Genomic DNA, 72,089 nt, shown 5'->3' with positions numbered 1-72,089 from the left:
CACCACCTTCCGGAGACACTTGAAACCCCACCTCTTTAAAGAATACCTGGGATAGGATCAAGTAATCCTTCTACCCCCCCCAAAAAAAAGTAATAATACATATTGTAAAGTGGTTATCCCACTGGCTATAAGGTGAATGCACCAATTTGTAAGTCGCTCTGGATAAGAGCGTCTGCTAAATGACGTAAATGTAAATGTAAACTGGAATACGCTATCATACACATCGATCCAGAGCAGCCCAAACATGCTCAATGGGTGACAATTCTGGTGAGTATGCAGGCCATGGAAGAACTGGGAAATGTTCAGATTCCGATAATTGTGTACAGATCCTTGCGACATCAGGCCGTGCATTATAATGCTGAAATATGAGGTGATGGAGGCTGATGAATGGCACGACAGTGAGTCTCAGGATCTTGTCACGTATCTCTGTGCATTCAAATTGCCATCAATAAAATGTGATTGTGTTCTTTGTCTGTAGCTTATGCCTGCCCATACCATAACCCCACCACCAACACCATGGGGCACTGTTCACAACGTTGACATCAGCAAAACGGTCTCCCACATGACGCCATACACGTGGTCTGCGGTTGTGAGGCCGGTTGGACGTACTGCCAAATTCTCTAAAACGACGTTGGAGGAAAATAACATAAAATTCTCTGGCAACAGCTCTGGTGGACATTCCTGCAGTCAGCATGCCAATTGCACGCTCCCTCAAAACTTGAGACATCTGTGGCATTGTGTTGTGACAAATCTGCACATTTTAGAGTGGCCTTTTATTGTCCCCAGCACAAGGTGCACCTGTGTAATGATCATGCCGTTTAATCAGCTTCTTGATATGCCACACAGGTCAGGTGGATGGATTATATTGGCAAAGGAGAAATGCTCACTAACAAGGATGTAAACAAATTTGTGCACAAAACTTGAGAGAAATAAGCTTTTTGTGCATATGGAACATTTCTGGGATCTTTTATTTCAGCTCATGAAACATGGGACCAACACTTTACATGTTGCATTCATATTTTTGTTCAGTGTACAAACAAATAGCCTATTAGCTATACAATTAGCTGCGACACATTAACTCAGCACCGGGATTCAAAACATACATACAGAGGGATCTGTTAGCAGAAAAAGGATTTGAGTAAAGGTCCAATGCAGACGTATTTATTTTTAATATCAAATAATTTATGGGTAACAATTAAGTACCTTACTGTGATTGTTTTCAATTAAAATTGTAAAAAATTAACAAAAATAGCTTCTTAAAGAGCAATTTCAAAGCTCAACAAGACAGACCGGGTATTCTCAGTCTCGCCATTGCCACCGGGTCTACGTCTCACCAAAAGGCAGGCATCACAAACACCAGGAACATTATTTTTCATTTGATACACCTCTACGAGCTATGCCACTGATCACTCCTTTGAGCGGCGCCCTGCTCCGGAGAGCAAAGCACGACACAAGTTGAGCCTCGAGATGCCCGCTGCCTATGACCGGATGCACCCCCCAAAAAAAATTGTATACACTAGGCCTATCTACAGGCTATGCTTCGAGTAAATCTGAGTTGAAAAAACATTGCATGCTATTCCATTAAAACTACAGCCTATATGCCACGTTGTGATCTAAATTCTAATCTTAATTGGCACATTTCAAACTGTCCTTTTGTGAGGCGCAGCCGGGAGCTAGTTGTGTACAATTGCGAGTGGTGGGGTCGATAAACCAGGAAGATTCTCCATCATCGTTTACATCTCCAGTTTGGGAACATTTTGGCTTCCCAGTAGATTACAACTGCGATGGACAGAGAGAATATTTCGCAACTGCTCAACGAGAATAGCCAATGCAGCAGCCAACATCTCAAACATGTTGACACATTTATGCCGACATCAACTCCAGTATTCCTACCACCAGAGCAAAAAACGGAAATGCAAAAAAAACACCACAACTTCCATCTCCCCTCTGCATTCAAGCAGACCTTTGCAGCGGATTCTGACCGGGCCAAAGAAATTACAAGAGATAAGTATGTTTATAGCCACATGTATGCGCCCATTCCCAGTGGATGAAAAGAATAGGGAGTTTCAGCACCTCTTGGAAGTGCTCGAGCCACGTTACGAACGTCGCCCTCACGCACCCATTTCAGCAAACAGGTAGGCCTACCCACTCTACATAAGCAAGCTAAAGCCTAAGTTGTCAATGAATTAGCCAATGCACCCCGTGTTGCGCTTACCACAGATGGATGGACCACCAGTGCTACAGAGAGCTACTTAACATTACCACAGTTTCTAAACCCAGAGGTGCAACATCGCAAGACTTCCGGGAATACTTGCGAAACAGACCAAGCAGACCAGGCCAGGGTTTGGGATTTGAGAAGTCAATGAGAGAAGTGAACAATTCTTCTTTAGTTGTTAATTTTCTCGAAATCTAAAGGCACCACCTATACTGATACAATTCTGAGGTGCATATTGAAGATATTGGAAGAACTGTCCACATTTACTTTTCGTCAGCCAACAAGATGAGTGAGTAGGCCTAACGAACAGCAAAAGCACTAGTCTATGTCAATCTACTATCCCCCATAGTAAAAAAGTTGACCTATTCTATTCTGTGCGAGAAATAAATATTCCTATCATAGTCTGGGATAGTTGTGGGATGCGATAAATCCCAAATTAATACAACCACCAACATCAAAAAAACTTTTTTACACAATGAGGCTGACGCAACAGATCAGAACGTTTAGCTTAAAATATGATAACCTTTTAGGCTATTTCTTCACATTATAAGCGCAACAATGCGCACACGGCAGTAGGCTATAAGCGCAAATGTTCCATTAGTGGGAAAACACCATTATCAAAAGTGACCGCAAATGGAAAATGCGATTATGCATGTAATGCTTTTATTATAAAAGGTGCATTTTTATGGTGAAGATTATCTTCCCCAAACTTGAAACACGTGCTGCTTATGAATGCCAGTTAGGCTCTACACCCCTTGTAAAGTGGATTAATGTGCTTAATTTTAAGAAGTTATTTGGTCACTTTAATTGTGATACAAACCTTATCAAAACATATAGGCCTATGGGCTAGGCTACATGAGGTGTGCGACTATGATTAGAAAAAGTCGTGCAAAAAAAAAAAAGGCATTGTTTCTTGCCTTACGCTGGGCATCATTCACAAGTGATAAAATATAATTAACAAGTGATAGGCTAATAGTGTCACCCATCAGACTATTCTTGATCTAATCTCGTCTTTACATATACTAAATAATATATGTGTGAAATTTGTTTTGATTTAGAATGGACCATTATCATGCACCTGTCTCAACAGGGGCAGCGGAGAAAAATACGTTATCTATGCACTTAAAAAGCGAATGGAGGACACTTTTCCCGTGGTTCCTTTACATGCCAGCCAGGTAGGCTATACTCCTGTTGTAAAGATATGCAATGTGCTTAGTATTAGGAAATTTGAGAAATAAATATAGTAGGCCTAGCCTATAGAAAGCTGATGGGAACCTCCTCTTTTTAATAGAGGTCATCACTCTGTTTTCTCTCGCAATTGCATAGCCTGCAGAAATGTTGCGCTCATGGGCTCTCATGAAGTGATTGATTAGATTTTCGATTACATTTGCATTGATGTGATTAGAGGGACAATAGAGTGCTGAGTACCAGGCAGTTAGAAAGTTCGGTAGGCTACTAATGACCATCAGCAGCATCAGAGCTTTGAGAAGCCTAATTACCGTGACTAAACATCAAGTGGAATTTGACTGCCTTCATGACTTGTGACAGCTGGTGTGGCGGTAATATGGTCACCGCAACAGCCCTAGTCTGCACACCCGAAGAATGTCTGCACAAACTGTCAGAAATCTTCTCTGGGAAGCTCATCTGCGTGCTCATCGTCCTCACTAGGGTCTTGACCTGACAGCAGTTTGGCATCGTAACCGACTTCAGTGGGCAAACGCTTACCTTCGATGGCCACTGGCATGCTGGAGAAGTGTGCTCTTCATGGATGAATCCCGGCTTCAACTGTACCAGGCAGATGGCAGACAGCATGTATGACGTCGTGTGGGAGAGCGGTTTGCTTGTGCAAAAAAACATAAACAGCGTGTTCCAGTTCCCGCCAATATCCAGCAACTTCGCACAGCCATTGAAGAGGAGTGAGACAACATTCCACAATCAACAGCCTGATCAACTCTATGCGAAGATGTGTCATGCTGCATGAGGCAAATAGTGGTCACACCAGATACTGAATGGTTTTCTGATCCACGCCCCTACCTTTTTTTAAAGGTATCTGTGACCAACATATGCATATCTGTATTGTGAAATCCATGACTGGGCCTGATTAATTTATTTCAATTGATTGATTTCCTTATATGAACTGTAACTCAGTAAAATCTTTGAAATTGTTGCGTTTATATTTTTGTTCAGTATAGATTCGAGCCATTGTCTTAAGTAGTTGAACATGTTATTACTCTAACCTTGTGAAAGTGACAAACTGACACGTTTTCATATTAGTCAAAAACTACTTCATATCGAAGGAGTGCTTTGATTTGACGTCCTGCGCATGTGCAGTTCGGTGCGATGACCGATAGACCCGATTAAGTGTTTCTGAGCATGAGCATAGCTAGCCAGCATCGCCATGACATCACCTACAAGTGTGATCTGGGATTTCAATCAGAGAAGCAGTTTCTTCCTTTCTTCATACTGTACTGTCTTTGACATTACCCCAGAGTGGGAAATGAGACATAATGTGCTACAGACACGCCTCCTTTGAGTCACAAGTGCACATAAACTGAGTGAAGAAAACATTCACCCGCTGATGGCACACATACGTCTCAATTCTCAAAAATCCTTCTTTAACCTGTCTTCTCCCCTTCATCTACACTGATTGAAGTGGATTTAACAAGTGACATCATAGCTTTCACCTGGATTCACCTCGTCAGTCTATGTCATGGAAAGAGCATAATGACCACAAAGTGCTAACAGTCAGTATCTGGATAACGTGTGAAATGCTTGGTAATATCAACAGAGGTATATTTTCTGGGTGATTTAAATATGGACTGGCTTTCATCAAGCTGCTCATTATAAAAGTGCCTGCAACCTGGTTCAGGTTATCAGTCAACCTACCAGGGTAGTTACAAACAGCACAGGAATAAAATCATCAACATGTATTGATCACATCTTTACTAATGCTGCAGAAATTTGCTCTAAAGCAGTATCCAAATCCATCGGATGTAGTGATCACAATAGAGTAGCCATTTCTAGGAAAACCAAAGTTCCAAAGGCTGGGCCTAATATAGCGTATAAGAGGTCATACAATACGTTTTGTATTTGTTGGTCTGTGGTGTGTAATGAGGAGCAACCAGACGCTGCACTTGACACATTTATGAAATTGCTTGTTCCGGTTACTAATAAGCATGCACCCATTAAGAAAATTACTATAAAAACTTAAATCCCTGTGGATTGATGAGGAATTGAAAAATTGCATTGTTGAGAGGGATGAGGCAAAAGGAATGGCAAATAAGTCTGGCTGCACAACCGATTGGCAAACGTACTGCAAATTGAGAAATCATGTGACTAAACTGAATAAAAATAAGAAACTATACTATGAAACAAAGATATTATATAAAGAATGATAGTAAAAAGCTTTGGAGCACCTTAAATTAAATTTTGGGCAAAAAGGCAAACAGCTCCATCATTCATTGAATCAGATGGCTCATTCATCACAAAACTCACTGATATTGCCAATTACTTTAATGATTTTTTCATTGGCAAGATTAATATAATGCTGACACTACACATCCAAGTATAACTGATCAAATTATGAAAAGACAAGCATTGTAATTTGATGTCTGTAAAGTCAGTGTGGAAGAAGTGAAAAAATTGTCTATCAACAATGACAAGCCACCGTGGTCTGACAACTTGGATGGAAAATTACTGAGGATAATAGCGGACGATATTGGCACTCCTATTTGCCATATCTTCAATCTAAGCCTACTAGAAAGTGTGTGCCCTCTGGCTTGGAGGGAAGCAAAAGTAATTCCACTATCTAAGAATAGTAAAGCCCCCTTAACTAGCTCAAATAGCTGCCCAATCAGCCTGTTACCAACCCTTAGTAAAGGTTTGGAAAAAATTGTGTTTGACCAGATATTTTACTGTAAACAAATGTACAACAGACTTTCAGCACGCTTATAGAGAAGGACATTCAACAAGCACGGCAGTTACACAAATGACTGATGATTGGCTGAGAGAAATTGATGATAAAAAGATTGTGGGATCTGTTTTGTTAGACTTCAGTGTGGCTTTTGACATTATCGATCATAGTCTGCTTCTGGAAAAACGTATGTGTTATGTCTTTACACCCCCTGCTATATTGTGAATAAAGAGTTACCTGTCTAACAGAACACAGAGGGTGTTATTTAATGGAAGCCTCTCCAACATAATCCAGGTAGACTCAGGAATTCCCCAGGGCAGCTACCTAGGCCCCTTACTTTTTTTCAATCTTTACAAATGACATGCCACTGGCTTTGAGTAAAGCCAGTGTGTCTATGTATGCGGATGACGCAAAACTATACACGTCAGCTACTACAGTGAGTGAAATCACTGCAACACTTAAAGAGCTGCAGTTAGTTTCAGAACGGGTGGCAAGGAATAAGTTATTTAAATATTTCAAAATCTAAAAGCATTGTATTTGGAACAAACCCTAAACCTCAACTAAATCTTGTAATAAATAATGTGGAAATTGAGCAAGTAAACTGCTTGGAGTAACCCTGGATTGTAAACTGTCATGATCAAAACATGTTGATACAACAGTAGCTAAGATGGAGAGAAGTCTGTCCATAATAAAGACCTGCTTTGCCTTTTTAACAACACTATCAACAAGGCAGGTCCTACAGGCCCTAGTTTTGTCGCACCTGGACTACTGTTCAGTCGTGTGGTCAGGTGCCACAAAGAGGGACCTCGGAAAATTACAATTGGCTCAGAACAGGGCAGCACAGCTGGCCTTTAAATGTACACAGAGAGTTAACATTAATAATATGCACGTAAATCTCTCATGGCTCAAAGTGGAGGAGAGATTGACTTCATCACTACTTGTTTTTGTAAGAAGTGTTGACATGCTGAATGTACCGAGGTGTCTGTTTAAACTACTAGCACACAGCTCGGACACCCATGCATACCACACAAGACATGCCACCAGAGGTCTCTTCACAATCCCCAAGTCAAGAACAGACTATGGGAGGCGCACAGTACTACGTAGAGCCATGGCTACATGGAACTCTATTCCACATCAGGTGACTGATGCAAGCAGTAGAATCAGATTTAAATAATAATACACCTTATGAAACAGCGGGGACTGTGAAGAGACACACACACACACACAGGCACACACTATGCACACATGGATTTAGTATTGTAGATATGTGGTAGTGAGTAGTGGCCTGAGGGGACACACTTTATGTTGTGAAAAGTGTTATGAAATGTAATGTCATGTAATATTTTAAATTGTATATAACTGCCTTAATGTTGCTGGACCCCAGGAAGAGTAGCTGCTGCCATGGGGATCCTTAATAAATACAAATGTTTTGTACACCCAGTGTATTTCTCTGCAGGAAAACATTATAGCATAGGCCTATACAATGTCTGAGCCATGTTTACATATTGATTTCACACACATATTGCACTTTATTTTAGTGTTGTTAATGAGTTAGTGTTTTCATTTAAGAAAATACAAAGTGTTAGTATTCCTGATTGTGCTCTAATCAGGCATTATAAGAGCACAGTCATATATGGAATCAGGATACCAACACTTTGTATTTTCTTAAATACACTAAAATGGACTACAGTAACTGTTGGCATTTCATTTTCCACTGTACCGAAACGTGACAATACGCAATACGTACGGAACCGTGGGTCGGGTGAACCGTTACACCCCTAGACGTAGTACGCAATTTTCGGGAACCACTTTTGGCTTGTGAGATTTACTTTCAGAACTACTGGCTAAAAAGTATACAAAAGTACCAGAGAATCCCTTTAATGGGATGGAGAGATGAAAGAGAGTGATAACAGAAAGCTACATTGCTGCACTGCTATCACACATTTTACAACTCTAGGGACATAGACCTTAAAAGAAAATCACTGAGACCGTCACCCCTGGCTCATGGACTATGGGTCCTACTATTTACTTCTACTCCTGTCTAGTAGTACAAGGCCAACTGTAATCATTTTCACCACACTTAGTTTTCAACAGGCCTATTTGTCAATGGTGTAAGCTGAGGTGATATGGGATACTTATACTAGCTACACATTATCAACATGGCAAAAGCTCCATAGCATATTGATTATCCCTGGACAATATTGCATACTCTGCAGGAAACGTCTGATTCCATTTATAACTGCTATCCCAACTACAAAACTTAAAACCATTTTAATTGTAGGAATCAAACATTTATTCTGATCATTTACAAAAGGGTAAACGGAAAAGAGGACAAAATGCCCATCATTATTAAGCCATGGGATTAAAGTCCAACACATGATTCTCTAGCCCAAAACAACAATTACCATCACACACAGACATTTTGGGTATACATTTAAGAATATTCTGAAAATTATATTGTACAAAGATTGTGAAATTGTTCCCATCAGCATTCAGTGTTCATCGCTCATCTTTTGATTGTTCTTCCTGCACAGTGACATTGCAGTATATTAAATTCCCTTTACATTTAACATCCTACAAATTCCCGTTACATTATATCAATTTAACCGCTTACAAATTCCCTTTATACACTAGAATGAACTCCTTAGATTCAAAGCTCCCTGAAATAATGGAAATGGTTGCACCCTCTGGCTGGTGTTTTTTTTCTGCTGTATCTCACAGGTTGCACTTGATTTTGGCTTGGAGAATGTAAACAATGCAATTTGCTCCACACTACAATAACACACAGTCCATACAGATACACTATATTGCCTTAAACATGTAGTATGGCAATTCAAACAAAAGTGCAATAATTTCGTAGGATATTTTGTTGTTGTTGCAGTTGATCACAAACTATGCATTATCACAAACTTGAAATCACAGACGAGCGAAAACACTTTTTTGTATTACTAGCCACAATATTCTAGAAAAACAACCTGCTAAAAAATATATAGAACACATTTGACCATTGCTTTTAAATTCACACATGCCTAATTTCCGGTACAGCCACTTTTGTACTCTGACATGTATGAAAAATATCCATGCATTGCAATATGGCCAGACTGTGCTATTCTTTCTACATAAACAGATAATTGTGCATTTATTTGGTCCCTTTTTACAAAATGGCATTTAAAGAAAGTGACAAAAATCATATATCAATTCATTAAAATGTTCATGTAAATAAAATAAAAAAACATGTAGAGCACATTCAGTATTGTTGCCGTAAAATGAAAGGACATTATAAAATGTATAAAAAAACGATTAGATTTTCAGTGATTCTCTCTCATTAAAGCTGCAATGTAACTTTTTGGTCAACCCGACCAAATCCACATAGAAATGTGAGTTACGGATCTGTCACTCATTGAACGCAAGTTCTGTGTGCTACTTCTATGCTTCCCATTCTTAAGTTTTGTTTTTGAGTGTTTTAGTTTCGGTTTTGGTACACCAGCTTCAAAACACAATATTTTTGGTTATGGAAAATATATTTCCCAGCGGGTTAGATGGTGCAATGACTCTGACGGTTTGTTTTGTCACAAACTGAAATTAGGCGAACTATTTGAATTTTAGCAACCAGGAAATGGTGGAGTGATTTCGGCATATTGCACCTTTACTTACATTTACATTTTAGTCATTTAGCAGACGCTCTTATCCAGAGCGACTTACAGGAGCAATTAGGGTTAAGTGCCTTGCTCAAGGGCACCGACAGATTTTTCACCTAGTCGGCTCGGGGATTAGAACCAGCGACCTTTCGGTTACTGGCACAACGCTCTTAACCACTAAGCTACCTGCCGCCCTTTATCAGTCATTACATCGCAAAATCAAACCAAACTTTGGTCAATACTTTTACAGTGCATTCCCTTTGTTAGGTGAGTATTTCAGTAGCCTTGATTCATATAGAGCCTCAACATTTATTATGCCATAGAGTTGGCTTCCTTGGGATACTAAATACAACTTTGCCAAACATTATTGTATGCTGCCTGTGAAATAACTATTTCAAAAGAGTTGTAACAAGTAATGCTGATTTTGAATAAATACTAAATACTAGTGCATTCGGAAAGTATTCAGACTCCTTGACTTTTTCCACATTTTGTTACTTTACAGCCTTATTCTAAAATGGATTAAATAACCCCCCCCCCCCCCCTCAATCTACACACAATACCGTATAATGATAAAGCAAAAACAGGTTTCTAGAAATCTTTGCAAATGTATATAAAATAAAAAAACGGAAATACCTTATTTACATAAGTATTCAGACCCTTTGCTATGAGACTCGAAATTGAGCTCAGGTGCATCCTGTTTTCATTAATCATCCTTGATGTTTCTACAACTTGATTGGAGTCCACCTGTGGTAAATTCAATTGACTGGAAATTATTTGGAAAGGTACACACCTGTCTATATAAAAAGGTCCCACAGTTGACAGTGCATGTCAGAGCAAGACCAAGCCATGAGGTCGAAGGAATTGTCCGTAGAGCTCCGAGACAGGATTGTGTCGAGGCACAGATCTGAGGGAGGGTGCCAAAAAAAAAAATCTGCAGCATTGAAGGGCCCCAAGAACACAGTGGCCTCCATCATTCTTAAATGGAAGAAGTTTGGAACCACCAAGACTCTTCCTAGAGCTGGCCACCCGGCCAAACTGAGCAATCTGGGGAGAAGGGCCTTAGTCAGGGAGGTGACCAAGAACCCGATGGTCACTCTGACAGAGCTCCAGATTTCTCTGTGGAGATGGGAGAACCTTCCAGAAGGACAACCATCTCTGCAGCACTCAAACAATCAGGCCTTTACGGTAGAGTGGCCAGACGGAAGCCACTCCTCAGTAAAAGGCACATGACAGCCCGCTTGGAGTTTACCAAAAGGCACTTAAAGGAATCTCAGAACATGAGAAACAAGATTCTCTGGTCTGATGAAACCAAGATTTAACTATTTTGCCTGAATGCCAAGCGTCACGTCTGGAGGAATCCTGGCACCATCCCTACGATGAAGCATGGTGGTGGCAGCAACATGCTGTGCAGATGTTTTTCAGCGACAGGGACTGGGAGACTAGTCAGGATTGATAAAAGATGAACGGAGCAAAGTACAGCGAGATCCTTGATGAAAACCTGCTCCAGAGCACTCAGGAGCTCAGACTGGGGTGAAGGTTCACCTTCCAACAGGACAACGACCCTAAGCACACAGCCAAGACAACACAGGAGTGGCTTTGGGACAAGTCTCTGAATGTCCTTGAGTGGCCCTGCCAGAGGCCGGACTTGAACCCGATCGAACATCTCTGGAGAGACCTGAAAATAGTTGTGCAGTGACGCTCCCCATCCAACCTGACAGAGCTTGAGAGGATCTGCAGAGAAGAATGTGAGAAACTCCACAAATACAGGTGTGCCAAGCTTGTAGCGTCATACCCAAGAAGAATCGAGGCTGTAATCGCTGCCAAAGGTGCTTCAACAAAGTACTGAGTAAAGGGTCTGAATACTTATGTAAATGTGCTATTTCAGTTCTTTATTTTTAATAAATTTGCAAAAATGTCTAAAAACCTGTTTTTGCTTTGTCATTATGGGGTATTGTGTGTAGATTGAGGGGGAAAAAACAATGTAATCAATTTCTGAAGGCACTGTATTTATCGCCCAAAAAAGGTTGACCTCTTCCTAAAATTGCTAAATAAATGTTCAACTTCTATGGCTGCTGAAGAATTGGATCATTATAAGATAAAAAAAAAAAAAAATCCAATACACTCTGGTTTCATCATTAAGGCTGTAATTTCCTCAGATGATATCCCGTTTTCAATGTTTCCATCAGGCCACAATCTTAATCGCTTCAGTGGTCATTTCAGAGGAACTTTGTCCCTCCTCTTTGACATCTGGGATCTCTGTGGATACAACTGTGCCCTTTGTGGCAGCAACTCAATTTTCTATAGCTATTGGTTCCACCTGCTCGCTCCCTGCAGTAGGCACCAACTCTATTTCAGCCTCCTCCACTGCAGCACCATTCATCAGTGGTTTAGCATTTTCGGCTGTGTGGCTAACCGATACAGGAGACAAAGAGGTTTGTTCAGGTGATGTGCCTGTTGGACTGCCCTGATCTGCCAGAACCCCATCCATGACTGCCAACTGCTACAGAGGAATGAAAACATTGGAGAAATGTATTCAAGCCACCCGAGAAAGCTTTTACATGTGCTATTAGAAAAATCTATATCCACTTACTCTCTGGAGATCTGTCATTTTCTTCTCACCCTCTGCCTTTTTCTGTGTTATGGTTAGCAGGTGATCCAGAATGGACTGCTTTGGCTGCATGCCCTTGTCAAAATGATTATACATGCCACACCAAAACCTGCCAAATAAATAATGTAATTGGTATTCTATAAAACACAATTCAAATGTTTGAAAAAAAGACTATACAGCTATTGCTCATGTACATTGACAATACATTAATTTGCTCATAGTGGAAAACTCAGGAAACCAATGAGAACTTACTTGAAATTCAATGGCAATGTGCTTGGCCTCAGAACTTCCCTCCCTATTGAGCATTTGTGCAGAGGATTTCTGTACTGATGGCGGTTCTCCCAGAGAAATGGCCAAACGGAGAAGGTCCTCTCATAAAGTCTGAAAATTGAAAGGATAAATTGTTCACGAACAGATTAAAACCTCCAAATCGGAAATGACTATTCCAGAAAAGGAAATCAGATGTCTGCATAGGCACTGCAGTTTATTTCAGGTACTCCTCACCGCATCTCCTCTCGCTCTCTTTGGCAGTTGCCAATGAAGTTTCCAAACTGGCAGGAGTAAATATGGTTGTGGATTTCCAAAAGGTACTTCTCGTTGTACTCAAAGCCACAGGGGTACTGCTCCATGAGATTCCAAAGACATTCAATGAACTGGGTGAATACAGGGGACACCTCCTTGGGATCCCCATCCACATGCCCACACCTGCAACTCAATATTATATCTGTTATCTTATGACCTATGTACACCATGAAGATCTTATGTTATGACTTATCGTGGTTTTAGCTTGTCTGATAGTTCAGTTGTTTTAGTCTCAAATTTTTGTAATTTAGCAGACACTATTGATGGGACACCAACATGGTTAGATGATTAGCCTTGTTCCAAAAATATTAGATGTTAATACCTTTGCGTGAATTTATGACCCATAGATATCCATTCTTTTTCTATCAAAACCTAAAATAAGAAATAAACAGATTGAGAGTTTAAATAATTAGTGATCAAATTATTATATTTTGTAGACAATAACTGTGCTGTCCAGCACACAGACACTTATATTGCCAAGATACTGTAAGCAAACCACTCTGTTCTCACCATGAGTCCCTTGATGGTCCGATAGAAGGGGTCCAAGAGGATGCTGGCCAGAGAACACACCTGGGCTGTGCGATCCCAGCCATCTGAGCAGTGCACAAGCACACTAGCCTTATCCTCAGCCACAGCCTTAGCAGAGACAAGGGATAGCTCAGAACCAAATCATACATGCTAGATTTAAAAAACTAGATGGACACAAAGCAAAAGTGATAATTTTCGGGTTTTCATACATTTCTTACTCAGGTTATAGGTACTAAATAAGAATGTGTTGCTGTTTATATTGAACAAAGGAGATGGCTACATGGCAGGATGTCTATTACCTTAGCCAGAAACACTCCAGCATCCATCACAGCCTTGATGTGACGCAGCCAACCCGAATTCTCCAGTCCCGTCAAGTAGTCACTCATTGTTGGAGACTTCATTGCACACACTGAAAACAGAAGATGACAACTAAGCACCTTATAAACTTGACTTTGTTGAGCATGAACTTTGCCTGGTCTTTATTCCTTTCATGCTGCAAAATGACTTTTCACATCAGTAAATGATTAATAAGTATAACCAACTACACCCGACGATTATGGTTCATCGTTTTTATGTGAGAGCAATGATAGTAACCTTCCAGAAGCTTCTGCAGACTGTTCCTCATGACATGGATATTCTCGATGCCCACAAACTGAAAGCGGATGTTTGAGTAGTTGTCCTCATTCTCGTATCCCTTCCCTGCTGCTCTATTGGCCATGGCATTCAACTGGAAATAAAGCAATGGTAGGATGGTTTGGATTAGGGTGGGGCAAATGAAACATACAGGGGAAATGAGCAATACAATTATCTGAAAGCGTGTTTATTACCTTAGGCCTGGTATCCACCACATACATGAAGGTGCTTTTGGGATTAGCCCGGCTGATTGCCTGTAGCATCTCCTCATCTTCTACACATCGAGCACTTAACCCTGACAGGGGCTGGCTACAGCGGCAAATGGCAGCCTGGTAGATGAGGGGGAAACCAAAACAGCTTCAACATGAAGTTCAGTTGGAATGCCATTGTAATCATTAACACATACAGTAAGTATAGCATCAGCAGAGATGAGACTGACCCTTGCATTAAATAAGGGAGAGTCTGAACTTACATTACTTTCCTTGTGGTAGTAGGAGAGAGTAGGAATGCGCCCCCTGCTCCTGAATTTGGCACTCCCAAAGACTGTGCTCTTGCTTGCAGTTTTAGGAATGCCCAGTTCTGAGTGATATGTGCTGCAAAGCTAAGCAATCCAACAGAGGGAACAAAACAACGTGTGCATGCATTAGTTGCAAATACCTTTGCTTGTTCAAAAAGCTAATGCAAAACTAAAGAATTGCATGGGGAGGCAAGACAGCATTTGTTTGACAAAAAAACAAATCCAATAAAGTCTGAAAGGCATATGATTGGTTAACTTACCTCATAGTTCTTGTTGAGGTCTGTCATTTCCCAAAACTCATTGGGCAATCCCATTCTTTTGAAATCCATGGCTGAGTCAATAAAGCCCCAGCCATTTCTTCTCTCATCTTCATCTTGTTTTGGGTTGTAAAGAAAAGCATACAACTCTTCCACTTTCCCTATAAAAAAGCCCAATGTTACTGTAGGGAAAAATTGTATAAATATTCACAGTGGATCACAATTTTGTTTTCTCCGAAAGGAAGGAGGGTTGATCTGGAATCCTACTGTAAGTACCTGGTTGGGAGAGTCTGACCAGGGACTGATGAACATTTTGGCAGTCCCTCTCACTGGAAATTACAAAGTGAGCCACATGGAAATTCTTGCAGGAAATGTAAAGTGGGCATCCCATGGCTGTAAGAGGGAGTTTCTCTACTGTAGCTATGAGATGGTGTAACATCTGATGAAGATGAGAGTGAAACAAAAAAACTATTAATCTTGAGTGCTGGCTTTTAAGTTCCCTACCTCTACCACTTAAATATTGGCAGAAACCCAGATAGGTGTAGGCCTAATCAGTGTGGCACCACCCCTCCTAATAAGGGGCATATAGTTGCTTACACACCAACTTAGCCTACATCCTATCCAGTGCCTTCATATATGTGAACAGTGAAGGTGTACATGGTATGGGAAAGGGCCAAGGGTTGCTTTCATACCAGACACTTACACCCCTTTGGCACTCAACCCTCGCCATGCTCTCTGAACAAGTGTCATACCCAGGTTTCCTTGCGAGTGTTACAGGAGGTCTCCACAAAGATTAGATGGGTTGCTGTTAGATAGAGAGTGCCAATGGCTGGCTTCTTTGCAGTGTATCGATCCAACAATTTCACTTCTTCCACCTGTCATTTCAAATAAAAAGACATTAGGACAGATTGCAGCCCACATGCCATTCTCTGAAAAACAAATGTCAACAGGTGAATGAATGGCTGAGAAATATTTTCCAAGCACTCTTACTAAAGCCAACAGCAGGAAATCCTGGAGACCTAGAGTTCCAACACAGGGGTGCTGACATGCAGGAATGTAACTTTAGTTAGCTAGCTAGCTTACTTGCTGTTGTTTGCAGTGACCGTCAATCTTGTTAGCTAGCTAACAAGCAAACGTTCCTAACTTAACAAAACAATGCCCAAATGACTATAACATTGTTCTGTAGCTAAGTCAGAGAGCAAGCAGATGATTCCGTTAAAAAACGATCCTGGGAAACTTAGCTAGCGAAGTCAGATAATGTTAGCGTAGTTGCTAGCTAACTAACGTTAGTTATTGCCAGTTAGCATCACTAGCTAGCTAGTGGTCACCTACCTTTGGCGTTAAAATGTGCTCCATCGTCCTATGCCGAGAAATGGGTGCTGGTCTAAACAATAATCATTTTTTCAAAGCGCCTTTTTTCTTATTGTCTGTTGCTATTTCCCGAGGAAACTGCACATTGTGTAATTCTGCCTTCCTACCTAGCGCCAGCCTAGAAATAAACTGTTGGTGCGTTCCAGGTCGACTAATTTGTAAGGAACTGTGGACGATGGGTCGATGAGATCCCTACCATATTGTGTTTGTCTATATTTGGACCTTTTAGCAGGGTCCTGTTTCAAGCGAAATGTTACGAAGTTAGTACAATTTTACAGTGTAGCAGTTTTCAAATCCATGTAGCCATGTGTCATTTTTGCTGCAGTAGGAATTGCCTACCACACACATGCATGATTTGGTGTGCCTTTGTACAGCATGTGTATGTGTACAACATGTCTGGACAAATCAAATAAAATCTAATTTTATTGGCCACATGCGCCGAAAACAACAGGTGCAGACATTACAGTGAAATGCTTACTTACAGCCCTTAACCAACAGTGCATTTATTTGTGATAAAAAAGTAGAATAAAACAACTAAAAAGTGTTGAGAAAAAAAGAGCAGAAGTAAAATAAAATAACAGTAGGGAGCAGTGGCGGCTGGCCGATAGAGGGCGCTAGGGCGCCGCCCCCTTAAATAAAATTATTTTTTTTAAAAAATAAAAAAATAAAATAAAAAATAATAATAATAAAAACATCAGTATGTCAATATTTGTGTGTTTGAAATATGGAATGCACACAGTAATATGTGTAAGATATGATAGAAAATCATATTCGCAACCTTTCCTCTGCCTGTCAAACGCCTCGTCAGCTCTGGGCGATACAGAAAGTGCCCCGAGGAGGCGGGTCTACGTAGCAGTTAAGCCAATTGCTAATTTAAGATATGAATGTATGACATAAAATGTAGCTAATCAGCGATTTTAATTGAATCCAAGGAGGGCGATTATTTTATCGCCCCAAGCTCGCCCCCTGATAAAATAAGGACCGGGCTCAGTGGCGCCATTTTTACTAGACGACAATGGCGAACGCAAACGTTACTCCTCCAAGACCCAACCCTAACTCGGTGAAATCTCTCCTCCAAGATCCGTTTGAGAGGAGAACTTTGTCAGAGAAAGTTCGGGTGAAAGAGCTGGGCCCAGATCAACCTGACCTCTCAATCAGACAGCAGGCTAGCGAGAAAGGGAAGCAGTATATGCGCGGCTTCTCCCGTAGCTGGTACACCAGGAAGGCTTGGCTAGCTGGGTGCACTGATGCTAATGCTTTATTTTGCTTTCCGTGCTTGCTTTTTTAAAACGACGGGGTCAGATTCAGCATGGACAGGTACCGGAGTGAGGGATATGAAGCACCTGTCAGAGAAGGTAAAGAAACATGAGAACACCAGGGCACACATGGACAACTCTGTAAAGCTAGCTGTATTAGGAAGGGTGAACATTGCTACGCAGCTGGATGACGGCCACAGGATTGCGGTGAGGAAACACAATGAGGAGGTGGATAAAAACAGGCACATTCTATCCAAAAATTATCGATTGTGTGAAGTTCTGTGGGGCTTTTGAGTTGGCCTTGCGTGGGCACGAGGAGACTGACTCCTCGGACAACCCCGGCATTTTCCGGGGCTTAGTGGATTTTGTTGCCTCCCTCGACAGTGTGCTGGAGGAGCACCTGAAGACAGCTCACGGTTTTTAAGGGCACGTCAAAGACGATACAGAACGAGCTGTTGGACTGTATGTTGTCAGTGCTTAAGGATTACATCCTGGAGGAAGTAAAGAGTGCTGATTTTATCGCCATTCAAGCTGACGAGACGACTGACGTTTCCACCCACTGCCAGTTGGTGCTTGTGATACGCTACATCGATGCTAAAAGTAACGTCCAAGAGCGTTTTTTCGAGTTCATTTTGATCGAGAACGCACCGCCCGACACCATCGCTACAGCGCTGCTGGAGAGGCTCAGCACCATACTCTCACATGGACAAAAGGCCAAACTTATTGCCCAGGCTTACGACGGAGCAAGTGTGATGAGGGGAGCCACCGGCGGAGTGCAGCGTAAAATAGTGGATGTGTCAAAATGCGCACTAACGTCCCACTGCTATGCACATCAGCTGAACCTCATCATGCATGTAAAACTGATACATAATTGATACAGATTTACGGTATGTTGCCTATATATTACTATATACCGGTATTGATGCACAGACCAGTTTGGGTTTTTACTTTACCTTCTATAACGGTATTTCAATGTTTGGTTTGTTAAATGTGGTAATGCCACTCCGCCATGTGTAACGTCCGTTTTCTAGTTTACTCCGCAATTTGGGTCGTCTCTCTCCCTCTCTCACCAAGTACCACCCCGTCACTCAAGGAGCGCAGTTGTTGTTACTCGACCACGAGAACAAGTGTTTGTCCAAAAAGACACAATCAGACGTTGATAATAATGCAGGAAAGTACTACACAGTTTGTAATAATTATTCAGGTGTCCACCAGGTCAATTTCTAGAAGAGGCCTAGTTGTTATTGAAGATTAACTTTATTGCTAAGTGCACAGCAGAACAAAATTATGTTGCATCCCTCTCACAAATGTAATAGAAAAAGGCTTTAAAACGTAATAACATCAGTTAATTATGTACATCACAGGTTAAAAGCAGTTACTAGACATAGTTTGTGTGTATATACACACTATCTGTCTGTCTGTCTGTCTGTCTGTCTGTCTGTCTGTCTATATATATATATATATATTGTGACGTCACGAGAGGCTACACGGCTTTCAGCGGGATTGCTCAAGTAGTGCAAGGAGACAAGGTTCAAACAAAACAAGGATTTTATTATAGGTCTTGGGAAATTAACGAAAATATAACAAAATTCTGTTCTCTTGTGGCTCTTTAAGGGTTAACAGTTCAGGGATGTCTCTTCCACATCCAAAATCATAATTCTCACTCGCTCAGATAACTTTTCCCCAGCCTTACTGTAGTCCACGTTGCAGCTAGTGGCCAACCCAGCAAAAAGTCCTTCCAAATGTCTCTCACGTATTTCCACAGGTGCATATATCCACAGGTGAGTATTTCCCAAAGGTAAGTATCTCCAAATCCTTATATTCCTCCTGGAAGTGGACGTGCAGCACTCTTGTCCTCCAGAGAGCCCAGGTTGGAGACTGTGTCTCTTCCCTTCCCCCACCTTCAGCTAATCAGCTCCTCATTTGTTTCAGCTGCGTGGGAAGATTGGCCATAGAGGGGTGGAGTTCCTGACCATACCAGCAGATGGAGCCATAGCTGTCTGGGTTTGCAGCCACCTCAGGGGGATGTAACGTCCCTCCAGGACACAGCCTCTCGTGACATCACAATATATATAAAAGTCACTGGTTGTGTGTTGAGGGGGAATTTCAGTGAGCTAAGAAGTCTGATTGCAAGTTATCAAATTAAACTTTATTTTTTGGACCCAGGGCCTCAATTCCCTCTTTGTGTGGGGACAGCGCATCTGACGAGCAGCAACAGCCCATCAAGCGACGGAGGATGCTGGGACCAGGAGAACAACAGAGGTTGGCTATAGAGGTAAGTTGTGATGTAATTGTCAGTGTTTCCCCATAGAACTTTTTTCAGGCCTGGTAGTATGTAGCCAAAACCCTGAACAATCAGCACCTTGGTAATCATATACTTGAGTTGGACATAGGCATGTGTCAGTCAGGATCACTTGCATCAAAATAGCTTAATTGCAAATTAAAGCTGATGATGTATCTTTTACAGGTATGTGATACCATCCTGAGTCATGCCAAAGAGAGGTTCTCCTTCACCCAGCACCTCATCAGCGCAACACTATTGCACGGAGAGTTGTTCCCACAACACAGTGTGAAGTTCCCCGATACAGCGCTTGAAACAACCGTGGAGGCGTACCCCATGTTGAACAAGGCCAAGCTCAAAACCGAACTGTCCCTCATCTATGAGAACAGTGAGTTCAAGGCTTGTAGTGGTGCAGTGCCCCTGTACCAGTTCTTCATGGAGAACAACCTTCAGAGCACTTTCACAGAGACTGCCAGCCTCCTCAAGATCCTCATCACCACACCCATGACAACTGCTGAGTCAGAAAGGTGCTTCTCTACACTGAAAAGGATCAAGACCTTCCTGAGAAACAGCATGACACAGGATCGCCTGAACGCTCTGGCCATGCTCTCCATGGAGAAGAAACTTGTCAGGGACATTCCTGACTTTAATCAAAGGGTCATTGAGAGGTTTGCCACTCAGAAGGACAGACGGGCAAAATTCCTGTACAAATAAGATGACAGACACACACACACAGAGCAGCTCTGGCCGCATGTTTCTTTGTATATAGTTGACCTTAGCATAAAAAATCCAGTTATATATGGTACTCTAGAAAGTCTTAATAGTGTCTTTGCTAATATTACTGTATATATGTTGTTTTTGTATCAATTAATTGTTGCAGTTCTGGAGCACATTAACAATTAGTCACATTTAGTATGATCATAAAATACTGTATGCTATTCTTCCAGTCAAAGGTTTGAGTTCATCCACTTGATATCCATTTCTATATTATACATCCTTTTATACAGTGTAAGATTTCCTATAAACTTTATAATAATTTCATGTTATTGTCCACTTTCCACTCTGTTCTGACAGCATGCCTGTTGCGTTGCCTGTTTACTACCAATGGTAAAAAGTTCACTTTAAATGCAAATGAAAGGCTTGGGTTTGTGTAATATGTTTTTGTGTAAGAATGCCTCAACTTTTTAATATTGGCATTAAATAATTACTGAATGTTTCACTGAGCACTGCTGTCCTGCAGTTTGTGTTAAAATATATCGCGATGGTTACAGGAAAAAAAAAGTATGGCACAGCCCCACCGAGAATATTTTTCACCAGCCGCCACTGGTAGGGAGGCTATATATACAGGGGGGGTACCGGTGCAGAGTCAATGTGCGGGGGCACCGGCTAGTTGAGGTAGTTGAAGTAATATGTACATGTGGGTAGAGTTAAAGTGACTATGCATAAATAATTAACATAGTAGCAGCAGTGTAAAAAGATGGGGTGGGGGGGCAGTGCAAATAGTCCGGGTAGCCATGATTATCTGTTCAATCTTATCTGGGGGTAGAAGCTGTTGAGAAGTCTTTTGGACCTAGACTTGGCACTCCGGTACCGCTTGCCGTGCGGTAGCAGAGAGAACAGTCTATGACTAGGATGGCTGGAGTCTTTGACAATTTTGAGGGCCTTCCTCTGACACCGCCTGGTATAGAGGTCCTGGATGGCATGAAGCTTGGCCCCAGTGATGTACTGGGCCGTACGCACTACCCTCTGTAGTGCCTTGCGGTCGGAGGCCAAGCAGTTGCCATACCAGGCGGTGATGCAACCAGTCAGGATGCTCTCGATGGTGCAGCTGTAGAATTTTTTGAGGATCTGAGGACCCATGCCAAATCTTTTCAGTCTCCTGAGGGGGAATAGGCTTTGTCGTGCCCTCTTCACGACTGTCTTGGTGTGTTTGGACCATGATAGTTCGTTGGTGATGTGGACACCAAGGAACTTGAAGCTCTCAACCTGTTCCACTACAGCCCCGTCGATGAGAATGGGGGCGTGCTCAGTCCTCTTTTTTTTCCTGTAGTCCACAATCATCTCATTTGTCTTGGTCACGTTGAGGGAGAGGTTGTTATCCTGGCACCACACGGCCAGGTCTCTGACCTCCTCCATATAGGCTGTCTCATCGTTGTCTGTGATCAGGCCTACCACTGTTGTGTCGTCGGCAAACTTAATGATGGTGTTGGAGTCGTGCCTGGCCATGCAGTCATGGGTGAACAGGGAGTACAGGAGGGGACTGAGCACGCACCCCTGAGGGGCCCCCGTGTTGAGGATCAGTGTGGCAGATGTGTTGTTACCACCTGGGGGCGGCTCGTCAGGAAGTCCAGGATCCAATTGCAGAGGGAGGTGTTTAGTCCCAGGATCCTTAGCTTAGTGATGAGCTTTGAGGGCACTATGGTGTTGAATGCTGAGCTGTAGTCAATGAATAGCATTCTCACGTAGGTGTTCCTCTTGTCCAGGTGGGAAAGGGCAGTGTGGAGTGCAATAGAGATTGCATCATCTGTGGATCTGTTGGGGCGGTATGCAAATTGGAGTGGGTCTAGGGTTTCTGGGATAATGGTGTTGATGTGAGCCATGACCAGCCTTTCAAAGCACTTCATGGCTACAGACGTCAGTGCTACGGGTCGGTAGTCATTTAGGCAGATTATCTTAGAGTCCTTGGGCACGGGGACTATGGTGGTCTGCTTGAAACATGTTGGTATTACAGACTCAGTCAGGGACATGTTGAAAATGTCAGTGAAGACACTTGCCAGTTGGTCAGCACATGCTCGGAGTACACGTCCTGGTAATCCGTCTGGCCCTGTGGCCTTGTGATTGTTGACCTGCTTAAAAGTCTTACTCACATCGGCTACGGAGAGCGTGATCACATAGTCATCCGGAACAGCTGGTGCTCTCATGCATGCTTCAGTGTTGCTTGCCTCGAAGCGAGCATAGAAGTAGTTTAGCTCGTCTGGAAGTCTTGTGTCACTGGGCAGCTCGCGGCTGTGCTTCCCTTTGTAGTCTGTAATAGTATTCAAGCCCTGCCACATCCGACGAGCGTCAGAGCCGGTGTAGTACGATTCAATCTTAGTCCTGTATTGACTCTTTGCCTGTTTGATGGTTCGTCGGAGGGCATAGCAGTATTTCTTATAAGCGTCCGGGTTAGAGTCCCGCTCCTTGAAAGCGACAGCTCTACCCTTTAGCTCAGTGCGGATGTTTCCTGTAATCCATGGCATCAATTGCATGCACTTGCTGAGACTGCCTATTGGCTTAATCAAACACACCCTCATCACTGTTCCATTTTTGTCCATTTGCTCTGATTTTAGCAAGGGTAAAATACCAAAGTTGTGCTGATGTGAGATGTTACTGTACAGCTGCAAGATTGGTACTTTCAATTATTTGAAATACAACACTTGATTAAACCATAGGAACCTATTACTCTTGTTTATACTTTTGTTGTCATCTAGATTTTGTTTAAAAAATAATGGAGCCTAAAGCTTGAATTAATTATGTTTAGAAATGGTTATGAATACTTTCATGGAATATCCCTCACTGTATACGCCCCTTTTCAGTACATGACACATACTGACGTCACGCACAGAAGTACTGGACTTTTGGATGCAGAAAGAAAGCCATCACCATCTGCGCCCGTCATGTATAGCCTAGATTTACGTAGTTATTACTTATAAACAAAAAAGCTTTTGGGGTTCTCATACGTTTTGATTATTGCTTGAACAGTTGCTCATATTATATTTGGTTGTGATCTTTGCAAAATACCTATTTTGGATGCAGCAGTTGTTAGTTTGAATGCTAACTAACGCTCATTGACATAGGCTGGAAGCAAAGCTAGCCGAAGAGCCATTATACTGGTTTATTTTTTGTATAATACAGTTTATTTGCGATGATGACACAAACATTATATTAAGTAGGACATTCATACAAATCTTAAAATCCAATTATAATCCAAAAGTAGTGTGAAATGCACTCATAAGCAACATGTAAATGTAGGCTTTTTTCCCTGGCTGTCTATGAGAACTCCCTGCGCAAGCAAATAAGCTATGCAAAATATGTTATGCAAGTGATGGATCAAGTAGCCTGTAGTTTTTGAATTTTGTAGGCTTTTTGAATGGTCTTCAATGGGCAAAAACGTAGCGCAATGGCCTTCAGCGCAAAATTTATAAAAAGGCAATTGGCAGAAGTAAATTCATCCACCATTTTTTAAATATATATCTTATATGACCATGTTTTCATGAATTTGATGACATAATCATCAAGTACATTCAAAAGACCAGGGAAATGAACACAGAAGTATGAAGTAGGAACACGCCACTTGCCCAGGGTATTGCGCGCATCGCCCTCACTCGGCAATGTTTGCAAACACAGAAAGGGGTCTATAGAGTTTGCCAGCTTGTAGTCCTAAAAAACTGAAATGAGTTAGCATTTTCTACCTCTGGTTAGTTGGCCATTCCTATGGGGGAAGTGATTGGGGATACAGTGGAGAGAACAAGTATTTGATACAATGCCGATTTTGCAGGTTTTCCTACTTACAAAGCATGTAGAGGTCTGTAATTTTTTATCATAGGTACACTTCAACTGTGAGAGACGGAATCTAAAACAAAAATCCAGAAAATCACATTGTATGATTTTTAAGTAATTAATATGCATTTTATTGCATGACATAAGTATTTGATCACCTACCAACCAGTAAGAATTCCGGCTCTCACAGACCTGTTCGTTTTTCTTTAAGAAGCCCTCCTGGTCTCCACTCATTACCTGTATTAACTGCACCTGTTTGAACTCGTTACCTGTATAAAAGACACCTGTCCACACACTCAATCAAACAGACTCCAACCTCTCCACACTGGCCAAGACCAGAGAGCTGTGTAAGGACATCAGGGATAAAATTGTAGACCTGCACAAGGCTGGGATGGGCTACAGGACAATAGGCAAGCAGCTTGGTGAGAAGACAACAACTGTTGGCGCAATTATTAGAAAATTGAAGAAGTTCAAGATGACGGTCAATCACTCTCGGTCTGGGTCTCCATGCAAGATCTCACCTTGTGGGGCATCAATGATCATGAGGAAGGTGAGGAATCAGCCCAGAACTACACGGCAGGACCTGGTCAATGACCTGAAGAGAGCTGGGACCACAGTCTCAAAGAAAGCCATTAGTAACACACTACGCCGTCATGGATTAAAATCCTGCAGCGCACGCAAGGTCCCCCTGCTCAAGCCAGCGCAGGTCCAGGCCCGTCTGAAGTTTGCCAATGACCATCTGGATGATCCAGAGGAGGAATGGGAGAAGGTCATGTGGTCTGATGAGACAAAAATATAGCTTTTTTGGAGGAAGAAGAAGGATGAGTACAACCCCAAGAACACCATCCCAACCGTGAAGCATGGAGGTGGAAACATAATTCTTTGGGGATGCTTTTCTGCAAAGGGGACAGGACGACTGCACCGTATTGAGGGGAGGATGGATGGGGCCATGTATTGCGAGATCTTGGCCAACAACCTCCTTCCCTCAGTAAGAACATTGAAGATGGGTCGTGGCTGGGTCTTCCAGCATGACAACGACCCGAAACACACAGCCAGGGCAACTAAGGAGTGGCTCCGTAAGAAGCATCTCAAGGTCCTGGAGTGGCCTAGCCAGTCTCCAGACCTGAACCCAATAGAAAATCTTTGGAGGGAGCTGAAAGTCTGTATTGCCCAGCGACAGCCCCGAAACCTGAAGGGTCTTAATGGAGGTCAAGACCTACAGGAAACGTATGATCTCTGTAATTGCAAACAAAGGTTTCTGTACCAAATATTACGTTCTGCTTTTCTGATGTATCAAATACTTATGTCATGCAATAAAATGCAAATTAATTACTTAAAAATCATACAATGTGATTTTCTGGATTTTTGTTTTAGATTCCGTCTCTCACAGTTGAAGTGTACCTATGATAAACATTACAGACCTCTACATGCTTTGTAAGTAGGAAAACCTGCAAAATCGGCAGTGTATCAAATACTTGTTCTCCCCACTGTATATACTGAAAATAAGGTCTGAGGTTAACACAGGTTTAGGAGATTTTATACATTTTGTTCTATGAGATAATATCAGTTAGTTAACATTACTTTTATGAATTATGAAGCCTTTATGTGCTTGTTTTGATTACATAAATTATTAAAAATTCACAAAAAGTGATGTTGGCGGATGACGATACTCTCATAGAAAACATTTCTAAGATTTCCTAAACCTGCGTTTACCACTGACCTTATTTTCGCCATTTATCCAAAAACCGTACAAAAGCCCATTCATTTCCCCATAGGCTTTGACCAATGAGCCATGCCGGAGTTAGCCTCCATTAGTTCCTTTACTATTGCTCTGGAATGTCAAGATGGACATTCCTATTGGGCGTGTTCCTTTGCCCAGGCGTTGCTGATGCATGCCAGATCTTTCAGCGCCTGGTTAGGTATTTTACAAAGGCTACTGTATCAGCTAACTACATCATATGTTATAGCAATCTGGTGCCCGACGGCACAGACGATGACGTTGTATGCAACCATTGGTTGATGGATGCAAAGTCTGAGCAGGGGAACGGGGCAATTATCATGGAGCGGGCTTGTGGTGAGGTGTTGCAGGGTGGCCCATGATTTGCCTAATTACTTGGGAGGACCCCCATTGATAGCCCTATTATCATCTGAATGACTATTTTACTTACTTCCAGATTTAAAACCTGATAACTGAGAAAATGTCATTGCTGAGTAATGAACCATTTTAATTCAATTTAGGACATTGATTGTCCCTTTGTCAATATAATCACAAATAAAACAACCTGTTGAATGAGTGAATCTGAGTAAATCCACCTTTGGGAGCACTGTTGCCAACTAATTCCACCAGATGATGTGTTATATTTTCATAACATATTTGAGTAAAGGGTTACAAGAATGCGTTGCGAACATTCTTTAAAGTTTAAATTATTTTTCAAAATCCTCAATTGCTTTATTTTCAAATGAATTGACAATTTCTAATACTGTCCAAACTCTAAACCTGTGCAGCTGGAGAAGTCTGGTCATGTTGTAGTGTCCGAGACAATGATGCTGATTATGCTGTGATGACAAGAAATCCGCTGACACTGTCCTTGATTATAATGGTTTATTACATCAAAGATCACAGTATCAATTTACAGACTCCTGCAGAAGTCCGGAGAACAACTGACCCAATCTCTAATATGTTGTTCTCCCGTCCTTTGTTCAAAACATGGTATTTATATCCTATGTAACATAAGATGGGTGGTTTTTGATAGACCAATCCCTGGCCTCCACATATCTCCAAATGTCCTATATTCCAAGAAGCCTATGTAATAATGCTTTCCAGATGTTTCAGCAAAGCAGAGTAAAGATAATCTATTACACCATTTGCAAACGTCAGCAAAATCATAGACTTTCAGATACTACATATTTCCCCCCTTCCCCCCTAATTAAGTCTCGAAAACAAAAAGAATAGGATTATGACAAATAACAATTTTTGTTCTTGAGTAACTTTAGCAATAAACCAAAATTTATGGAGAGTAAACACATTTTTATATAGACACATTTTTGTATGGAGTGTAAATAAATTGTTATGGAGTGTAAATAAATTGTTATGGAGTGTAAATAAATTGTTATGGAGTGTAAGAGTGAAAAACCTGTCTGGCAGCTTTCATTCCAAATATCCATCAATCAATCAAGACAGGAAAATTCTCTCACAGCCCCTCTGCCCCAGGCGACCACCTAAGTACTCCAGATCAATTTATACATCTTTATCAATGCATTTTAAGCTATGATGCAATTGAATTCACATGAAAACCTCAGAAAACAAAATACAATCAAAAATGTCCACATTCAGGCTGGTCGACCCATCGGACCCTCCTGTGGATTCTCTCTGTCCTTGCCTAGACCCAATATCCCTAAGCTTCAACGAAATAAACAAAAACATCTGAGGTCCCCACTTGTACCCAACAACAGAAAACATCATTCTTCAAAAATTTATACAGAAAGAATATAACACTGGAATGTAGTCCACTACACTGCAGCTCCTCCACAGTGTCGACTTTCAATGCAACGTCGATGATGGAATCTGAACATTACCACACCTTCCTTGTTCCACTTCCTCCAGTCCATTCATATTGTCCATGTTTGAGTATTTGAATCCCACTCTACACATCCCCATATACTTCTGGAAGAAATGAAAACACCAACCAGTATCTTTTGCAAAACAACACATGCAAATTAAAACATCAATATCAACAACAATATAAAAATGATATATAAAATGATATATACAGTGGGGAAAAAAAGTATTTAGTCAGCCACCAATTGTGCAAGTTCTCCCACTTAAAAAGATGAGAGAGGCCTGTAATGTTCATCATAGGTACACGTCAACTATGACAGACAAAATGAGAAAAAAAATCCTGAAAATCACATTGTAGGATTTTTTATGAATTTATTTGCAAATTATGGTGGAAAATAAGTATTTGGTCAATAACAAAAGTTTCTCAATACTTTGTTATATACCCTTTGTTGGCAATGACACAGGTCAAACGTTTTCTGTAAGTCTTCACAAGGTTTTCACACACTGTTGCTGGTATTTTGGCCCATTCCTCCATGCAGATCTCCTCTAGAGCAGTGATGTTTTGGGGCTGTCGCTGGGCAACACGGACTTTCAACTCCCTCCAAAGATTTTCTATGGGGTTGAGATCTGGAGACTGGCTAGGCCACTCCAGGACCTTGAAATGCTTCTTACGAAGCCACTCCTTCTTTGCCCGGGCAGTGTGTTTGGGATCACTGCCATGCTGAAAGACCCAGCCACGTTTCATCTTCAATGCCCTTGCTGATGGAAGGAGGTTTTCACTCAAAATCTCACGATACATGGCCCCATTCGTTCTTTCCTTTACATGGATCAGTCGTCCTGGTCCCTTTGCAGAAAAACAGCCCCAAAGCATGATGTTTCCACCCCCATGTTTCACAGTAGGTATGGTGTTCTTTGGATGCAACTCAGCATTCTTTGTCCTCCAAACACGACGAGTTGAGTTTTTACCAAAAAGTTATATTTTGGTTTCATCTGACCATATGACATTCTCCCAATCCTCTTCTGGATCATCCAAATGCACTCTAGCAAACTTCAGACGGGCCTGGACATGTACTGGCTTAAGCAGGGGGACACGTCTGGCACTGCAGGATTTGAGTCCCTGGCGGTGTAGTGTGTTACTGATGGTAGGCTTTGTTACTTTGGTCCCAGCTCTCTGCAGGTCATTCACTAGGTCCCCCCGTGTGGTTCTGGGAATTTTGCTCACCGTTCTTGTGATCATTTTGACCCCACGGGGTGAGATCTTGCGTGGAGCCCCAGATCGAGGGAGATTATCAATGGTCTTGTATGTCTTCCATTTCCTAATAATTGCTCCCACAGTTGATTTCTTCAAACCAAGCTGCTTACCTATTGCAGATTCAGTCTTCCCAGCCTGGTGCAGGTCTACAATTTTGTTTCTGGTGTCCTTTGATAGCTCTTTGGTCTTGGCCATAGTGGAGTTTGGAGTGTGACTGTTTGAGGTTGTGGACAGGTGTCTTTTATACTGATAACAAGTTCAAACAGGTGCCATTAATACAGGTAACGAGTGGAGGACAGAGGAGCCTCTTAAAGAAGAAGTTACAGGTCTGTGAGAGCCAGAAATCTTGCTTGTTTGTAGGTGACCAAATACTTATTTTCCACCATAATTTGCAAATAAATTCATTAAAAATCCTACAATGTGATTTTCTGGAGAAAAAAACTCTCAATTTGTCTGTCATAGTTGACGTGTACCTATGACGAAAATTACAGGCCTCTCTCATCTTTTTAAGTGGGAGAACTTGCACAATTGGTGGCTGACTAAATACTTTTTTCCCCCACTGTATATGAATCACATTCCATTTCCCCCCTTTGATTCATAAGAAAATACTAAATATCACAATAATATGTAAAGACATGCGAAAATTATCACACAATCAGATTCCTAGAGTTACTTCAACCCTAGTTTTCATAACATTTTAGTCTGACTTTTTTCCCCAATTTTTTCAAAAACCATTTCACTGATTTATCCACAAAACTCTTTCCCATTTTCTGAGGATATTAAATCGGGAAATCTCCACCTGCTTATGACTTCTTTACACAAAAACTTAGCAACCGACTGAGCATCTTTTAGCTTAGTTGGACATCTTATGCACCTCTTGGTGTAGGAATGTAACCAGGAATAACAGTCACACCCCTGCAAACATTATTTTTCAGACAGATTGTGCACCTGCCTATGACATAGTCAGCCTGTTAAAGCAAATATGGTGCCCAAAAACCATACTCCTTTGTGATCTTTCTCCTAACCTCCCCCCTTGCAACATTAGCTAACCCATAGCTTCCTAAATCATCAGACCTAATAGGTCTAGAGGCGCTACTATCCACCCCTCATGTTTTCTCCAAAGACAACAAAGGATTGTTACTCTGAGGATTTTTTATTGTCCTTAAAACACCTGCTTTCGAAAGTCCTTCAATTTGTGGTTCAATCCCTTGGATTGCTTCATCTTTCAATGGATACTGATTCTTCCAAGGAGGTCTGGCTCCTGGTCGAAGTTCAACTTTCACCTCAATTGGGCTGATTTCACAAGTCCAATATCAGTACTGTGTTGAGACCACAAACATTCTGGAACTTGTTGCAACATCTCCTCTTTCATAGGGTCTGAATCCATCTTCGCACTGCAAATAGATTCATGTGTCATCCGTACAGCTTGTGGCTCTCCTTGTCCTTGAGCCGAAATCATGATTTTGAGAAATCGCTGATCTTCACTCCTCCAAATCCCCAAATTCTCTTTCATCGGTACAAAAACAGCTTTCTCTGCTTCTGTCATCATTTCTCCTATATGCTTCTGCTCATAGCCTTCAGAAACCAACAAGGTCACATGTGGCACACTCTTCTCAATCTCAAATTCTTTATCCAGATAATCGTCTGTGTTTATCTTCATAGCTGCTCCTTGTGGTCCTAAAATTATGCAACATGAGCTAAGTTGAACTTTCTTTGGTTGATGACTCAACCATTCCTCTGAGTTCGATTGGGCAGCATTCTTGAAATACTTGAGCGTACAATGAAATGGATATTCCGGAAGCCTCGCATCTGGCATGTTTGCCACAATGAATTTCTCCCATATCTTAGCCTGCTTCAAAAAATCTTCACTGAGATTTCCAATCCAGAATACTGAAGAAGAATCCATCTCTGTCGTCATCAACAATTGGTAAACCTTTTCCTTTGGCACTTCTACCAGACAGCCGTCTGGTGTACATTTTATTGTACAGTTCAATTTACACAATGCATCTCTTCCCAACAATGCAATAGGTGTATGTTCTGATACCAGTATGAGTATTGTAATTTTCTGATTTTCATAGCAGAGCTCAATTGGTTCCGTAAGAGGAATCAGCTGTTTCACTCCCTCAAATCCGATTGTCCTAATTAGTTGATTGGACATAGGGAGATATGTAGCATCTTCAGGCCGAACACAGGTAAAAGCAGCTCCGCTATCCGCCATCACTTCCAATGGTCGGTTGTTTACTTTCACCTCAATTGTTGGATATTTTTCCGGTCTTGATGCTTCCAGCTGACACCCCCCTTTCGGATCTTCTGGGCACCCCTAGAATCCTTGCTCCGGGCCCCTATAAGGGTTCACCGGTCCTCCAGATGATCTTGACTGGCCCCTGTATCGTCCTCTGAAATTCCCTCTGGTGTTTCCTCCTGGCCCATTACACTCACGGGCAAAGTGACCAACCTGTCCACAATTATAACACACTTCTGAAGATTGCTGGAAGTATGGCTTAAATCTTCCTCCTCTTCCTCTTCCTAAGCCTTATCGTCCTCTTCCTCTCCAGTTCTGTGTCTGTCCAGAAACTGGCTATGAATATGAAACAACTGGTACCACTAGTTGTTGCTGGTACAATTGCATTTGACCTGGTTCGTTTGAAGCTGTGGCAGTGATTGTTGATTTGGTGCACACTGATTCTGCATAACCAAAGCTTGTTTCTTCTCCTTCTTATTCTCCACCAGTTGTATTTGATTGAGTTTTCTGAGAGTTTCTTGGTCCTGTTCTTTCTGGTTGTGTTCTTTTTTCCCCATTGTAACAACTCTTTTATATTCCTTTATTGTGAATTATTTTATTATTATGTCAAATTGTCACAACATGAAATATGCTAGGCACACACAATATCCTGTATGGGAAAGTACGTTTTGTGAACAGAGCAGTACTGGCCTTGATGGACTGGATCCGGAGCAGCACACACTGTCGCGTGACGCACTGGTCAGCACCTCCTCTCTCTCTCTGTCTCCTCCTTCTCGTCTCTCACATGACAGAAGAACAAAAGGAACAGACAAGAATTTAGTATTTTATGCACTCACTGGGTTATTTCAACCATACAATACCCTTTTAGACATACCTATGTTCACATTCTCGCTAAGAAATAAGCAAACAGCTTGACTCAGGAATATTATAAATAGCGCAACAACATTTTATTTTATTTATTTATTTAATTATTTTTTAATCTGTCAACATCTCTCTCATTTATAAATTCAATAGATCTCAATCAAATAGTTTCATAGTTAAGCAACAGCCGATTTATCAAACAGAATACGTTATTTGTGCGTATTCAAAATCTCCCCCTTTCTTCTCTGTCTGCATGTCACAGCAGCTCAGTGCAGGCAGGGGAGTGGCATATTTGCTCTACGTAACTCTAAACTCATAAAAGCCCATTCACCAATGCGATTTCAGAGTGAAAGGAGCTCTCCCAAGCAGCTCTCTCCAAGCTAAAAAACAGAAAGCAGACAGACCAGTTGTCCCTCCGTTATTTCCAACACAGACAAACACTTAACAAAACTCACAAACCAACACAGAACATAGAACACAAATCCTACTTCGAAGTTTCTTAACTTCACTTATCCTAATCTGCAGATTTATAGCTATTTTCTTATCCATTACAACTAATCGTCCTCCCAGGGGCTCATAGTTTTTTTAAAACAATTATTAAATGTTCTCTTCTATAGAGACTCATATAAGGTTTTAACCGTAACGTCCTCCCAGGGGCTCATATATAGTTAACAAGTATTAAACGTTCTCTTCTATAGAATCAAAGGTCCTCCCGGTGGCTCATATATAGTTACAATTATTAAACATTCTCTTCTATAGAATCAAAGGTCCTCCCGGTGGCTCATATATAGTTAACAAATATTAACGTTCTCTCTAATGGAGACTCATAAGGTTTTAACCTTAACTAACATATTTCCTTACAAAAAAAACTAAACAAGGCTATGACAACCCCTGTTGTCATAGCCTTAGTCGACACACAGCAGAGATCTCCCCTTTTACACACACACGCATAGGCTGTCTTCCTCTCACTCACACACAATTCAAGAGGAATGCATCCGTTCATACAATACACTAAGCATGCTACCGTCGCTCCTTATTTCTCATTGTTCCTTCCTAAATTTCTGCTACCTCGAGTTGCAGATATTCAATGAGAGGTTACTTCGAACATATACCTTGTCAACTATATGTCGAGAGGTAACGTGCAATTGAATGTATCTTCCACAAACTCACAGTTCCCAGAACTGACCCGAAAGTCAACCTAGTGACTCTCCTAGGATTTATGGCCCATCTTAATGATCGCCTCGTTTGAGGGCTTCCTTAAATCAGCGACGTCCTAAAAGTATACATTTTCCTTATTTCCTGGCCTTATTCCTTCATGCTATTCCTGGACACTCCTTTTAATTTTATTCAAGCCAAATATCCGTGTGCCCAGTGTTAACAATTCCTATAGACACTCCCCCCTGTTTGCGTTGTTCCCAACGCAAACAAATTTAGAAATTTAGAATGGATTCTCATCACACAGCAAATAAGAGCAAAGCGCACACACAAGTCCTTTGACGGTACATCTCCTCAACGCACACACACAGCACACGAACCGACCAGCGCCCAAAGTTGTGAGAAAGCTCACCGTATCTGCATGCCTCTTGTGCGGGAGTCACTTCGTAACTTCGTATGGAACGCTGAGAAAAGACGCAACACGTCCCAAATCCTCGTCGCCATCTGTAGTGTCCGAGACAACGATGCTGATTATGCTGTAATGACAAGAAATCCGCTGACACTGTCCTTGATTATAATGGTTTATTACATCAAAGATCACAGTATCAATTTACAGACTCCTGCAGAATTCCGGAGAACAACTGACCCAATCTCTAATATGTTGTTCTCCCGTCCTTTGTTCAAAACATGGTATTTATATCCTATGTAACATAAGATGGGTGGTTTTTGATAGACCAACCCTGGCCTCCTCATATCTCCAAATGTCCTCTATTCCAAGAAGCCTATGTAGTAATGCTTTCCAGATGTTTCAGCAAAGCAGAGTAAAGTTAATCTATTACACCATTTGCAAACGTCAGCAAAATCATAGACTTTCAGATACTACAATGTCATCATCAATGTTCCCTCTAAACTGCGCGCTAGCCTGAGACTGCCGCGCAGAAATATCAACCCACAGAGAGAAGCACGAGATTGAACTTCACTCAACTTTCCAGAGCAGTGGTCACCAACTGGTCGATCTCCAAGGCATTGCTAGTTGATCACTAAAAATGTCTGTAAAAAACGATAAAGCCTCCTATTTTGTTTTATTAGTCTCCGGTTGTTGGTGGTAGATGCACCTGATTCACCTGCCCTGCGCGCCAGGAAGGCGAACTGTTGTCATTTTCAACCATTTCATATGTCTGAAGGTATAAACTCTGCCTTCCCGGCGGGCCCAGAGAGCAAATCAAGTGCACTACAGGCCTACCGCTGGCCAATCGGATGGCTCAGATGAATGTGTCTGCAGTAATGTAGCAGGCATAAAAGAAAGCTAGAGCAAAGTTGATACTGTGATATTTCAAAACGTTTAAAACCATGACTAGAGAGAGACTGTCAACGAATACAGCAAAGAGATGCTGTTTTTATGAGTGAGTTAATGTTTAAGTTCTTACTCAGCACTGTCAACACTTTGTATTCAACACTTTTATAAGCCATAAAATGTGCATGCTTCCTATTTACACTCAGCGCCACAACAAACAGTACAGCAGTAATGATTGAGTAAGAAAGTGTATCTATAGGCTTGCGTTGTTGTTATTATTAGCGGCTTGGGTCTTTTTTAATATTGAGGAATATTTCACTTTCTCTGTTCATAGGAATAACAACATGAATTTGTGCATGAGCCAGAAATAATGTGGTGAGACTCGAGTCACCCCATCAGCTGGAAGACGGTGTCCCTTTTTGGTCAGTGTCAGTGGAGGAAAGGGAGAGTGGAGGGATGTTGAGAGGTGGACCCTCAGTCTGCTGCTCTCTCCCTCCGCTGAGACTGACCATCAGATGCAGGCTCCAGCAGCCCAGTAAAATAAAATAAAAAGCTAATTATTTAAATCTATGCTCACTCAGCTGTGCCTCACAAGTAATACAACAACGGATCTATTACCGGTTTGAAATATAATTTTAAAAAATGGCCCGAACAACAATGCATTGGCAGGGCAATTCAAGCAAAGCCAGTATGCAGTGATAATGTATTGGGCCTATAGCTTACTGCACAAACCTCATTGCTACACTACTGTTTTTAATTGGTTAATGTTGCATAGGCTTACATTTTTTAAGTAATGTTTTAAAAAATCAGCGGTAGATCTCGGTTTGCATTTTGACTCAGAAAGTGATCTTGACTCAGAAAAGGTTGGTGGCCACTGTTCTAGAGTTTTCCCTGTTAATACTATCAACGTTTCCCTTTACTGTGGCAATTGTGATCAAATCTACGCAATATTAGCCACTTTCAGTACAACATACCGAAACAAAACAAACTATGCAAGAGATTTTGTTGTAGGCAGAACGCATCGGATTAGGATTCTATTGCATTGACACGCACTACTCAGCCCGTACTCTACATACAGTGCCCTCCACTAATATTGGCACTCTTTGTATAAATGAGCAAAACGGGCTGTGAAAAAAATTTCTTGCTATTTATCCTCTTGGTCTTTCATTCAAAATATTTACAAAAATCGAACCTTTAATTGAAGTAAAATGATTGAAATAAATAAATTTGAAATAAATGAAAAAATAAGAATTATCCGAAACAAAGCTAGAAATTCATATGAGTAAAATCTAACTGAAGTATATTCCCAATCATATTTTACGTTTTTAAGTTCACCTGAGTGATTAGGAACACTAAAGTGGTAAGCCATGACTGTCACAAACGAGACTCTCGCTGTTCCTCCTGCTCACCACCAGAGGGAACCCTCTCCTGAGTATTAAACCCCTGAACTTCATTTCCCACATACCTGGCTCTGATTACCGTTGCACCTGACTCCCATCAGTAGACTATTTAGGTGCTCTCTAACTCTCTCTCTTTGCGAAGTCTTGTTAGCCCTGGTGATCATTTCTGAGCGTTTTCGCCTGTGTCTGTCTACCCGTGGATTTACTCTGGACTGTTTTTCCCTCCTTGTTTCTTTGCTGTCTGCCTTGGACTATATTCTTTACTGGACTGATTGTTGTAAGCTTGCTGCCTGCCCTGACCTTATGCCTGTACCTGGATTACGAGTTGCCTTATCCCTACTGTTGTGTCTGCTGGCTATTGACCCTGTTTGTACGACCAAGATTGTCAAGATTGTAATAAAACTGCAAATGGATCCTCACTCTCCTGGAGCGTCATTACAGAAGACTTCGCCAACACACGATCCAGCAGCTCTGGTTCAGATGTCCACGGAGATCTCCACTCAAGCTAACCAACTCGCCATTCATCAACAGCAGCTAACCCATTTAACTACAGTAACAGAGGAACTCGTCAGGACGCTACAGAGGTTGCCGGTGTCGCTAACGAACCCAGCCCCTCCTCAACCGAACGCGAGTGTGGGCGCTTCTCCACCACCGTCATTCACAGTTAACCCACGTCTGGCTCTCCCTGATAAATTCGACGGCAACCCAACTAAAAGTAAGGGATTTCTACTGCAATGTTCATTATTCATTGATCAACAACCAGCGATGTATGTCACCGATGCCAGCAAGATTTCCTTGGTATGCTCACTCCTCACTAACAAGGCGTTAGAGTGGGTGACGGCGGTTTGGAGAGAGGATGGCACTGCTTTCCCATCGTTTGGTACCTTTCTTCAACGCTTCCGGGAAATATTTGAACACCCGGAGGGAGGTATGAGAGCTGATGACCGACTACTGCCGTTGAGCCAGGGCAGGAATACCGCAGCAGAATATGCTTTGACATTTCGCACTCTAGCAGCTCAAACCGACTGGGTGGAGAGCACACTTAAACTGCTCTTTCGCAAGGGACTCAGCTTGGAGTTGCAATCCGAACTGGCCTGCCGAGATGAAGGGAGATCGCTGAATCAATTCATCGAACTAACCATTCAGATTGACAATCTGATTCGTTCACGTCGTCCACTCAGAACGGTACCCACCAGCACACAATACCCGGTCACTCTGTCTCAAACTGAACCCATGCAGCTCGGATATACTCACCTGACTCCGGAAGAACGAGAATGCCGCATACGTCAACATCTCTGCCTCTATTGTGGTCAACCGGGCCATCTGAGGGCGTTTTGCCCCCACAAGACCACCTCCTCGTAATCCCTCTTCGGTGAGTCCTTGTGTTCAAGCACATCACTCCAGTTCTTGCATCAAAGTACCTATAGTATTATCTCTAGAGGGCAATCATATATCCACATCAGCTCTATTAGACTCAGGAGCAGCCGGGAACTTTATGTCTCACGAGTTTGCCCAACAACAACAACTCCCATTAATCTCCTGTAACTCTCAATTGGCAGTGGAGGCGCTAGATGGACGGCCTCTCGGCGATGGGAGGGTCCTGCACACCACCGTGGACCTTCAACTACAGACCGGTACCCTTCACACTGAGGTAATTCGTTTCTACGTCATCTCATCACCTCATAACCCGGTTATTCTTGGACTCCCCCTGGCTACGTCAACATAATCCCCTCATCTCATGGAGGGAGGGTCGTATCATCGAATGGGATCCGTCATGTCACTCCAACTGCTTAACTGGCAGCCCTTCACTCTCCATTCAGACCGTCACGCTAAAGGACGAGCCGGTCCTTTTTCCCACTCTTCCCATTGAATACTCTGACCTCATCGAAGCTTTTAGCAAGACCAAGGCGATGGAACTTCCTCCCCACCGATCAAGCGACTGTTCCATCGAACTATTACCAGGCACAACACCACCTAAGGGCCGAATCTTCCCTCTATCACAACCCGAATCAGAAGCCATGAACAACTACATCGAGGAGGAACTTTCGAAGGGGTTCATTAGAACGTCGACATCACCTGCAGCCTCTGGCTTCTTCTTTGTTAAAAAAAAAGACGGTGGCCTACGCCCTTGTATCGACTACCGGGGTCTCAACGACATCACCGTCAAGTTTCGATATCCTTTACCGCTGGTGCCAGCTGCCCTAGAACAACTCCGCAAAGCCAAGTACTTCTCCAAACTGGACCTCCGCAGCGCCTACAATCTCATTCGCATCCGGGACGGTGATGAATGGAAGACAGCCTTCTCTACCAGCACTGGGCACTATGAGTATTTGGTTATGCCTTTCGGGCTGTCCAATAGTCCGTCCGTATTTCAGTCGTTTATCAATGACGTCTTTCGGGACATGCTTAATCGTTGGGTAATTGTTTACATCGATGACATTCCGTCTATTCCAACACCTATGAGGAACACGTGCAACACGTGAGAACAGTATTACAACGACTCATTGATCACCAGTTATACGCCAAAGCAGAGAAGTGCGAATTTCACCAGACTTCCACGTCTTTCTTGGGCTACATCATCAACCAGGAAGGAGTCGCCATGGACGAGAAGAAGGTCAAGGCCGTTCTAGACTGGCCACTGCCAGTAACCTTAAAGGAGTTACAACGCTTCTTGGGATTTGCTAACTTCTACCGACGCTTCATTAGGAATTTCAGCTCGGTAGCCTCTCCCTTAACTTCTATGACTAAGAGAAATGCACCACACCTCACCTGGTCAACTACAGCACAGGAGGCTTTCGCAGAATCTCAAGTCACGTTTCACATCTGCCCCCATCCTCCACCACCCTAATCCTGAAATCCCGTTTACAGTTGAGGTGGACGCTTCTAATACGGGCATTGGAGCCATCCTCTCACAGCGGCACGGATCCCCACTCAAGCTCCATCCGTGCGCCTATTACTCCCGCAAACTTAGTCCAGCCGAACAGAACTACGACGTCGGTAACCGAGAACTGTTGGCCATGAAAGCAGCTATGGAGGAGTGGCGTCATTGGCTGGAGGGAGCTAAACACCCGTTTGTGATTCTAACTGACCACAAGAATCTGGAATACTTGCGATCTGCCAAGAGACTGAATCCCAGACAAGCGAGGTGGGCTCTCTTCTTTACACGATTTGACTTCACCGTTACCTATCGTCCCGGTTCAAAGAACACCAAAGCAGACGCATTGTCACGCCAACACGACGGTGTAGTTCCCACTGAATCCAAGGAAACCCTGCTTCCTGAGTCATTAATCGTGGCCCCTATTCAGTGGGACATCATGACAGAGCTCACCCAGGCCAATTCACAAAAGACCCCTCCTCCCGAATGCCCCCCTAACAAAACTTTTGTACCTCAAGATCTCTGTCAGAAAGTGCTACAGCAAGTTCACTCCGTACTCAGCTCCGGTCATCCTGGAATCGCTGCCACTGTTCACCTGCTTCAGAACAGGTTTTGGTGGCCAACCTTGCGGGCAGACACAATAAAATTCATTAACGAATGCACCACCTGTAACACAAGCAAACATCTCAGACAACTACCATCGGGCCTACTGCAACCACTGCCAGTTCCCCACCGACCATGGTCCCATCTTGCCATAGACTTTATTACCGATCTTCCCAAGTCCAATGGGAACACCACAATACTCACTGTCATAGATCGCTTCTCCAAGGCCTGCCGGTTGATTCCACTTCCCAAATTGCCTACTGCATTGGAAACAGCCGAACTCATGTGCAACCTTGTGTTTCGCTTCTATGGCCTGCCTGAGGACATCGTGTCGGATCGGGGGCCCCAATTCACATCCAGAGTATGGTCAGCATTCTTCCAACAACTCAACATCAACATTAGCCTCACGTCAGGATATCACCCACAATCTAATGGTCAGACAGAACGCCTCAATCAGGAAGTCACCCGGTTTCTCAGAGCCTACTGTCATCAGAACCAAGCAGACTGGAGTCGATTCCTCATGTGGGCGGAGTATGCACAGAACTCACTCCAGAAACCCTCCACCGGTCTAACTCCATTCCAATGTGTAATGGGCTTCCAACCTCCCCCTATTTCCATGGTCAGGGGAACCCACCGAGGTACCCTCTGTCAACGACTGGCTCCAGAGAAGCGAGGACATCTGGAGTCAGGCTCACACCCACCTGCTACGTGCTGTCAGGAGACAGAAGTTGCAGGCCAATCGTCACCGTCGCCCCAATCCCGAATATACTCTAGGTCAATGGGTCTGGCTATCCACTCGAGACCTACGCCTCAGACTTCCTTGCAAGAAACTCAGTCCCAGGTATGTAGGTCCCTTCCAAATTGTTAAACAGATTACACCAGTTTCCTTCCGTTTGGCATTACCCTCTAATTATCGTATCTCTCCCACTTTTCATGTATCACTTCTCAAACCCGCTGGTGGTCCGAGAGCGGAGGAGGAGGAGCAGACCAGTGATCAGGGCCCCCCACCCATCTTGGTGGACGGCGAGGAGGCATATCAGGTTCGAGATCTACTCGATTCCAGACGCGGGGCAGGCTCCTCCAATATCTGGTGGATTGGGAGGGTACGGACCGGAAGAAGCGATCCTGGGTTAATACAGAGGACATACTCGACCCCGCACTCATGACTGAGTTCCATAGGACGCACCCGGAGAAACCGGGCCCCCGACCTCGAGGAAGACCCCGGCGTGGTCTTAGCCTTTTCGCGTCAGGAGCCGCTGCAGGGGGGCTCTGTCACAAACGAGACTCTCGCTGTTCCTCCTGCTCACCACCAGAGGGAACCCTCTCCTGAGTATTAAACCCCTGAACTTCATTTCCCACATACCTGGCTCTGATTACCGTTGCACCTGACTCCCATCAGTAGACTATTTAGGTGCTCTCTAACTCTCTCTCTTTGCGAAGTCTTGTTAGCCCTGGTGATCATTTCTGAGCGTTTTCGCCTGTGTCTGTCTACCCGTGGATTTACTCTGGACTGTTTTTCCCTCCTTGTTTCTTTGCTGTCTGCCTTGGACTATATTCTTTACTGGACTGATTGTTGTAAGCTTGCTGCCTGCCCTGACCTTATGCCTGTACCTGGATTACGAGTTGCCTTATCCCTACTGTTGTGTCTGCTGGCTATTGACCCTGTTTGTACGACCAAGATTGTCAAGATTGTAATAAAACTGCAAATGGATCCTCACTCTCCTGGAGCGTCATTACAATGACTTCCTGTTTCACTGGGGTATAAATATGAGGTGACACACAGGCCAAGTTCCCATAGTCATCCATCACTATGGGAAAGACCCGAGAATACAGTAATGATGTGCGACAAAAGGTTGTTGAGCTGCACAAATCAGGAAATGGCTATAAGAAAATAGCTCAATGGTTGAAAATGCCCATTTCCACTATCAGGGCAATAATTAAGAAGTTTAAAGCAACTGGAGATGTTAACAATCGGCCTGGTAGAGGACGTGTGTCTATATTGACCCCACGCACAGTGAGGAGGATGGTTAAAGTGACCAAAAAATCTCCAAGGATCACAGCTGGAGAATTGCAGATGGTAGTTGGGTCTTGGGGTCAGAAAGTCTCCAAAACTACGATCAGATGCCACCTACATAACCACAAGTTATTTGGGAGGGTTGCCATAAAAAAGTATTTGCTGTCATGAAACAACAAACTCAAGCGCCTACAGTTTGCCAAACATTACTGGAACTTTCAATGGGACCGGGTTCTATGGTCAGATGAGACAAAAATATAGCTTTTTGGAAACAAACACCAGAGGTGGAATTGGCGTAGACAGAAAGATAGCCATGCAGAAAAGTACCTCATCTCCACTGTGAAGTATGGTGGTGGATTTTTGATGTTGTGGGGCTGTTTTTCTTCCAAAGGCCCTGGACAACTTGTTAGGATACATGGTATCATGGATTCCATCAAGTACCAGCAGATATTAAATAGAAACCTGACTGCCTCTGCTAGGAAGCTTAAACTGGGCCGTGGTTGGATCTTCCAGCAGGACAATGATCCAAAGCACACCTCAAAAGCAAAACAAAAATGGTTCACTGACCACAGAATCAAAGTTTTGCCATGGCCATCCCAGACCCCTGACTTAAACCCCATAGAAAACCTGTGGGATGAGCTGAAGAGGAGAGTCCACAAGTGTGGACCTCGGAATCTGAAGGATCTGGAGAGATTCTGTATGGAGGAAGGGTCTCATATCCCTTGCCATGTGTTCATCGACCACATTGTCACGATCGTCTACCAAAGATGAGGACCAAGGCGCAGCGTTGCAGGCAAACATACTCTTTAATTAGAGACACGATCAAAACAACAAACGATACGTGACAGTTCACGGTCTAACATAAACAGACTTGAAACAAGATCCCACAAACACAAATGGGAAACAGACAGTTTAAATATGGCTCCCAATCAGAGACAACCAACGACAGCTGACACTCGTTGCCTCTGATTGGGAGCCACTCAGGCCAACATAGAAATACACATACTAGATAAACAAATGAAATGCCCACCCTGGCTCAACATACAAGTGTCCCCAGAGCCAGGGCGTGACAGTACCCCCCCCTAAAGGCGCGGACTCCGACCGCGCCCACCAAACACCACAGGGGAGGGACCGGGTGGGCACTCCGCTTAGGCGGCGGATCCGGCTCCGGGCCTGATCCCCGCTCCCTCTCCAACCCCCCAAAGTACCCCTGGTCCGGTCTGGCCCCGCTGGCCCGGAGCTGGACTGCACACTGGTGGAGCGGATTGCTCTAGCTCCGGCGTGAAGCATCTGACCGGTGCCGGACCAGCCACCGGTGAAACAGGCACGGGCCGTGCCGGACTGACGACGCACACCACTGGCTTGGTGTGGGGAGCAGGAGCGGGCCGCGCCGGGCTGACGAAACGCACCACTGACTTGGTGCGGGGAACAGGAGCGGGCCGGACCGGGCTGACGAAGCGCACCACTGACCTGGTGCGGGCAGCAGGAACGGGCCGAGCTGGGCTGACGAAACGCACCACTGACTTGGTGCGGGGAGCAGAAACGGGCCGCGCCGGGCTGACGAAACGCACCACTGACTTGGTGCGGGGAGCAGGAGCGGGCCGGACCGGGCTGACGAAGCGCACCACTGACTTGGTGCGGGGAGCAGGAACGGGCCGTGCCGGGCTGACGAAGCGCACCACTGACTTGGTGCGAGTGGCAGGAACAGGCCGGACCGTACTGGGAACACACACCACTGGCCCTACGTGGGGATCAGGAACAGGCCGGACCGGACTGGCAACACACGCCAGTACCTCTCGCCGTGCCTCTACATCCTCCTTCCCCCTGGTGACCAGTGACTCCCGTAACCTGGCGGCCTCCTGCTGCCCCGTCGTCCACGGCGTTAGCCCCCCCCTAAAAAATTTATGGGCTTCACTCCTACCCGTGGCCAAGGCCTCCATCCCTCTTGCCAGACTCGCACTCATCTCCTCCCAAGTCCATCCTCTCTCCTCGTCACGCTGCTTGATCCAGTCGAGGTGGGATCTTCTGTCACGATCGTCTACCAAAGATGAGGACCAAGGCGCAGCGTTGCAGGCAAACATACTCTTTAATTAGAGACACGATCAAAACAACAAACGATACGTGACAGTTCACGGTCTAACATAAACAGACTTGAAACAAGATCCCACAAACACAAATGGGAAACAGACAGTTTAAATATGGCTCCCAATCAGAGACAACCAACGACAGCTGACACTCGTTGCCTCTGATTGGGAGCCACTCAGACCAACATAGAAATACACATACTAGATAAACAAATGAAATGCCCACCCTGGCTCAACATACAAGTGTCCCCAGAGCCAGGGCGTGACACACATTATGCATTATAGGAGAAGACTCAAAGCTGCAATCTAGACAAAAGGAGGATGCACAAAGTATTGAATGAAGGGGTGCCAATAATGGTGGCATACATATATTTGAGAAAAATATTTGTTTAATGATAAGAATGTATTTTTTCTTTCAATTATTTTACTTTAATTAAAGGTTAGATTTTTGTGAACATTTTGAATGAAAGACCAAGAGGATGAACAATACATTGTTTGTTCATATTTAACAAGGGTGCCAATATTAGTGAAGGGCACTGTAGACTGATGCGGCATAAACAATCAGAGCTGCAGTAGGCCTATATGCAAATAGACCATTGCCATATATGGATCTGTGCCATTTACTTTGAACTGGACTGTGTTTACAGCATGAACGGTTGTGAGTAGATGCGCTTGTTTTGAGATCAACGTGAGAGCTGCATGTAGCCACGTGTGCACATTTTGTTCATATCCTTTGATAGTTATTGAGTTATTAGCCCAGTTGTAGATGATTTGTAGTCAGCAATAGGGGAGTGATTGCTAGTGAGTTATTAGCCCAGTTATAGATAATTTGTAGTCAGCAATAGGGGAGTGATCGCTTCCTACAAGAGCACAAAATGTGTACATTTCTAGGCATCTTTGAAAATCAAGTCAGGTAAAGAGCTTTTTTTTGTCTTAATGGGGCAGTGCTGTATTTTGAGACAGGCTTGAATAAGCTAAGTAGCCAATAGGCAGAGGGCAGCATAATTTGTCTGATTCTCTGTAATAATGGTATGGGGGAATAATAATGCATTTTATTTTGTAAAGTGGTTTCTTGCATCAATACAACAACATTTTCAGTCACCTCCTTGTCTGAAGGACAAGTGGAGAAACAGGTTAATGTCAAGCCCTGCATGTTTTTTTCAAAAGTCTCATGGAATGTAGGCCTACATTGAACACTAAATTGGCTGCTACTGTAGGCTGAATGATAGAATAGCTATTTCCATGTTAAAATGTTATGGGATCCATTTTCTCCATTGTTTTTGATGGTAGGCCACTCTGGTAGGCCTACATTATGATCAAATAGCCACAGTAGCCTACATTTTTGTTACATATTTTCCCCACTCCAGTGCCCACCTACTTGCCATTTGTGATAGCTGTGAGCACATTTCTGTCCTTTGTGCTACTTGGCACCATTGTGTCCATATGTTGCTGCCAGTGCCTAAAGCCCAAGGCACAGGATCGTCAGAATGGATCAGCACCCTTCCAGACCAGCCTGTTGGAATCTGGAGGGCCGTCCCCAGAGAGCATGACTCCATCTCGCCATTCCACTTCTAGCTTTAGCTCAACCGGAAGATCAACCTTGGAACCCCCAAGACAACCAACCAACTCTACTCTTGGCAAAAACGTCAATGTGAACATGTACGGTGCGCCTTTGGATAATGGATACCCCATTTCACGCACACAGTCTAACCAGTATGTGCCTCACCCGCAGCCACCCAGTCCATTCTATCAGCCATATCTGAACTATATGATGCCTCCAGAGCACACTATGCTAATGGTGCAAACAGTCTTATATAACCGCTCCATGTACAGACACCAACTGGTCCATTCCATCCCTCAGGCTCCAATGCACACAGAACAGGTGTACACAGGTGCCACGATATGATGCGATTACACCTCTATAGACACTTTTTTTTGCCATATGACACAGAAACGAGCAGGACTAAAATGGTATTTGGAAAACAAACATAGTTTATCATATTGGTGGACACTTTTGTAAAATGTTTATTATCCACTGATTTCAGTGCATATTTATGGATAAATAACATTTATTTTCAGCATTTTTGTCCTAACTGATCCTCTAATAATGATTCCAAACTGTCTAAAATCCCACCATAATAAAGGTGACTAATACATAGTGTGACAATCATCCCATAGGCCTATATTGCAAAAATGACTCATGACCTTGTAAAGTTAATGCCATGGTAGAATGCTAGAACAAAAGCCTTCCAATGTTTTGGGCTGCAAACAAGCTTTATCTTCAGGATAGCAAGGAGATTTGGAGTTGAAGGCTTTTGTGATGTACACTATCCTAGATGTTTTAAAAAGAGTGTCCTTGCTGGTGTGTGGGGAAAAACAGTGGGAGGGAAGGACAATGGAGGGAGGCTGCAATCTCTTCACACAAAGGAGGGTGTGTTGAATAAACCCAGGTAGAGAGGAGATTGGTAGGCCTAGTCTCTTGAAAATTAGTTTAGGGAAGTGAGGGATAAGTACATTGCATAGGAGGGCACAGCTTGGGGCTAAGAGAATGCACACATAATCAACTACCTTATGACAGTCATTAATGTTGTTGAGGCTAAAAACTGTTTTACATAGGACTTCAGTTGTGATACAGAAGTCCTATAGCCTATATAATGGGTGGGGATAGCATTTAGTGTCCACATTATTATGTTATGTGAGACATGGACAAACATTTAAGTTCAGCATGCACATCTCAACTGAGAACAGCCTTTAGATACAATGCCCACCAAACTCAGAGTTATTGTAATATACTTTGATGCCACACATGAGTCAGCCAACCCAACAATAGCTTACTTTTTTCAGTTTGCTGAAAATAAATGAATACATAAATAACCAAATTGAATATGCAGTTAAAAATGTGTGTGTTGATCAAAGTAGCCTGGCTATATGAGGCGGTAGTGATGATCAATTCCTTCTCAAGGCATTGTCAAATCTGATCGTCTGCGCAGCGGGATTGTAAAAAGACGACCTGGAACGGCACCATATTGTTTCTTTTCCGTTTCACTGGCCTGCTCGGGTGTATGACTTGTTGCTAAGAGACAGTCTGTGGGAGGCAGTCAAAAATGATGAAGGGAGGGGATGATGAATGATATTTAGCTAGCTGTGTTTATTATTTGCTGTAATGTTCGTAGATAGACTGTAATAGCTAGCTCAATTTTGAACTTTCTTAACAAGACATCATAGCTAAGGTTAATAAATTCGTTAGACAGCTGAGTGGGTTATATTCCTGGGTCGTTGATATACCATAAATAAATGGTTTTGGAGCTGGCAGTGCCCGCAAATGCAGGCCCTTTGCTTCACCGCTCCATACCGCACATTGAGCGTATTTTCCGGGTGAGGGTCAGCTACGGATCCGCGGAGTCAAGCTGCGACAGCTCAAATGTCAGCACCAGCAATATCATCATAGTACGCGTCGGGGAGGGCAAGGAAGATGACTGCACCAAGGCAAAAGTAAGATAACTTTGCAGGAACGCCACTGTTAACGTTAACTTCGTGTTTTCTAGCTAGCTACCGGCAACGGGTTAGCCGCATAGAAGTGGTCAACTAGTTAGCTAGCTAACGTTAGTTGATCTACTCTGGACTGCAGGCTAATGTTTGCCGTTAACTAGCTAGCTCCCTACTTGCCTTGCTAGGCTAATAAACTAACGTTAATATATTGTGGATTTGGTAATGTATGGCTAGAGCTTCATGTTTACGTGTAACGTTAGTTATTGTTTTCTGGTAGGTAACGTTAGGTAGCTAGCTAGTAAGTTAGCTAGCTCACGTTAGTAACAAACGTTAGTTTAACTAACGTTACTGCCAACAACAACAACATTATTGGCTAACGTTATAACGTTACTTTATGAGGCGCACTGTTAACTGTTTTGTGCTATAATAACAAGAGTGCTAGGCTAGCTAGCTAAGTTAACTTGTTTGAGTATTTTCTGCGCTAGCTTGTTTGAGTATTTTTAAATATTAATTACATTTTTTACAGAACGGAAATTAACGTAAATGATGTGGTTAATTTCTGTTGGAAGCTTTCCAGCTAACTAGCTAGCTAAGCTAGTCTTTACAGGTCTCAACTACTAGCCAATGTAACCAGAAGGAAGGAGTAACATATAGTACTGTTTAGCTAGGTCGATTTGTGTTGTATGGTAAACTATGATTGTGAGTTAACGTTAGCTAGAAGTATTAACTAACGTTAGCCTAGCTACCTTTTGCACAAATGTTGCTGAAACATAGCTTATGCAAAATAAACGTAGAATCTAACATTAGCTAGCTAGTTAGCGACAGTAGTTATCTAATCAACAATATGAATCATTGGTATCTCATTATGTAATCAGCACTATGAACACTTCTCACAAATTCTGCACACCTCATAGCTACTTCAAAATACCCCTTATTTGACCTTTAATGGGTTTTGACTTCCAGGACTTAGGCTACTCATGCTCATGCTTCAGAACACAGTGTTCTGGTGTGTACCTCCATTACTGCAGCATATCTGTACTTTGCAGCCTCGCTGTGGGGCCTCAGCTTGGCCAAGCATCTTAGTCCTTCTGAAGGCACATGCTCCACTTGTTGCTATGAGACAGGGCTGCACAAGCCTGTGCATGTGCAGTGCTTGAGTCTTGTGGCCTTGCTGTGTCTCAGGCTGTGATGTGGAGAAAAGAAAGATGGGGCTTCTATGCTGTTTCACGCTGCTCTGCTCCTCGCAGCTATGTCATTTTGTTCCAGGAAATTCCAACACATCAGTATTGTTGTATGAAGTAGCTACAGGGTTTCCTACAAATACACAAATGTCTGTGTTGACTTTGTGAGGACACCTATAAAATATCTGCCACTTTTGTTATAGAATGAGTTTGCCTCTTCCCAATATGTTGTATTTTAATATAATGTATAGTCTAGTTATTCTTCTGGAAAGAAAAAACGTTGTCCTTAGGATGAAGTACAGTAGTTTCATTCCATTTTCTCAGGCCAGATCTACTCCATTATCTTAGGTTTTGTGTAGTATCCTGACTCTCTCACTTTCTATAATAAGAGGTGGGGAAATAAGTAGGATATCTAAATAAGTGTTATTTGGGCTATCAAAGGTTTCAAGCTGTTGTGCACATGTTCATTAGGACGTTAGCTGCATAAGGCTCATCATATTACTAAATCCAGAATTTTTACCCATTGATAGAAAAGTACCGAATAAAATACTATGTTCCTTTCCATAGAAAGACTACTAGAGATGGACATTTCCTGTTTTTAAGTGGTTATCAAATGCCTATTTCCCCTAATCTTTGTCTCTTTACAATGTGGAAGGTAAATCTGAAAATAGGATGCAATCTGTACAAAACTGGGGGAATGATGTAGCTATGAACTGAATTGTTTGTTTCTTGTATGCAACTTATATTACCTCTGTTTAACATTGTAATTCTCATATTTTGAGGCACGCTAAGAAAGATGGGCTGTGTTTTGTGTTAGTCGTGACTGCTAAAAAGCAGTTAGCTGATGACAGGGCTGTGTTGCTAGGCAACCCATGTCATGGGCTGAGCCTCTTGAAGCACGAATGGAGGTAGCTATCTATTATCTGCAAGACCTGGGGAAGTACTGGTTTCAGTAGCACATGCATTTGGTGTCAATTTTTTTTTTTAAAGCACTTGGTCTGTATGCATATTTGGATACAAATTAATAAAGGTTTTTAAATGCTCATGTCTATCTCAAATGCATTTCAGCCTTTACATTCTGTCAATTACAATGGATAAGATTGAACTATTAATTGTTTTATTTCAATCTTTTATTTTAACAGGGATGGATACAATTGAAACACTGGCATCATGCTTTAGCTTGCACTGATTATTACTATTTCAGTTTTTACTTTTCAGGAACCTTAGATTTCCTCTTGTAGCCCAGTGTAGCTCAGTTGGTAGAGCATGGCACTTGCAACGCCAGGGTTGTGGGTTCGATTCCCGCGGGGGGCCAGTATGAAAGAAAAAAAAATTATGCACTCACAACAATATGAATCAGAACACAGAACACTGGATAAGAGCGTCTGTTAAATGACTAAAATGTAAAATGTAAAATATAGAGCTGGGCGATATGGGCAAAAAGTAATATGACGATAAATTTACCAATTTTGCTCTAACTATAAATACAATGGGTGTGTACTGTAATAAAGCACAGGTTAAGTTCAGCCACCTCTCCTGTGTCTCTTTTCAGTCCTAAACTCATCATAACATGTCAGAAGTGAATGTACCTCGCCAAACATAGAATCGAAACAACATCGGAGTCGACCGTAATGTTTAATTTGCTGAACAAAAATACAAATGATACATGCAACAATTTCAAAGATTTTGCTGATATACAGTTCATATAAGGAAATCAGTCAATTGAAATAAATTCATTACACCCTAATCTATGGATTTCACATGACTGGGCAGAGCCAGGGCCAGCCAATCATAATACGTTTTTCCCCCACAAAAGGGCTTTATTACAGACAGAAATACTCCTCAGCAGAGTGATGCCTCGTACACAAATGGACTGAATTCCTTTGTCCATATGTCTTTTTCACGCAGTCCTGCCCCACTACTGGTCGGACAAGTGTAGTGTTTGTAACGCAAGATGGAGGAGAGCCCGTCTATCGTCAGAGATCGCATTTATTTTGGGATATTGGAAAGCATTACCTTTTCATTCAAGACAGGACAAACATGTTTCAGGTAATAATAAAACATGTTAAGTAACTTTTTCCTCAACTTGTTTGTTACTTTTATTGCTGAGCGACTAGTGTTTTTTTTAGGTCAGTTTGGTTTTGGTGCGAATATTACAAAATAATAACGGGTTTCGATATATATATACAGTGGGGAGAACAAGTATTTGATACACTGTCGGTTTTGCAGGTTTTCCTACTTACAAAGCATGTAGAGGTCTGTCATTTATATCATAGGTACACTTCAACTGTGAGAGACGGAATCTAAAACAAAAATTCAGAAAATCACATTGTATGATTTTAAAGTAATTAATTTGCATTTTATTGCATGACATAAGTATTTGATACATCAGAGAAGCAGACCTTAATATTTGGTACAGAAACCTTTGTTTGAAATTACAGAGATCATATGTTTCCTGTAGGTCTTGACCAGGTTTGCACACACTTCAGCAGGGATTTTGGCCCACTCCTCCATACAGACCTTCTCCAGATCCTTCAGGTTTCGGGGCTGTCGCTGGGCAATACGGACTTTCAGCTCCTTCCAAATATTTTCTATTGGGTTCAGGTCTGGAGACTGGCTAGGCCACTCCAGGACCTTGAGATGCTTCTTACGGAGCCACTCCTTAGTTGCCCTGGCTGTGTGTTTCGGGTTGTTGTCATGCTGGAAGACCCAGCCACAACCCATCTTCAATGCTCTTACTGAGGGAAGGAGGTTGTTGGCCAAGATCTCGCGATACATGGCCCCATCCATCCTCCCCTCAATACGGTGCAGTCGTCCTGTCCCCTTTGCAGAAAAGCATCCCCAAAGAATGATGTTTCCACCTCCATGCTTCACGGTTGGGATGGTGTTCTTGGGGTTATACTCATCCTTCTTCTTCCTCCAAACACGGCGAGTGGAGTTTAGACCAAAAAGCTCATCAGACCACATGACCTTCTCCCATTCCTCCTCTGGATCATCCAGATGGTCATTGGCATACTTCAGACGGGCCTGGACATGCGCTGGCTTGAGCAGGGGGACCTTGCGTGCGCTGCAGGATTTTAATCCATGACGGCGTAGTATGTTACTAATGCTTTTCTTTGAGACGGTGGTCCCAGCTCTCTTCAGGTCATTGACCAGGTCCTGCCGTGTAGTTCTGGGCTGATCCCTCACCTTCCTCATGATCATTGATGCCCCACGAGGTGAGATCTTGCATGGAGCCCCAGACCGAGGGTGATTGACCGTCATCTTGAATTTCTTCCATTTTCTAATAATTACGCCAACAGTTGTTGCCTTCTCACCAAGCTGCTTGCCTATAGTCCTGTAGCCCATCCCAGCCTTGTGCAGGTCTACAATTTTATCCCTGATGTCCTTACACAGCTCTCTGGTCTTGGCCATTGTGGAGAGGTTGGAGTCTGTTTGATTGAGTGTGTGGACAGGTGTCTGTTATACAGATAACGAGTTCAAATAGGTGCAGTTAATACAGGTAATGAGTGGAGAACAGGAGGGCTTCTTAAATAAAAATGAACAGGTCTGTGAGAGCTGGAATTCTTACTGTTTGGTAGGTGATCAAATACTTATGTCATGCAATAAAATGCTAATTAATTACTTAAAAATCATACAATGTGATTTTCTGGATTTTTGTTTTAGATTCCGTCTCTCACAGTTGAAGTGTACATATGATAAAAATTACAGACCTCTACATGCTTTGTAAGTAGGAAAACCTGCAAAATCGGCAGTGTATCAAATACTTGTTCTCCTCACTGTATATATGTATATGTATGTTTTTTAAATATTAAATACACTTTGCATTATGTTGGTTGAATGCTGTAACAACACAGAATAAAACTGTCACGCCCTGACTCAGAGGACGCTTATATGTTGAGTCAGGGTGTGTATTTTCCTTGTTGTGTTTTTCTATGTTGTATTTTCTATGTTGAGATCTAGTATGTCTAGATCTATGTTGGCCGGTGTGGTTCCCAATCAGAGGCAGCTGTTGCTCATTGTCTGTGATTGGGGACCATACTTAGGCAGCCTATTGGCACTAGTGGGTTGTGGGATCTTGTTCCGTGTTAGGTTTGTTGTGTGTACCTTAGGACGTTGCGTATCGTTAGTTTATTGTTTTGTCGTTGTGTTTATTCGTTTAATAAACATGTTGGCATATCACGCTGCGCCTTGGTCCGTCCCGTTTATGAACGAACGTGACAGAAAATCCCACCAGACCTGGACCAAGCAGTGTGCCGAGGAGGAGCAGAGAGGATGGACTTGGCAGGAGATGAGAGAGGATCTGGCAAGAAAGCGGGAGGCCCTGATCAGGGTGGAGAGGCAATCCCCCCCAAAAAATTGGGCGGGGCACACAGTGTGGACGACGAGGCAGCAGGGGGCCGCGACAGGGCGGATCTGCTGGTTAGGAGAGGAGGCCACCAGATTACGGGGGCCATTGGTTCAGAGGGAGCAGAAGGAAGGTGTAGAGGCATGGCGAGAGGAGCTGGTTAGGCAGCAGAAGGAGCGGGGGTTAATAAAGGAATCCAGCCCTGCTCCTCGTGTCGCCAGTCCGGTCCGGCCCGTTCCTGCTCCCCGCACTAAGCCAGTGGTGCGTGTTCCCAGTACGGCCCGGCCCGGCCCGTTCCTGCCCCTCGCACCAAGCCAGTGGTGCGCGTCGCCAGCCCGGCCCGGCCTGTTCCTGCCCCTCGCACCAAGCCAGTGGTGCGCGTCGCCAGCCCGGTCTGGCCTGTTCCTGTCCCTAGCACCAAGCCAGTGGTGCGCGTTGCCAGCCCTGCCCGGCCTGTTCCTGCCCCTCGCACCAAGCCAGTGGTGCGTGTCGCCAGCCCGGTCCGGCCTATTCCTGTCCCTCGCACCAAGCCAGTGGTGCGCGTCGCTCCGGTCAGTTCAACTCCGGTCAGCTGCTCCACTCCGGAGCCAGAGCAATCCGCTTCACTGGAGTTCAGTCCAGCTCCGGTCAGCGGCTCCACTCCGGAGCCAGAGCAGTCCGCTCCACCGGTGCCTGACCCAGCTCCGGTCAGATGCTCCACTCCAGAGCCAGTGCAGTCCGCTCCACCGGGCTCCAGTCCGGAGCCTGAGCAGTCCGCTCCACCGTTGCCCGGACCAGCTCCGGTCAGCGGCTCCAGTCCAGACCCAGACGTCAGCCCCTCTCCAGGTTCGGGGTCTCCCACACCAGGGTCCAGACAGGGCTTGGAGTATAGTGGGAGGAAGGAGAGGGGAAGCAACGCGCCGAGGTCTAGACCAGACCAGGGGCGCAACAGGGAGGCGAAGAGTGAGAGGTCATCGCCCTGAACCGGATCCGCCTCCAAGGCGGAATGCCCACCCGGCCATGTTTATGTTGTGTGGTCGGAGTCCGCACCTTTGGGGGGGGGGGTACTGTCACGCCCTGACTCAGAGGACACTTATATGTTGAGTCAGGGTGTGTATTTTCCTTGTTGTGTTTTTCTATGTTGTATTTTCTATGTTGATCTAGTATGTCTAGATCTATGTTGGCCGGTGTGGTTCCCAATCAGAGGCAGCTGTTGCTCATTGTCTGTGATTGGGGACCATACTTAGGCAGCCTATTGGCACTAGTGGGTTGTGGGATCTTGTTCCGTGTTAGGTTTGTTGTGTGTACCTTAGGACGTTGCGTATCGTTAGTTTATTGTTTTGTCGTTGTGTTTATTTGTTTAATAAACATGTTGGCATATCACGCTGCGCCTTGGTCCGTCCTGTTTATGAACGAACGTGACAAAAACAATTAATAAAAGTCCCATGACGGTAGTGACTGCCAATTACTGCTTATCACTTATTAACCATCATTTATTTACATGACTTTACAAAAATATTTGTTTTATTTGATGACTTTTTCATAGAGCTGCTGCCAATGCTGTCTGACAAAATCATTATTTGAGTAGTTCTTCAAAGTAAATAAGGCATACTTTTATGACCGCTGAATACCAACTATCAATCACTTAGATCATGTATTTTCAGGCTCTCGAAGCAACTGCTTTCTATTCCTCTCGATTGCGCATTTGTCTCCGTGTCTTGATCCGCACAGACTGGACTAGTTTAAGCGGGCGTGCAATGGATTATGGTCATTGTAGTTAATTACAATGTTTTCTGCACTAAACTATGTAGAATATTGGCCTGTTGGAAACTACAACTCCCTACTATCGCACAGTTCAGGCTTGATCTGATTTATCTCTACAGAAACTGCACATCAAGCGCACAGAAAAAAAAAAGAACGAAATGGAATTCAAATAATTTAACGGACGTCCGACAATTAGTTGTTTAAAAACCGCTCAGCACTAGTTACTTTCTAGCAAGTAAAGCCTGCTTACATAAAGCAGCTAACATTAGCTAGCTAGCTGAAAGCTATACTAGGTTGAATATACTGTAGCTACAGCTAATAATTATAATCATAAACAACAAACGTTATTACTGTCACAAACTTTTCGGAATTAAAACGGGAGGCTACAGTCATAATACTGTATGATTGACTTAACAGCCAATGTTGTATCAACATTACTATTAAAATAGCACTCATTTACAGGAATGGGTAATTGTTTAAAAGTCGCTAGCTATCCCATAAAGCCATCTCCGAAAACCACATTTTCATCTTGTTCTGTGGTTTGGTAACTTCCTGTTCACTCTGGCCAGACTGAAAACAATGCAGAGTTGGGTAAAATTCAAAGGGTGCGTTCGTAAATTCACTCTGGTGTGCCAGAGAGCGCTCAGAGTGCGCTCTGGGCGTTCGTAAATTCAGAGCGTTGTCAGATTGTCCGTTTGTAAATTCAGAGCGTTTCGCTCTCGGAGCGTTCAGAGCGCACACTGGACGCTCTGGCCAAGTAGTAGGGTTGACCCGAGCGTCTGCGAGAGTTCTATCCAATTTCAAAATGGTAGTGTCCGTAACTGTAAGATGTGATGGATGTGGTATATTGATACACTTGAAGTTAGAATTCAACATATTGCCAAATGTAATGGCAAAACAAACCAAGGAGGTAATTTAGTTATGTAGCATATGTACGTGTTCATGAAGATTGAAGGTGTATGTAATTTATTATGTTCACTACTATGTAAGCTAATGCTAACTTGGCTAGCTAGCTAATTTAGCTAATGTTGGCTAGTTAGCTAATTTAGCTAATGTTGGCTAGCTAGCTAATTTAGCTAATGTTGGCTAGCTAGCTAATTTAGCTAATGTTGGCTAGCTAGCTAATTTAGCTAATGTTGGCTAGCTAGCTAATTTAGCTCATGTTGGCTAGCTAGCTAATTAAGCTAATGTTGGCTAGCTAGCTAATTTAGCTAATGTTGGCTAGCTAGCTAATTTAGCTAATGTTAGCTAGCCAAGTTTCTCCATCCTCTAATTGATCTAGGGGTTGTTGTCTTCAACCTAGTAATTATCAGCCGGGCCAATAGAGAATTGCACCATATAATAGCACTTTACTATGACAGTAACTTTAATATTGTTGTATTTATTTTTATTTTGTAGAGGATCAGGATCACTGCAGGAGCCAACCAGTGGGGGAGCAAGGGATTCAGGGAGCCAGTGAGTCAGGGGTAGCAGGGTTCACCTGGGACCAGGCAGCGGTCCTTTTCCTCATTGCACTTTATGAACAATACAAATCAAATTTCCATTCTTCAAAAATGAGAAAAAAAGCTGCCTGGGAGCTCATAGCACTATAAATGCATAAGAAAGGCCATCAGGTCACAGGCCCCCAATGTGACAACAAGTGGAAAAGCATGTTAAATGTGTACAAGGAGACCCTCTCTAATAACAAAAAATCGGTCTCAGGAAGGGCAACATGCCCATATTTTAATGCGCTAGACACCCTCCTTCATAGATACATCAACCCTGTGTCAATAGCCAGCAACATCAGTGGGTTTCAGCCCATGTTAGGTCTACCAATTGCTCCAAAGCCCACCGCTCAACCTGACCTGACACAAGCAGAGTCCACCGAGCCAGAGGATGAGGGACAAACAAGACAATCTGTGAAACAGAGAGAGCGCTGCAGTGAAATAGTAAGTGCTGGCTCCATCTCATACACACATCTTGAGGTGGGGTGCCCAACTCTGATCCAGGGACTAGGGGTGGGTCCAGGGGTTGTTCACCGTGTAGCATGCCCCGGAGCACACCATCTATGGTATCATCATTGCAGAGACAAACATTTTGTGTTGCACACATGCAAGTATACAGAGTGGGATCAGGTCAGTGCCGTTCATATCAAGGTACTTCAGCGCCTGAACCTTCCCTTCAGGTGGGCCAAGGACCTCTCTATTGTGCACCTTGTGGTGCAGAGTGAGGTGTTGAAGCTTTTTTGAACTCCTGATAGGTGGCCGTTGTCGTTGAAGGGAACCAGCAGCCATGGTTGTAGAGGGTATGCAGGATCCCCCAGGATGTGGGTGTCGTTGGGCACAATAGACTGAGGGTTGGCGGTAATCATCTGGTGCAGGTCTGAGTTCCGGTACACCCTTGCATCATGCACTGTGCCGGGATAGGCACTAAATACACTTGTGAAAAGCATTTTGTCATCGCAGATGGCCTGGAGGTGCAAAGAATGGAACGACTTTCAGTTGTCATATGTCTCAGGGTATTCTCGGTGGGCCTTGATGGGAATGTGTTTTCCGTCAATTGCTCCGATCACCCCAGGGAACTTAGCTGCCTTTGCGAAGCCACTGATGACTTATTGTGCTCTGGCCCGTTGGCCATACGATGACTCGTACAGAGAGATGCAGGCCTCGATCATAGATTTAGAGATATCGAACCTGTCGCCGATTCCCATGCACAAAGGAATAAAATATATCATGATATTATATACATTATGATATAACTGTTATAATAACATAACACTACTCAGAACCTAAATTCACTCTTTGCTAACTAGGCCATGATTCGAGATCAAATACAAATGATGCTGCAGTAACATGCAGTTCGTCATTACCACCACAAGGCGTCAGCGATACCATGTGCCTTTTAAATCAAATCAAATTTTATTTGCCACATGCACCGAATACAACAGGTGTAGACCTTACAGTGAAATGCTTACTTACAAGCCCTTAACCAACAATACAGTTTTAAGAAAATAAAAACTAAAGTGTTAAGTAAAAAATTGATCAGTAAAAAATAGCTAATAATAGCAATTAATTAAAGTACTGTCAACAGTGCTTTATGACAGTTGAAAGGTAATGTAAATATCACGTAAACAAAACCTATTTACCATTAACCAGGATGGATTTCTGGTGAGTTTTATTGCAGATCGCTTGCTGTATATTTTATTATATATTTTGAAATGTGCGAATAACAGTCTGTGGCCCTGTTTACCTGTTGTCTGAGCATTATGACAACTTATTACAGTGTTTGAAGTACCTAGGTCTATAATTGTATGTTGTTGGTCTGTGCACGTGTATGGACTACAGTGGCTAGCTGTGATGGAGTTGGCAAGTTATGACGTTGCTTATCAATGTGTGGTACTGTAGATTTGGACATCATTTTGTCAAGTTCTGTACCTGATCACATCCATAATCATGATTAGTTTATAATGGCACGACAATATTCACCTGAATGACTCCTGATTTCCTAGTAACCACAGCACAATCATGAGCTGCTTGTCTGCTAGAATGGATGGACGACCGACTGCCTGGTTGGTTATTTGGGTAGCTGTTTCCTCGCAGAGGGTTTTTAAAGGTGCTCCTTTTCATTCTGAAGTGCATTTTGAAGTCCTCATCAATTTTTTCGGCATAGTCTGGAATCCGTGTGTGCATAAACTGCGGATTGGGTGTTAACATATTCAGGATTTCCATGTCAATGTTGGCAGTGTCATACTCCTAAAAATCCCAAATGAAAAACATTGTACTGTAGCAAGCTAGCTATCTGGCTAGAATAGCCTGCTATGTTACTAGCTAAGTAAGTTCCGTTATACTATTCTAGATATTGCCATTCCAGCTGACAATCAGCTGATTGCACTTGCCAACGTTAGCTAGCTAGGTTGCTGTTACTGTCTGTAGCTAAAAACAAGGTTCGTGACACACTGACACGCCAAATGCATGTTGCAAGGCTAATGCGTTGATCTTACATTGTCTTCATCACTGTCACTGTCAACCAGAGTCTCAAAAATGGATGAAACAACATTGTTTACTACCCAAAAGAGAGCAGTCACGCCTTCTCTAAATTCAAGCCTTTTTTATTGGTGAACTGTTTATCGTTAATAAATTTGTCGTTAGCAAGCGCCCCAGACGCTCGAACCAGAGCGCTTGCATTTCAGAGGAGAGCGTCCAGAGGGAATTTACGAACGTACCCAAAGTATACGGCATGCGTTTCGCAACGGAGCCTCGGACGCAAGCGAGCGCTGCAATGCCACTACGTTGCAGACCGTCACCAATGTATGACTTCCGGCGCAACGCAACAGACTGCACATTTGGAATGTGTAAGCGGCGTAAATCCCAATTCAAACGACAAGCATTTTTACACACGTGAATGAGTGTGCTGACGCTTTGAACACACTGACTGCGTCATTGCGCAAAATAGTATGCAGCATCTAGATATGTGTGCAACAAAACATTCACCTTCTGCTACCATTTCTGTCAACCCATCTACGCATACAGTTTGACGCATACGTTCGATAAATCCAACGTATGCACAACACAGAACGCACTGCAAGGCAAACGCAGCGTTCCATTGGAAATGAATGTACTTCTGGTGTACCTAAACGCAATGACGCAGTCGGTGTGTTCGAAGCGTAACGCTGGATAGAATGCATATGAGTGAATGAGAGAATAGACGGGCCGCAAGCGTCAACGGCATCAGCGCATCAAATTAGAAACCAAGTCTATTTTTCTTGCGTCTACGCGAAGCAATGCTTGTAAAATGAGTGAATCAATTGTGTGGGTTGTTTTGTAGAAAATGAATTAGAGGATTGTTATGATCTCCCTTATGCTAAGTAGACTAAAGATGTAGTTTAAAATGTATTTGGCTGTAAGCTAAGGTTTATCAGTCAAATAGGCTACATATTTAAAAACAATCGCAGCCAACCTGTGTTGATTTTGATCGTATAGGCATATAGCCTAGGCAGGCTACGGCTGGAAAACTCAAGGAACTCCAATTTCAAGAGAGAATACTGTGTTTGGTTTATAAACATCCTCATGTTCGTGAGCTAGTATAACAACAACTGTTTAGCCCAGGTACTGTGGAGCCTGTAGGACATCTTAGGCAAGTAAAAAGGAACACACAACAATATTCCCAGGGGTTAGCTACATAGCGAACATACAGTGTATCAACGTTTATAATGGATTTTCATTACAATTACGTTGGCATACGGTACGCAGTGTATGTGAATTGACTCTCGCTACTCTCGCACAAAAGTGTGATTTGGCCTTAAGTGAGAAAGTCAGAGTGGAGATTCGTTGCTAGACGGAGCAGCCAGGAGAGAAAAAAGAGAGCAGCCAATGACATATATACACATACACACACAGTACCAGTCAAAAGTTTGGACACACCTACTCATTCCAGGGTTTTTCTTTATTTTTTACTATTTCCTACTATTGGATTGGCTCAAACGCATTAAGAAGGAAAGAAATTCCATAAATTAACTTTTAACAAAGCACACCTGTTAATTGAAATGCATTCCAGGTGACTACCTTTATGAAGCTGGTTAAGAGAATGCCAAGTGTGTGCAAAGCTGTCATCAAGGCAAAGGGTGGCTATTTGAAGAATCTCAAATGTAAAATATATTTTGATTTGTTTTAACACTTTTTTGGTTAATACATGATTCCATATGTGTTATTTCATAGTTTTGATGTCTTCACTATTATTCTACAATGTAAAAATAAAGAAAACCCCTTGAATGAGTAGGTGTGTCCACATTTTTGACTGGTAATGTGTATGTGAACTCAATAGCGCAAATGAAGTTGGTTAAGAATAACGGGGATCCTGTTTTCTACAAACAATGCCTGCAGTACCACGGTCAGCCTTGAACTTCTGTGGCTTGAATGAGCGGGGACAGTCGTTCTCCCCTGGGAGCAGCTGACAATAACAGCTAAGCTAGCAACCGAAAAAGTTCACCTGAAAAAAGGTAAAGATGTCACTGTTTTCAATCATCCCACCGGAAAACTTTGACTTCACAGACTTTGGTAACTGGCCCAATTGGATCTTGAGGTTTGAAAGATTTTGTATAGCAGCAGGCTTAAATGAAAGATCTGAAGAATACCAAGTCAACTCACTAGTGTACACAATGGGGGATAAAGCTGATGTTCTCTCAACGTTAGCCTTAACTAGTGAAAACAAAAAGAGCTTTATGAAAGTCAGAGATGCTTTTGAGAATCATTTTGTGTGCAAACACAATCTATGAGAGGGCTAGACTCATCAAACGGTGTCAAGAGCCAGGCGAGACAGCTGAGACATTTATCACTGCAGTTCATAAACTAGCAGAGCACTGCCAGTATGGGGGGGTACTCCAAGAGGTGATGATCATAAACAAGCTGGTAGTAGACACAATGGATCACGGGCAGTAGCTAGACTCAGCGTTGACTCTCACAAAAGCCATTACAAAAAGAAGACAACTGGAGGAAATCAAAAAGCAGCTCAGACATGAAAGAGGCAAAGATGGATGCAATGACATTCCAGAGAATGGGCAAACGGCATCCAGTGAAAAATGGACAGAAATGGTATGGAACTGTCAATCAAACCACAGGATGTGGAAGGTGTGGTAAGCCACCGCCACACTCACTGTACAGTTGCCCTGCACCACAGGCAAAGGATAGAAAATGCCAGAAGAAAGGACATTTTGCAGCTGTGTGTAAATCATGTAGATGAAATCCATGACATGACAGAGAGCATTGAAAATATTTTTCTTGGAGAAATAGAAATATGGATTCAGTTGATGTGTGGAGACCGAATGTGAACATGAATGGCCAACAGGTGACAAGCTGGAGATTGGAGCAAGAATGACGGCTATCCCAGCCAGTCTCTACTCCAAACAGCAGAGAGATGGAGCCCTCAGCAGAGCAACAAAGAACCTGTGTGGTCCAAGCAACACACTGTTACAGGTGAGAGGACCATTCAATGGCACTCTAGAGCACGTGGGCAAAACAGTGAAACACTCAGTGTTCGGGTGTCCCAACTGCTAGTGTTGCCTGCTATACAGGACCTGCAGCTGCTCAAACCAGTGAATGCCATACATGAGCCATCACCTAACTACAGAGAACTGTATCCCAAAGTGTTCACAGAACTAGGGAAACGGGGAGTACAAAATAAAGCTGAAAGAGTTAGCCACACCCTTTGCCTTGTCGGTGCCATGCCGTGTCCTGCTGCCCCTGTTGAAAAAAAGTCAGTGAAACTATATCGGATGATGGACGTGGCCACACCCATAGAATGACAAACATCAGAATACGCGTACATATGACATCTGAATGAGAATGTGTCTAGAGAAAGACACATCTTACCTGCAGTGGATCAGACGCTGGCCAAACTGTCAGCAGCAACAGTTTTCTCCAAGCTAGATGCCACAGCGGGGTTCTGGCAGATCCCGCTACACACAAACTCAGCCCCGCTCACCACCTTCATAACACCTTTTTGGAAGGTATCGTTTCAGCAGGCTCCTCTTTGGAATATCATCAGCACCAGAGCACTTGCAGAAATGCATCACCCAAATGCTGGATGGACTGGAAAGAAGCGTATGCCATGCAGACGACATCCTGGTGTTCTGACAAATATGGGAAAAGAAGCACCAACGACTGCAGAAAGTACTGGAGAGACTTCAAGAGCAGGGGCTGACACGCAGCGAGAAATGTCAGTTTGCAGTGGAGCAGGTAAAGTTTCTGGGTCATGTCATACAGACTGAGATGCCAGTGCCCAAAGACATCACATATGTTCAATGCTTCATGGGCATGGTGAACTACGACAAAGTTATCTCCAAACATTGCAGAACTGACAAACCCAATCAGGGACCTCCTGAAAGCTGACAAGAACTAGATGTGGGACTGTGCACAGCAAACAGCGTTTGAGAAATGCAAACAGAACTGAGTTGTCCTGCAGTTCTTGCACAATACTGCCCTGACGAGCAGACAAGTGTCTGCAGATGCATCCTCATATGGACTGGACGGAGTCCTTAGTTTCCCAACTGTCACAGTCGGTTGAGTGGAGGCCTGTGGCCTTCATATCATGCAGTATGATAGAGACGGAGCGCAGATACGCTCAAATTGAGAAGGAGACTCTTGCTGTTACCTGGGCTTGTGAGTGTTTCCAAACTTAGGCACCTGCCAGGGTTGGACTTCATGATCAGAACAGGCCTCTTATTTCATGCCTAGGCACAAGAGCGCTGGATGATCTATCTCCTCGCATACTGAGATTCTGACTCAGGCTAATACGCTTCCCCTATCGGATCATGCACGTCCCAGGCAAGAATTTGGTGACAGCCGATGCTCTCTCGAGCTCCACTCCCGGGGGCACTTACTGAGGAAGACATGACACGGGAGATGGACGTCAAACCTACATCAACCACATCATCCAACAGTTAGTTACCTGCAACAGACACAAAGCTGAGTGAACTACAGAGAGCCCAAGAAGAGGTTGAGGTGTGTAAATAGTTTTTAAAAACCCTCATACAGACAAAGTGGACAAACAGAAAAGCAGCCCCACCCCAACTTCAACCATGCTGGCAACGCAGACAGGACCTCTTGAGGGCGGATGGCTTGCTAATGAAGGGCAACAGAATGGTCAACAATGCAACAAGAAATGCTGGAGCCAGGACATCAAGAGCACAGCTGTCAGTTTGGTGGCCAGGCCTGTCTAACCCGATCAAGGAGACTGTGAGCCAATGTGAGACTTGTGCAAAGGAAAGCTACAATGCTCCAGAACCTCTGACGCGCCTCTAAATAATAATAGTAATTTGGTGGGTGCTTATATTTGTCCTTTTACACACATGTACAAGTGTGTATTATACGCATGTGTGAATTGGAAATGTAATTCCCAACACTCCCTGAGACATCAATCAATCAATCACATGTATTTATAAAGCCCTTTTTACATCAGCAGATGTCACAAAGTGCTATACAGAAACCCAGCCTAAAACCCCAAACATCCTCGGAGAGTGGGGTCACGGCCAGGTTCAGCCATGATCAACGGCGACCCTGGAAGCAATTAGGGTTATGTGCCTTGCTCACAGATTTTTCACCTTGTCAGCTTGGGGATTCAAACTAGTGACCTTTTGGTTACTGGCCCAACGCGCTAACCACCAGGCTACCTGTGGCCCTAACCTCACGACCACGACAGAAACTTATCTCGCTACATTGAGGTAGCCACTCTGACCACAATCACAACTGTTACAGAGAGGGTGAAAGCAATCTTTGGGAGACATGGGGTCCATGTGACCCTAGTGACAGACCATGGACCCCAGTTCTCATGTGACAAGTAGTCCACGATACCCCCAGAGCAATGGCGAAGCAGAGCGGGCGGTGAACTGTGAAGCCCTTGCTGAAAACTGAGACAATCCTCACAAAGCGCTCATGGTGTACCATGCCACCCCTCTGGCTCATGGTGCGTCCGAACTCAGCTGCTGATGTGGCGCAACATCAGAACTCCCTTGCCAGTCATTCAATCTCAACTCAAACCTGAGTGGCCAGACCTCAAGTCCTTTGAGAGGAAGGATAGGGAAATGAAGGACAAAAAAGCTGCCTGGTACAACAGACGACGGAGAACGCAGGAACGACCAAACCTTGTTCCGGGACAACGAGTCTGGATCAAGAACGTCCCCAGCATTGGCACAGTCAGCAGTTCGGCAGAGACTAAAAAAATCCTACAACATGGAGACGCCAATAGGCAGCCAGGGAAGAAACAGGTGTCAGCTACATGTCACCCCACAGAGCGTCCTACCAGACAACCCCACGACCACAAGTTCTAGTTGCATCATAAGACCTCCTTTGAGGATGAACTTATAGAGACACATAGCTGTGTGATCAAGGGCCAGAATAACCCCCTACCACAGCTTAGAGGTTCAGGTAGTCTACCCTGGCTTCTGAAAATAAATGTTCCTGAAAAAGAAATTGGTTAAAGCTGCAATATGTAACTTTTTGGGCGACCCGACCAAATTCACATAGAAATGTAAGTTATAGATCTGTCATTCTCATTGAAAGCAAGTCTAAGAAGCCATAGATCTGTTCTGTATGCGCTGTTTCTATGCTTCCCTTTCTTAAGTTTTAGTTTTTGCGTCTTTTACTTTAGGTTTTGTACACCAGCTTCAAACAGCTGAAAATACAATATTTTTGGTTATTGAAAATATATTTCACAGCGGTACTTGCTTGTTTTGTCACAAACTGAAATGAGGCAAACTATTAGAATTTTAGCGACCAGGAAATGGTGGAGCGATTTCTGCATATTGCACCTTTAAAAAAAGTTTTTATCTCAAGTTCCTGAAAAGTGTCTTGATTAAATCTGTCTTTACAAAAAGGAGGACGTGTAATGGTGCGCATTAATACATGTATACAGTATACGCATGGATACATGCAGGGGGAGTAATAAAGCACAGGTTAAGTTCAACCACCTCTCCTGTGTCTCTGTTCAGTCCTAAACTCACAGTGGAGAGAGGGCGTGAGAGCTGGCAGGGAAACAGGTAGGCCTACAGGGCAGATACGTTCATTGCATGAATCAGGATAATGGACATTAATGTTCACCAAAAGGTTTTTAGAACCCAAAAATCTGCAGGAACGTTGTGTAGCCTAATCTCCAAAAATTACCAATGTGCGCAAAATGTTTCGTTAAGTGGAAGGCAATGTCTGTGTCTGTAATATTTAGTTTAATCGTCCCAGCTCTTAAGGCCATACTTAACATTTACAAATGCATTAGACATTAGTGATGGGGGAAAAATCAATACAGTTACATATCACAATATTATTTTAGATGATATTGTATCGATACTTTGACTAGGTAATCGATACTTTTTGGCTAGATAATGTTAGCTAGCGCTAGTCGGCTGTACCTGGGCCAAACTACTGTATTTTTCATCCTATATCTTGTTCTTTAAAAAAAATTGTGAGCCATCATGTTTTCAACGCTTTTATTTCCATGACTGATAAACTCTAATGCTCTCGTCTCTCTGCAGCAGACATATAGTGAGCAATATGTTTCGAACATGAAATCGCAATAAAATCGCAGTATGGAATTGCAATGCATATAGAATGTCGCATCAGTACCTAAATATCGTGATAATATCATATCGTGAGGTCCCTGGCAATTCCCAGCCCTATTAGACATGCATTGAATATTTTACTTGTAGGCAGGGATGACATTTGGCCAGTTTGGTGTTTTTATTGACAATCGCCCTTTGTTTTTTTCCAGGATTACATAGTTTCCTTAACTTCGCCAGCCCACCTAAAGAGAGAGCATCTAACATTGGCTCAACACAAACAGCTGGTTGCGCTGAAGCCAGCCATCGAGTATGACTCTCAGGCTGTGGTGGAGGTGAGGGAGCATGTGGTGGACATCTCCGGTGGCGAGAGGAACGTAATGACGGCATGGTCGATGGTGGAGAAGATCAAAATGGAGAAACACCCTTACAGGGAAGAGGCCCCTGAGCTGACTGAGGCCCAGCAGCCCAGTGGGGAGTCGGAGGAGGGGAACAGCTCAGAGAGCGAGTCAGAGCATCAGCTGCAGGTGAACAGGGGCAGCTGTAAGAGGAAGGAGCTCTTCAGTGCCACCAAGCCTCACCGTCAGCTCTGTCGCTCTCCATGTCTGGACCGGCCCAGCTTCTCCCAGAGCAGCACTCTACCAGAGCTCCGCCCTGACGACACCAAGGCCGCCGCAGTGCTCAAACATGCCAGCGACAAGGTGTACCAAACCAAGATGGAGTTTGCCTTGAAGCTGGGATACTCAGGTGAACAGGTGGAGACAGTGCTGAATAAGTTAGGGGCTTCTGCCCTTATCAATGATATTCTGGCTGAGCTTGTGAGGCTTGGTAATAAAGGTGAACCGGAAGTTCAAGCCAGTAGTAATACAGGCACGTTGGTCTCCCGTGGAGGCCCCTGTGTCAAAGAGGCTGTCAGTCCGGAGTTGTCACTTGAAGATGATTCCGTGGATCCTTATGATAATCTCAGGCCTATCGTCATTGATGGATCGAACGTGGCAATGAGGTAAGTCTCTTTTAGAATGTGGCAATGAGGTAAGTCTCATTTTGTACCTCACCTCATGCAGAATGTGTTCTGAACCATCTGTTTTTCAATGGCTGTACTTGAATTACCTTTACAAGCAGACCTTTTTACTATGTGGTTGTTTTGTTTTGTAGCCATGGAAACAAAGAGGTTTTCTCTTGCCTTGGTATCCAATTGGCTGTTGATTGGTTTGTGGAGAAAGGACACAAAGACATCACAGTGTTTGTTCCTGCCTGGAGGAAAGAGCAGTCGAGACCTGATGCCCCCATTACAGGTACTAAAGCTCTACTTCATTTAGACGTGCCTGCCCGAGATATTTTCTAAAAAGGTTGTCTATGTTTTGGGGGGAGTGTGTGTGTTTTTTTATTTTATCAACGTGTGTGAACATTGAGCTCAATTATCCCCGTGCAAAAAAAGCACCCACTGTGAGCAAAATAACTGTTACCATTTTAAATGGATGACGTTAAGCCGCAATTAATTTGTTTGTTTACAAATGTAATGCATATGAAAATCTCAATGTGGAATCACGCAAACCATAGGCCTACAGAGTTCCGTGTAACAATTTGTACGCTGCTGTTCTTGACTGATGTTTTAACTTTCATTTCACAGACCAAGATATTTTGCGGAAGCTGGAGAAAGAAAAGATCCTAGTGTTCACCCCATCTCGGAGGGTCCAGGGAAGGAGAGTGGTGTGCTACGATGATCGCTTTATAGTGAAGCTGGCCTGTGACTCTGATGGCATTATTGTGTCAAATGACAACTACAGGGACTTACAGAACGAGAAGCCGGAGTGGAAGAAGTTCATAGAGGAGCGGCTGCTGATGTACTCGTTTGTCAATGATAAGTAAGTTATCAAAGCCCTTACTTGGGTAATGAGTGTAATTCACTACAGAATAACTAAGCATATTCTCTTTTTATGTTTTAGATTCATGCCACCTGATGATCCTTTGGGAAGACATGGTCCAAGTTTAGAGAATTTTCTCCGCAAGCGTCCTGTTGTTCCAGAGCACAAAAAGCAACCTTGTCCATATGGTAGATTGTCTCAACAAATAATTATATTGTAATTTTGTGGTTGTACTGCTGATGTACAAATTGTTTAATTTGTGCTCTCTTTTATATCACCTTAAACAGGGAAAAAATGCACTTATGGACATAAGTGCAAGTACTACCACCCAGAGCGTGCAAACCAGCCCCAGCGGTCAGTGGCTGATGAACTGAGGGCGTTTGCCAAGTTGTCTGCTGTGAAGACAATGAGCGAGGGGGCCCTGGCCAAGTGTGGCACTGGACCCGCCACAGCTAAGGGGGAGAGTGGCTCTGAGGCTAAACGTGTGGCCCCCAAGCGCCAGTCTGACCCCAGCATCCGCTCAGTCACCTGCGAGCCAGAGGAGAGACTGTCCGCTGTCCGTAAGCCTGAGGCAAATTCTGTGCCTTCCCTCGTGTCTGCCCTCAGCGTGCCCACCATGCAGCCTGCAAAGAGCCACGCGGCTGGTGCCTTGAACACACGATCAGCCAGCAGCCCAGTGCCCGGCTCCCTCCAGTTCACCCACAGCTCACTGGAGCACATGTCTAGTGTACAGTACCCACACCCACCCATCCTAGTCACCAACAGCCATGGCGCTTCTGTCACTTACAGTGAACAGTTTCCTAAGTACGATTCTGTGAGCACGGACCATGGATACTACTCCATGCTTAGTGAGTTTTCTAACATGAGCATGAGCAGCATGCACAACGTAGACAGCTTCTGTAGCATGGAGCATGAGCACGGGGTTTATCAGAGAAATCCCAGCCAGCATTGCCCTGAGCCCTGCCTCAGCCATTCTAACAGTGACTCCTTTTCCTCTTATGGGGAATTATACATGAGCTCAGTGGACAGTAGCCTGGATGAGAGCATGAAGGGACAGCAGGCTCCTGCACAGAGCAGACTCCAGGCCTTCTCCCATGGGGGGTTCCATCACGAGGCCCTGACCCGGGTGCAGAGCTATGGCCATGAGGAGCCCAAGCAGGGTCCAAGCAGGAAGCAGTCCATATCCCACCTGACACCGCATGTCCAGCACCCTGTTGTTGGGGCCCGGTCCAGCTGCCCAGGGGACTACCCCTTACCTCAGAATGTCCTACCGTCACAGTCCTCGCAGCCGGGACGCTCCCTGGGCATGACACGTATGGACAGCATCTCAGACTCCAGGCTGTACGAGAGTAACCCCATGAGGCAGCGTAGACCCCCACTGTGCCGCGAACAGCACGCCAGCTGGGACCCGCTGCCCTGTGGCAGTGAGTCCTATGGATACCACTCGTACCCCCTGAGTAACAGCCTGATGCAGCCGTGTTGTGAGCGGGTGATGGTCCGCAGCATGCCTGACAAGATGGAGCAGATCTGGAGGTCTCCGTGGGAGAACCCGCCTCAAGCCGAGCACCAGGAGCGCCATGTCATCCCAGAGCACCAGTACCAAACATACCGCAACCTCTGCAACATCTTCCCCGCTTTCGTGGTGCACTCTGTCATGGAGAAAAACCCTCATCTGACGGACCCACAACAACTCGCTGCCGTCATTGTCACGAAGCTGAGGTCTTGCCATTGAGTATTTTCATTTTATTTTTGAAGCTACAATTGTCTGAATAGTATTACCGTAGTACTCTGCATTTGAAGTAAGTTATTTGATTGTCATCCAAACAATTTGTCCTCATGAAATTCACAAATGTAAGGGAAAACTTTGACTGATGGTAAGATTTTGAATTTGAACATAGTCGTCCTTTTAATACATAGCGGAATTATTTTACTATACGTAGATTATATTGTGCATATCTGACAATGCTGTAAATACTACGTGACTTAGTTGTTTATTGTGTAATTATTATTTTTGGGTAAAAGACAGAGGGAAGTGAGTGCAAGCATACCTCAGAGCATGAACTTTGACATTTAATGGCCTTATATCTGAATGACCTCACTGCTCCAGTCATTGTTTAACGGGTTTCAATTAATATCCTAATGTAGTTGAGTTCAGTCTCCTTTGCGTTTTAAATGTTAAGCACTAAGTATTTAGAATAATATATATTTTCTCAATCTCACTTTACAAAGCTACAATTTTGGTAGAACTTGCGAGTGCACGTACATAAGCAAGCCAAACTACAACTGGGAAAGATTATACTTAAAACATCTGTGCACATATAAAACACATGAAAGCCATTTAAAAGACATTTAAAAGCTGCTGAAATAATGCCAAAAATATAGAGAATTAACCTTGTCATTATAAAGCAATCGTAGTTTTGATGCAGACAATTGATTGGGTAGTAGTGTAACATCACATCAGTGTTGTAAGACTTAACCGTTGATGGATTGTATGGCTGGCTGTGTTGATTAGTTACCTTAATGTAACTGTTACATGGAAATGCTTGGGAACGCTTTTGAGCGTGTATATATCCTTGTCTTGCACCTTGGGACCTGGCATGTGACTTGATGGCACATTCAGTGTGTTTAACGTGACTTATATTTGTAATTACTAAGGAACTGGTGAAGTCTCATCGGCAAAATGCTTTAAAGAAAAGCATCCATTTCCTTATTAATGCTGAGAGACAAGCCATGTAAATGAACACATGTAAAGAAAACGAAAACATCTCTGAATGTTATTTGCCCAAAAGATTTTTCGGGCTTTGTTGACTTTGTTTTTTCATGAGCTAAGAGCAGGCCATGTTGGGCCTCTTGTCTCTTCATGAGAAGGTGTGACACACTGCCTTGATGTTTCTTCCTGTGAAACACTCAGAATGCGAGGCTGCCGTCAGGGTTGTTTCTGGCATTTGGCTTACAGTTTGCGTGCCTACCTTACCCCTCACTACTTTCCCTCAAGTTTGAAAGGCTTTATAATGATTGATAATGGTAAAGAAATAAAGACCCCCCCACACACACACACACACACACACTCTTACACTAAGTGACATAAAAGTAGAAATAGACTACTGAAATGTAAAATGGATGTGAAATGTGTTGTTTATAATGTAATCTTTATAGACTTTCACGGAATCATGTTTCTTTTCTCAGTGAGTAAAATATAATGAACTGAAATCAAGGTCTTGGGCCATATCCAATGCACATTAGTATTTAGTTTATTTTGACATAGCATATGCATGTTTCATACTTTTGTTGAGAGCAGAAAGCCCCCCCTCGCCTTTTGAAGTGCTGCAAACAACAAAGCCTAAAATGTCTAGAAATGACATTTGTTTGTTGATACAAATTGTATCTATTTCTTGATTGTAAAATATATTTATGAAATGTACAATATATTATACAAATTGTTTTATTTAAGAAGAAAAAAATACAATGCCATAATGTTTGTGACACTGTGTGTCACTGGGAGTAGCCCATTGGTATGTACTATTTCTTACTGGGCACAGTAGTTTATTTACAGGGACACTTACGTGCTACATAGAAGTGCACAGATACCCTGTGTGTAGCTGTAAGCATTGTGTCCTCGTGTGTGTGTGTGTGTGTGTGTGTGTGTGTGTGTGTGTGTGTGTATACTGAAATTACCACTCAACGTACAGTTTTAATGTGCTATTAAACTTGTTGCATTAAAGTTTTTTGCTGTGTTGTAACCCAAGCAGCTTGGTAAAAAATAACATTGAGACCCCTCTATAACTTTTGATCCACATCTGCTCTTTTCCTGCATTGATACCATCCGTATTTAAATGTATTGACATGTAGACATTGAAAAACATGCCAAATCTGGTTACATTTTAGTTGCTGCACAGAAAACTGAATAGGTTGCAATGCCAGTCATAATTGCTTGGGTTATGACACTTGGGGGGTTATTTGTTAAATAAATACTATAAAGAAAAAATGGATTTGACCCACATAATACTATATTTAATTCTTAGGCTACTGACACAGTAAAGTCAAGTATGATTAAGTGAGTATTTATGAGACAGGTAATTTGTATTACCTCTGATTGGACAAGGGTAAAAGTGTGGAAAGGGATTTGATGAATAACCCTCTTTTTTGGTGACAAGATTATATCTTTATTGATTTATGGTTTACTTTGGAAATCTGTCATTCTCACCAATGGCACTTGATCTAGCCTTAAGTATTTTAAAGCATGTGAGAGTATATTGGTTTTAGTTATATGTTTCAAATGAGAAATGTTATTTTAGCCGTGAGCATTTGTAATTACATTTAAATTTAAAAGATAGGCCTATGTTTGTGATGACTGACTGATTTCAGTCTTCTTTATCATGATATTGGTGGTCTGAGCAATTAGGCTTGCGGTTGATTTTATTGTTGGAATTGAACTCAGCAGGTAGAGGTTTGAAAAGCTACAGATATTTTCAATGTGTAGATTAACCTTGAATCAATGTTCTAAATATACCAGCTCACCTGAAATTGTATATTCACCCACAATAGCAATTCTCAGGTACTATGAGATTTACTACGAATTACTTCAGAAACAATATTCTTGATGTGTGCTATTATTATAAACGATAAATGCGCTTACAAAGTCAGATTTGTGAATTAGTTCAGGTCTCATGTCCTAAAGCTAAATTGAACTGTCTTGTATTGTGGTTTTGCAATGTAAAAGGGTTATAAGAGTGAGTTGACAACTAGGTCGTGTTATGAGCTGCAGT

At 43.2% G+C, this 72,089-nt stretch overlaps 2 protein-coding genes across 3 annotated transcripts; one reads left to right on the top strand and one right to left on the bottom strand.

Annotated features, from left to right (window-relative positions):
* Positions 1 to 11,715: 11,715 nt before the first annotated feature.
* Positions 11,716 to 16,401, bottom strand: LOC121580352 (myotubularin-related protein 8). Of its 2 annotated transcripts, none has more exons than XM_041895399.1 (14): positions 16,224 to 16,401; positions 15,644 to 15,766; positions 15,168 to 15,330; positions 14,895 to 15,052; positions 14,590 to 14,718; positions 14,312 to 14,446; positions 14,079 to 14,211; positions 13,784 to 13,893; positions 13,467 to 13,592; positions 13,279 to 13,328; positions 12,879 to 13,079; positions 12,627 to 12,755; positions 12,357 to 12,483; positions 11,716 to 12,266 (listed from the first exon to the last, which is right to left on the bottom strand). In XM_041895399.1, exons 1-14 carry the CDS (start codon positions 16,245 to 16,247, stop codon positions 12,057 to 12,059), a joined length of 1,818 nt encoding a protein of 605 aa, XP_041751333.1. In that variant the 5' UTR covers positions 16,248 to 16,401; the 3' UTR covers positions 11,716 to 12,056. The 2 variants fall into 2 exon arrangements, with proteins under 2 accessions (XP_041751333.1, XP_041751334.1); XM_041895400.1 differs by having other exon boundaries at positions 11,716 to 12,263.
* Positions 16,402 to 46,776: 30,375 nt separating this feature from the next.
* On the top strand, positions 46,777 to 70,623 carry LOC121579940 (probable ribonuclease ZC3H12B). The gene is made up of 6 exons (XM_041894948.2): positions 46,777 to 47,169; positions 65,671 to 66,461; positions 66,614 to 66,753; positions 67,089 to 67,323; positions 67,405 to 67,511; positions 67,611 to 70,623. Exons 1-6 carry the CDS (start codon positions 46,972 to 46,974, stop codon positions 69,053 to 69,055), a joined length of 2,916 nt encoding a protein of 971 aa, XP_041750882.1. The 5' UTR covers positions 46,777 to 46,971; the 3' UTR covers positions 69,056 to 70,623.
* The last annotated feature ends 1,466 nt before the right edge of the window (positions 70,624 to 72,089 follow it).

Source organism: Coregonus clupeaformis, chromosome 13 (assembly GCF_020615455.1).
Source record: "Coregonus clupeaformis isolate EN_2021a chromosome 13, ASM2061545v1, whole genome shotgun sequence".
Lineage (NCBI taxonomy): Eukaryota > Metazoa > Chordata > Actinopteri > Salmoniformes > Salmonidae > Coregonus > Coregonus clupeaformis.
The sequence above is the reverse complement of the archived record's forward strand: the minus strand, read 5'-3'. Positions and strand labels throughout refer to the sequence as shown.

What these genes read in the sequence shown, in the direction of transcription:
- LOC121580352 (XM_041895399.1), bottom strand. Translation starts at nt 16,247, where the DNA reads ATGGAGCACATTTTAACGCCAAAG. An exon ending in ACCTCAACAAGAACTATGAG is followed by an intron (nt 14,719 to 14,894) that starts GTAAGTTAACCA and finishes TGGATTGCTTAG; the next exon opens with CTTTGCAGCACATATCACTC. An exon ending in ACATTGCCATTGAATTTCAA is followed by an intron (nt 12,484 to 12,626) that starts GTAAGTTCTCAT and finishes TTTATTTGGCAG; the next exon opens with GTTTTGGTGTGGCATGTATA.
- LOC121579940 (XM_041894948.2), top strand. Translation starts at nt 46,972, where the DNA reads ATGGTTTTGGAGCTGGCAGTGCCCGCAAATGCAGGCCCTTTGCTTCAC. An exon ending in ATGACTGCACCAAGGCAAAA is followed by an intron (nt 47,170 to 65,670) that starts GTAAGATAACTT and finishes GTTTTTTTCCAG; the next exon opens with GATTACATAGTTTCCTTAAC. An exon ending in TACTCGTTTGTCAATGATAA is followed by an intron (nt 67,324 to 67,404) that starts GTAAGTTATCAA and finishes TTTATGTTTTAG; the next exon opens with ATTCATGCCACCTGATGATC.